The 60,948-nt window shown below is 32.1% G+C and overlaps 8 protein-coding genes and 1 non-coding gene across 12 annotated transcripts; 4 read left to right on the top strand and 5 right to left on the bottom strand.

The window, feature by feature from the left end:
- The first annotated feature begins 1,154 nt into the window (after positions 1 to 1,154).
- On the top strand, positions 1,155 to 4,937 carry LOC112766749 (phytochromobilin:ferredoxin oxidoreductase, chloroplastic). 4 transcript variants are annotated; one of them, XR_011874811.1, is made up of 9 exons: positions 1,155 to 1,547; positions 1,911 to 2,027; positions 2,313 to 2,407; positions 2,671 to 2,764; positions 2,859 to 2,990; positions 3,088 to 3,192; positions 3,528 to 3,594; positions 3,699 to 3,824; positions 4,300 to 4,937. XR_011874811.1 is itself a non-coding variant. In XM_025812640.3 (9 exons), exons 1-9 carry the CDS (start codon positions 1,293 to 1,295, stop codon positions 4,323 to 4,325), a joined length of 1,044 nt encoding a protein of 347 aa, XP_025668425.1. In that variant the 5' UTR covers positions 1,155 to 1,292; the 3' UTR covers positions 4,326 to 4,937. The 4 variants fall into 4 exon arrangements, 2 of the variants coding, with proteins under 2 accessions (XP_025668425.1, XP_025668426.1); XR_003184536.3 differs by lacking the exon at positions 4,300 to 4,937 and adding an exon at positions 3,929 to 4,288; XM_025812640.3 differs by having other exon boundaries at positions 3,528 to 3,578; positions 3,656 to 3,824.
- An 8,235-nt stretch (positions 4,938 to 13,172) lies between these two features.
- Positions 13,173 to 17,381, bottom strand: LOC112762477 (transcriptional regulator STERILE APETALA-like). Its single transcript, XM_025808319.3, has 2 exons — positions 16,955 to 17,381; positions 13,173 to 14,446 (listed from the first exon to the last, which is right to left on the bottom strand). Exons 1-2 carry the CDS (start codon positions 17,258 to 17,260, stop codon positions 13,298 to 13,300), a joined length of 1,455 nt encoding a protein of 484 aa, XP_025664104.1. The 5' UTR covers positions 17,261 to 17,381; the 3' UTR covers positions 13,173 to 13,297.
- Positions 17,382 to 25,391: 8,010 nt separating this feature from the next.
- LOC112764235 (glucose-1-phosphate adenylyltransferase small subunit 2, chloroplastic) lies at positions 25,392 to 28,814 on the bottom strand. The gene is made up of 9 exons (XM_025809786.3): positions 28,393 to 28,814; positions 27,743 to 28,039; positions 27,306 to 27,575; positions 27,027 to 27,206; positions 26,653 to 26,756; positions 26,448 to 26,559; positions 26,229 to 26,327; positions 26,003 to 26,122; positions 25,392 to 25,735 (listed from the first exon to the last, which is right to left on the bottom strand). Exons 1-9 carry the CDS (start codon positions 28,774 to 28,776, stop codon positions 25,619 to 25,621), a joined length of 1,683 nt encoding a protein of 560 aa, XP_025665571.2. The 5' UTR covers positions 28,777 to 28,814; the 3' UTR covers positions 25,392 to 25,618.
- A 2,623-nt stretch (positions 28,815 to 31,437) lies between these two features.
- Positions 31,438 to 31,509, top strand: TRNAG-UCC (transfer RNA glycine (anticodon UCC)). The gene has a single exon. It is a non-coding gene; the product is annotated as a tRNA-Gly (tRNA).
- Positions 31,510 to 32,977: 1,468 nt separating this feature from the next.
- Positions 32,978 to 37,110, bottom strand: LOC112764997 (cytosolic enolase 3). Its single transcript, XM_025810851.3, has 12 exons — positions 36,819 to 37,110; positions 36,395 to 36,724; positions 36,214 to 36,285; positions 35,989 to 36,105; positions 35,736 to 35,816; positions 35,492 to 35,568; positions 35,164 to 35,267; positions 34,789 to 34,887; positions 34,604 to 34,689; positions 34,228 to 34,314; positions 33,686 to 33,883; positions 32,978 to 33,373 (listed from the first exon to the last, which is right to left on the bottom strand). Exons 1-12 carry the CDS (start codon positions 36,921 to 36,923, stop codon positions 33,308 to 33,310), a joined length of 1,422 nt encoding a protein of 473 aa, XP_025666636.1. The 5' UTR covers positions 36,924 to 37,110; the 3' UTR covers positions 32,978 to 33,307.
- An 864-nt stretch (positions 37,111 to 37,974) lies between these two features.
- Positions 37,975 to 42,727, bottom strand: LOC112764251 (neutral ceramidase 1). The gene is made up of 10 exons (XM_025809802.3): positions 42,305 to 42,727; positions 41,632 to 42,047; positions 41,266 to 41,474; positions 40,536 to 40,880; positions 40,130 to 40,394; positions 39,776 to 40,034; positions 39,542 to 39,667; positions 39,266 to 39,329; positions 38,849 to 39,012; positions 37,975 to 38,747 (listed from the first exon to the last, which is right to left on the bottom strand). The coding sequence occupies exons 2-10, from the start codon at positions 41,967 to 41,969 to the stop codon at positions 38,199 to 38,201; spliced, it is 2,319 nt and encodes a 772-aa protein (XP_025665587.1). The 5' UTR covers positions 41,970 to 42,047; positions 42,305 to 42,727; the 3' UTR covers positions 37,975 to 38,198.
- A 6,620-nt stretch (positions 42,728 to 49,347) lies between these two features.
- On the top strand, positions 49,348 to 52,157 carry LOC112765200 (uncharacterized). Its single transcript, XM_025811086.3, has 3 exons — positions 49,348 to 50,151; positions 50,330 to 50,424; positions 51,263 to 52,157. Exons 1-3 carry the CDS (start codon positions 49,498 to 49,500, stop codon positions 51,909 to 51,911), a joined length of 1,398 nt encoding a protein of 465 aa, XP_025666871.1. The 5' UTR covers positions 49,348 to 49,497; the 3' UTR covers positions 51,912 to 52,157.
- An 825-nt stretch (positions 52,158 to 52,982) lies between these two features.
- LOC112765199 (uncharacterized) lies at positions 52,983 to 57,357 on the top strand. Its single transcript, XM_072223069.1, has 9 exons — positions 52,983 to 53,654; positions 54,037 to 54,756; positions 55,000 to 55,095; positions 55,180 to 55,263; positions 55,428 to 55,662; positions 55,747 to 55,907; positions 56,013 to 56,291; positions 56,386 to 56,545; positions 56,989 to 57,357. Exons 1-8 carry the CDS (start codon positions 53,334 to 53,336, stop codon positions 56,434 to 56,436), a joined length of 1,947 nt encoding a protein of 648 aa, XP_072079170.1. The 5' UTR covers positions 52,983 to 53,333; the 3' UTR covers positions 56,437 to 56,545; positions 56,989 to 57,357.
- Positions 57,358 to 57,425: 68 nt separating this feature from the next.
- LOC112765201 (chaperonin-like RbcX protein 2, chloroplastic) lies at positions 57,426 to 60,373 on the bottom strand. The gene is made up of 5 exons (XM_025811087.3): positions 59,694 to 60,373; positions 58,896 to 58,987; positions 58,056 to 58,113; positions 57,864 to 57,929; positions 57,426 to 57,757 (listed from the first exon to the last, which is right to left on the bottom strand). The coding sequence occupies exons 1-5, from the start codon at positions 59,982 to 59,984 to the stop codon at positions 57,635 to 57,637; spliced, it is 630 nt and encodes a 209-aa protein (XP_025666872.1). The 5' UTR covers positions 59,985 to 60,373; the 3' UTR covers positions 57,426 to 57,634.
- Between the last annotated feature and the right edge of the window lie 575 nt (positions 60,374 to 60,948).

The following is a 60,948-nucleotide window of genomic DNA, read 5'->3' on the forward strand; positions in this document are numbered from 1 at the left end:
GTTTTTATATAATTTTATTAATAATAAAATTTAATTATTATTGATATGTCCTTTTTTATGTTTTCACAAGTTTATTTGTTATTAACAAATAAATTGTTTTTTTTTTAATAAACAAAAAAAATGAGTGCTACCACTGACTTCAATTATGATTAACTTTAAAAAAACTAATGTACAATTTATTATTATTTTGAAAAACAAAAAAAAAAACTAATAATGTATGAATAATATTATTTTTACTGTAAAATTTTTGTGTATCATCATCATCATATGGCCAATTTGGACAGATGCACGTGACTTGATAGACTACGTACTCTTCTTGATTCAGAGATTCCTCCTACCCAAGGAAGTGACAATTTCTCATCTATTTTGATTTTTAATTTTCTTTTCAGTTATTTTTTAAAATAAAAATTTTCCCCCCTCCATTTTGTGTGTGAAGGTATATTTCTAGTTTCTACTTGAGATCAATTCCATAATGTCCATATATAATTCAGTTTCGATATTTTGGGAGTAGTGACCTGTTCAAATTTTATCTTCCTCCACGTTATTGAATCAACTTTAGTTCATTTCATATCCCATAACATAATTTGAATGTTGATTGTCCTAACTTTTTAAGAAGTTTCAATTTGTATAATAAAAACAAAAAACCTTTTTCGTTTACTATGTCCATCTTAAGATAAAAGGTGTAATTATTTTATTACACATTTATTTGCTGGTATAAAATGACATAGTTACATAATTTTTAATAGAATATACTAACTATGATATTTTTTATTTTAATGTGAAATTAAAGTTTTAGATTTAACAAATAATAACCACAATATAATTTAATTTCATTTTTACTGGATCTCTGAATTATAGATAAAGTAGCACTACAAAAGCACACATGTGTCCTTATCTGTTTGGGCCAGAGGAAAGAGGCCCACATTTTTTTATTGGGAAAAAAAGCCATGGGAATTTTGGGCCATGAAAAATGATGGGTTGACCTTTGGGCCCATTAGTATATTGGATTCAATAAACTATAGTGAGTTTGGACCCCACAATCACACTTTAACAATTTTTTTCAAAAAAGTATCTTACCAAAAAAAATAAAAAAAAATAAAAAATAAAAAATAACAGAATTTGTTACTTATTAGTATTAGAGTTTGCAGTCACATGTCTCTGATTTTTTCTAATTATAGTATCGTGGCTATTTCCATTTTCCACAAACGGTTAATTCGGAAAACAAAACCCAGCTGAAACCGAAAACTGAAACTGAACCTGGGGGGTTTTTACGTCTTTTCACCTTCATTTCAATGGAGCTTGGTGGTTGTTCTTCTTCTTCGTCTTCTTCAAGCTTGTGCCTGCAACAATTAACAGCACTATTACGCACCGAAAAAAGTTCTTGTTGTGTTTCCACTCGTGACTGGAGGAGCATCAGCAGCAAGAAGAGAGCAACAACACTTTCTTCCATTTCCACGCGAACATTTTCAGTGTCGTATCGCAAATTTGTCGATTTCGCTTTGGATGAAACCACAAGCCACACTCACTTGTTCTCTTCCCCTCTACAGGTTCCACTTCTTAATTTTTTTGGATTAGGTTAATTATATAATATAATTTAATTTAACTGTAAACTATTATATCATTTAATTATGTGTTTCAGTCACATCCTGTGCCGTTATGCTACCTATATACAGCGACAACTTTTTACTTTGATTATTAGTTAGTGCCTTAATTAATTTGTTTTACTATAGGTAGTTATTTAACTACTAAACCACTAATTATTATTATAAGCTTGTGTGCTATTGAGCTTTTCATTCATAAATTGTTGCTACTATTGTTTAAAATTTAGTTTAATTATGGCTACTAATTGAGCTGAAATTGTGTTATTGTGTTTTATACCTTCGATGATACTTTCCTGTGTTGTTAACTAGGAAAAGTATAATTCTCTGGAGCCGAAGGATGGTAAAGGAGAGATTAGTATCCAATCATTCGAAGCTGCCGAGATTCGGCTTCTACGGAGTTTGATCATTGAGACAGAAACAATGCAGGTATCTTTTCAAAATTTCTTCTAAGCATCATATCTAATTTGATATATGATTGGTTTTACACTTTCAATATTTCAAATGCTATATCTCTGCATATTTCTTTTTTTCCTCCTTAGTCATATTACAGCTATTTTGATGTACCAACTACACTACAGGGGGAAATAAGTAGCAGAAGATTACTTATAATTATATAATAAAATAAAATTGAGAAGTCATTACTGAAGTATTCTGAAATCTTGGAGATAGGTAAAAGTTTTACTATATGCTTAGTGCTTCATTTTTATGCAGGTTCTGGATTTCACTGTCTTTCCAAGAGCAGAATATGATGTCCCCATATTTTGTGCTAACTTTTTCACCACCGCTAGAACAAATATTGTCGTCTTGTAAGTTGGCATCTTCTTCCATATCTATTGCAATATGCTTCTGGGAAATGTATCAATTATGTTCTCTATCTTGACAATCTGATAAAATTTTCTCAACTCTCAACTATTCCCTTTATATTTTCAAACACCGAGGAGTGAGGACAACATACTATGTATAAATTTGTAATGTGGATCACTAATTGTTGTCCAAAGCAAAAAAAAAAAAAAAAAAAAAGTATTGGAACACAAGTTCTAAGAATGCAGCTTTGCTTTTATGGTTACAGGGACCTTAACCCTTTGCATGATGTCATCAATCAACGTCACTACAAGGAGAAGTACTTTAAAAGCTTAATTCCTCTTGGCCTTAAATATGCAGAGGTAACTGGAAATAATTTAGTGGAACATTCATGAAACGATTCTTGCTAAAAGTATCTTCAATATAGGAACATTTAACCATTCAACTGTTTAACAGCTTTTTCCATGGGGAGGGAAGCTCACAAGTGAATCTATAAAGTTCTTTTCACCAATTGTCATTTGGACAAAGTTCAATTCAAGCCCAGAAAATTATGAAATTCTATATTCTGCATTCAAGGATTATTACAAGGTAATCCCAGCAGCATGGTACATTAATAAATCATGTTTTGCGAAGGGTAATCTCAGTAGGCTTTCTAATTCTTGACCTTTGAATATTATTCTTGCAGGTATGGTTGGAGTTGGTAAGCAAAGCCGTTAAAGCGACTGATGAATCCCAGATTTCCCGGAATCTCGAAGCTCAACATAGATATCTGGTGTGGAGAGCAGAAAAGGTAGTTTGCCTATTTTGTTTCTGACTTTTTAAATGACTGGTGATTTTCCATAAGAATGTAAATGGATGTCATAGTTATGATGGTTTATGATTTCAATAATTCAGAGAGAAGTCACTTTCCAGTTTCCCACCTATGAAATAGAATTACACAATTTTGACAAACATTATGGTCTTGCTTGTATATGATGGGAACATCCACTGTCTTTCAAACAATAAAATGGATGCTTTTGAGATCAAGTTTTGAACTGTCACACACTGAGCAACCAACCTAACAAGAACTTGCGTTTTAGTATCGTCCATGTCTAATTCTTATTACCTAAAAAACTTGGTGAGTAGGATCCTGGACAGGGTGTTTTGAAGAAACTGATTGGGGAAACACTTGCAAAGGTAGACCAAATTTGAGGTTAGTCTTATTCTGTTACATCCTAGTGCTACGGATCCTTAATTCCTGTTTTATCCCATAGGATTTGCTAAGAGGCTTTCTCTTTAATGGAGTTGACGTACTAGGCAGCAAAACATTCAATGATTATTTTCCGCACTACTGCTCGAAGGATGGTGATCTGAATAATAAAGGCAGCATTATTGGGAAGTCTTTTGAAAATCGCCCATGGGACGAGAGAGGAGAATTCCTTGGTAATATCTTTTGAACCAAGTTTCGTCCTATTGCTGCTTTCTTTCAGTCTCTTATTAGAGTCTTTTGTTATTTTCGCTCCATTGGCATCATTGGAGTATTTTAGGTGAAGGAATTATACCATAGGGAAGCCTTTCGTAATCGTCCCTAGGAAAAAAAATACAAGGACATTGAGATAGTAGAGACAGTGATCGGGTGACGCAAGCCAAAAAACTCGGGTTGCGACCTGCAATTTTTGTCAACAGTTAACACTTAACACCCTAAATCAGTTGCTGTCTTGCTGATTGGTTAAATCAGCTATCACTCGCTTGTAATTTCTTTTCCTCTTGCTATGTTTTTATGTGTATATTATGGGCTAAAATCAAAATTAAGCACCCTTGAGGTCTAGGAAATTGTAATGTAGACACCGAAATTTTGATTTATCTGCTGCTCTACATATATATAAATTCTTAATCCTGGAACACAATCTAATTTCAGCTGAACACACACACTGGTACAAATAATTTGAATGTGTTCTTGCGTGAGTAACCTGGACACAACGTCGGCTATGAGAGACGGCGCCGAGCTTTTATCTTCAATGTCGAGCTATAAGTTAGGAAAATCTGAGCTCTTTGTCCAGAGAAGTGTCATGGAGAGAATGAACAAAGGGGATGTACCTGCAAAAGGCACTCCGATATTTAAGTTAGTACTGTGAATTCAGTATATCCTTTGAAGACAAAATATCATACTTTTATAGGTGAGATAGAATAGGTCGGTTACGTTTTTATTGATCATCTGAATTGAAGAACAGTTAATAGGTTTTAATAAGTAATAATGTCTAATCGGACGTTTTTATTCCAGAATGTAATTCGTTAAGTCTGATTGTAACGTATAACGCCGAATTATAACGTAAAATGCCAAGTTATAGTGCATAATGTCGAGTTATGACATCGAATTTGTATCGGCCGTGTCAGAACGCTCCCTACAAAATTTGTTCCCGTCATAATTTAGAAACGTGCTTGGTATGTTCATCCTTTTGTACGTGGAACAATATGGGCTCTACTATTTTATTTTGGGCTGTTCTGTGCCATTGGATATATACACGTGAAATATAATAGAGGGCTTGATTATAAATATCCTCGGGCCTATGAAAAAGAGTGTTCTCTTAGTATTATAAACAGAAAACAACATCATTTCTTTTTAAGTTTTCAATATTCTGAAAGAATTAAAATTTTCTATTTCAAGTCTTTTAACTAGCGTCCATAAATGAATCCAAAATAAAATGAACCTCATTCGCTGTATTGAGTAAATAAATTTAACCTTTAAATCTTTTAACAAACTTTTTTCTTCAAAAAGAGTCTAAAGGATGGATGGTATAATAAGATGATCGATTATAAGGCAGTAAAAAGAGTCTAAAAGACTATAAAAGGATGAAGAACGGGTTCTACACTTCTACTTGTTGACTTGTGTAAAAATCAATATCTTTTTTTATAAAAATAAAAGGCAATATATATAACAGCAAGTACATGCCAGGCTTAGGTAATCAAATTAAAACCTTTTTCCTTTGACCCATTTTTCTTTTCTATGACTTTGCTATCGTCTTTCTCTCTCACTCTCTCTCTCTCTTCATATGCTTGGCAGTGTGCTGTACAGCAATACGAAATGAAATCTGTGAGTCTGTTCTGATTGTGAATGTTGATATAAGATTGTACCTGCTGTACCTCACTCTTCATCATAGAATGAATAATATAAACAATTTAGGTGGCTGCCTGTGGTATATTTTTCTCTACAACTTGTCCAATACCTTCTATTGAAAATAATTAAAAAAATTTATTTTTTTCACGTTAATATTTCAAACTATTTATATAGATTATTGACTAAAGTTATTCACCAAAAAAAAATTTAGTAGCTGGGAAAAATAATATTTCTGTTTTATCTACGAACAATCATGAAGTTTGATTCTCTATGTAGCTATGCATCTCACTTAGAATTAGGTATGAAATATGTCTATATTTTACAGGTCCAAATAAGAATGTTGAAAGTATCGTAATCTAAATATGAGTTCATATTCTTCCTCGAACAAAAATTTCTTCAGAAGATATTTGAATTTTGTATCATTTTTTTTTATTTGTCCAATGCTATTTTTTTTTTTGAAAATAACAAGAATAAAAAATGTTTCAATCATATAAGTTTGATATTATATCATGAAATTATTTTTTTTAAATTTAAATTAATAAAAAAATATATAAATAATTATATCTATAACACATATTTTATTTAGTTTTTTAATTCAATAAAATAAAATTAGTTAAAAAATATCAATTTAAGAAACTAAAAAAATTATTAATTAGAATCACATAATGAAAATATTAATTTATAAAATTTAACATAGAAGTTAATATGTTTATAAACGAAGATAGTAAATTGGCAAATATAATTTTCAGGAAAAATGTATTTTATATTCTAAACTGACAAATCATTACTGGTGCCTTAGCAGTTATACTTTAAACAATTGATACTTAAATATATTTTGAGGAAGCGGGTTGCTGGTTAGAGGTGTTAAATAAGCGGGGAAGAGTTAGAAGTTAGAAGTGACTCCTCATGAGATCAGAGGTCAATTAAAAGTAGAGAAACGAGTTGGTTAATATTTTAAACAAATCAAATAAATGAATTAATCCAATTCCATTCGTCGGAGTCAACGAATTACACCAATTAACTTGTTTGATTTTTTTTAATTATTTCATAATTTTAACATTTTTTTAATTTAGTATCCTTTATATTACATTTTATATATATATTTATCATACATCAATATATTTTTATTGTAAATTATTTAAAGTCTAAATAACTAATTAGTAAAAATAAAATTTTGTATATATAAAAAGAGATTGTATACACTTAAGAAAAACAACCAAATCAAACGAACCAACAAATATATGTTCAATCTAAATTCGTTTAACTCGTAAATTATACAAGCCAAATTGAATTGATCTTTTCTTAAATGAGTTTTGACGGCTCTATTGCTGGTCATGGAATTGGGATCATAATAAGCTGGGGTATCGCAATGAGTTGGATGAAAGTGATAGGATGATAGGTTTCTTTTATTTTTCTTGTGGGGATGATAGACATAATAATTGAAAATTTTTGTCATTAAATTATTGAGTTAATATTTAATTTTATCTTTAAATTTGTATATAAATTTTAATTTAGTTTTTAATTTAATTATTTTTATTTAATCTCTAAATTTTATAAATGTAACTAATATTAATTTTTGAGATAATTTTTTATACATAAATATTAATAAAACATTAATATATGCACAGTTAAGTGCTATACTAAAATTTATAAAATAATCCTGTTTTAGTTGTGATATTTAAATAGTCTAAAAATAATATTGTATCATTTGCTTTAGAAAAAAATTCTATAAACATTAAATACAATGTTATTTTTGGGAAATAGATCCTCTCAAGTTTTTTAACACTTGAGAAAATGAAGTGCGATCTCTTACTTTTAATTCTATAAGTGGGACTAAAAATAAATATGAAAGAGAGAACAATAAAGAGTTAGATTTAACACTGGACACCATCCAATTTTTTTTTCATTGAAAAGAATCTACTTCCTTATTTTTGAGGTATTTAAATTTTTGCTAATATCTGTACGTTAAAAATTATTTTAAAGATTAATATAAATTACATTTTCAAAGTTTAAGAACTAAACAAACAAATAATTAAAATTTTAGAGATTAAATTAAAATTTGTGTGTAAATTAATAGATAAAATTGAATATTATCTGTTGATTTATTACTCCTCTTAAATTTGAGCTTGTCAATTTAACTATGAAAAAGAAAACATAGAATAGATAATGAAAAATCAAAATATTCATAAAATATATAAACAAAACCACTACAAATAATGATAACAAGAGACACTAAATTATACATAAGTAACAAAAATATAAGAAAAAATATAAGAGTAAGCACAATAACGAATACCCGATTATCTATTCAAATCTAAATCAAATCAATTAAATTAGTTTTGGTTTACCTTAAATCTAAACCAAACTTACCCGTGCTAACCCGTAATCGATTACGAAACTACTATCCCTGTAGAAAGACTAGACAACCTTCTCAATTCTCAAATGAGTGAAATGACACCCATAGAGAGAATGATCCTAGAAAAAGAGGAGAGTAAAAATTTGCTATATTAAGACCAGTTTAAGGCAAATTAGACGAGTGGGCCATCATAAAAAAATGCACGTAATACATATATGAACTTCAAATAAAGTTTTAAATTTATTATCATTCGTGTAGTTATTTATATTTATAATTTAGCAGTTACTTTTTAATGATGTTTATTTTGGATTTAGAATTATAATCTTCTATATATCAACTAAGAATAAATATTGATTTTATTATTTTAGGTAAAAAAATTATTACTATATTTTTCTTTTATGAGAGATGTCGTCATATTTTATATGTATGGAAAGTTATAGTACACCATATTCTAGCGCTAGCTATGTTACCATCACTATATGACAAAAAGTACGTAAGTATGTGTCAAAATGTCTGAGTACACATGATAGAGGGATTTTCTTTTTCAATTACAATGATAAGTAATAAATAAAATCAATAAATAATTGAAGGTTTGAACTTTGAAACATTTCTGTTTTAGCGAAAGTTGAACTATTAGATGATTTGACTAAATTTTTATCTAATAACTTTTAGATATCAACTTCACGTAAAATCCACATCACTTGAATTTTTACCTTATTATATATGCATTCAAAAGAAATCTACATCAACATTCTTGCTCAGTTAAGTTTGTTTACATAAATTTAGTTTAACAAATTTTAATTATCTGCATAATTATTCTTTAATCTAATTGATCATGTAAAAGTTAATTTGAATATTCTAGGTAAAAAATTTTAAGATAATTTATTATATTTAAATTGTATGAAAAACTTATTTTAAATAATATAATTATAAAAATAAATTATTATATTTAATAAAAATAAATTATATTTAATACTTGATGTTAAATCAATATAATATTATAATTCAAAAAATAATAAATTTTTTGTTATAATTCTACGCCTTAAAATATTATTTCACTTATAAATGGTTTTTATTAAAATTATAGGTTAAGATTATTAATGAGTTTTTTTTACTAAAAGCATATAAAATTTATATTTTTAATACATTTATTAAAATAAAAATTCAAACATTTTTAAAATAACATAACATGACATAAGTCATATATTTTTTTAGATATTGATAAAATTTTAGTATAACACTCGGTTATTATCATTAATATACAAAAAACGTATTATCTGATCTGCTCTTAGAATTTTATAAAATATCATAAAATTAATAAGTGAATGTTACACCAAAATTTTGTTCATATTAAAAAAATTTGGCAACATATGGACATTAATAATTTAAAATTTACAAAATTAAACCCTAATATAAACTTTAGGTTATTAATGGAAAATTTAAAATTAAATAATAATAATAATAATAATAATAATAATAATAATAATAATAATAAATTGAATAGTGCAAAAGTCAAAGAGAGAATGAATGAGTGGCAGATCTACAACTGCTCTCTCTAGTGCCTAGTCTCTCCCGCTTAATTAGCTGCTTCTTCTCTCTTCTGATCTCTTCTGAATCTGCATCTCTTTCTCTCTCTTTCAATATATATCATGCCATCCTATTCCTACATGGCTATATTATATAGCCCTGCTCTTTCCCTATCCCTCCATCTATCTCTATCTATTATCCGTTATACAATACATTATTCTAGTCTAAACTCAACCTAAGAAATGAATTACAAACTAAATAGATTATTATGATCATCAACAATAAATAAAAATAAAAAAAGGAGAAATTTCCAAACAATGAAGAGAAATACATCTTCTAAAAGACAGAAATTATATTTTTTTATATTAATTAACTTTTTAAAAAATTATATTTTATTTTAAATTCTAAATTTTCTAAAAAATTGGAGTTAAATAATAATTAAAAATTATTAAATAATAATTTAATCAATTTTATTAAATTATTTAACACTCTCATATAGGGGTGACAATAGTAGGGTAGATAGGGTTTGGATCCAACCTTAATCCTACCTGCGGGTTGAGAATATCCCAATCCTAATCCTACCCGCTCTTAATCTGCGGGTACCTGATGACTTTTCTTGCGGGTTACAAAAAATATACATTATTATATAACTTGAACGATAATTTAAAATAGAACTGATTTTTATATAAAAAAAATATTAAATTATCAATTAATAATTTTCTTTTAGTGGTTAAGAATCTTTTGCATTTAGTGAGAGGTCTTTGATTTAATATCCACTTAAAACATATTTTTATATAAGTATATAACATAAACATATATAGAGTGCGAGTTGATCAGGTTGGGTTGAGGCTCAACCCGCATCCTACTCGATCCGTACGAGAACCCTACCCACATTCTACCCTATCCACTGCGGATCGGATTGGCAACCCTACCCGATCGGATGGAATCGAATTGGATAACCGCGGATAGGATACATATTGCCACCCCTACTCTCATATGTTAACTTAAAAAATAATTAGACTTGAGTTTTTAATTTTTTATTTTGTTTTGTTTAAAACGCAACAGCATTATTGAGTGGGTTGGTTCCAAAGGGAAGGGATGATATTAATAAGAATTGAATGCATGTTTGGTATTTCTCTCTGATGTCCGTTACAAGAGAGATAGGTAGGTAGGGTTAGGTGTGAGGGGGGATAGATTAGGGGTAGTAGACATCTATATATATAAGGGAATGGGTTTTGTGTCAGAATTAGAAAGACAGAAAGACAGACAAATCAGAAATAAGACATAGAAGCAGGAGAGACTACCATAGCCACTAAACAATACAGATATATAGATCAGATCATAGCTACTCTACTATCATACTTTCTCATCTCAATCTCAATATGTCCCTCTCATTTTGTCCTTCCCCCAACCCCCTCTTTCAATTCCCTCTTTTCAATACCACTCATTATTTTTTTTGTTTTATCATAGTATTATTAATTCCGATATTAGGAGTGAACATAAATCCGATTGAATATGACTAAAATTTTTATTTGAGCTGCACAAAAATTATAAGATTTAATATTCACAATTTTTAAATTTAAATTCAATTTGATTTGATCCGCATAATTGCGAATCAGATCGGATATCTGATATATTTGTAAAACACAAAAATATTTTTAAAAATTTATTTTTTATTAAAAAATATCAATAAAATTTATTTTTTTATATTTTTAAATATATTTACTTTAAAAATAATATTAACATATTTTTCTTAAATAATAAATTAAAATAATACAACATATATAATAATTATTAGTTGAAATAAAACATAAAAAAAATATTTACTTATTTATTTCTTTATTTTTGCGGATACGCAGATGTGCAAATTGGATATGCGAATATCTACCCAAAATCCACAATCCAAGTGATTGAAACTGATCGATGAATACCTCTATCCGGTATCACGAATTAAAACTCTATTTAAAAATTTGCTAAGTTACTGCATATATTAGTCAGAATTTAAATACCTAACACTTATTTAAATAAATTAGTAAACTGACAACTAAACTAATTTAACTTAGTTTTAATTTAATACTACTCATTATTACCCATTATATTACACACCAAAACTGTGCATCATACATATGTTACATATTAAACAAGTGATATATTTTATCCTTGGTCTTGTGTATTGATAAAAAATAGGTTGTCTATTTTTATATTTATCTCTTAAAATAGTTATTAAAAAAGTTTAAAAATATTAAATATTATATTATAATTCACATCTTATTTATTATTAAGCTGGCATTTAAATCCTAATATGACTGTTCATCGAGGTACCTTGCTCTGCCCCTTTTCAATTATAATGTTTGTATTATATAATAGCAATAAAACAATTATTAACTAAAAAATAACATAAAATAATGTTTTTTTTTCTGCATTCTTAGCTTACACATGCAGTGTCCTTTTCATTTAGACTTAACATCATGGTGAACAGTTTTGTCATCAAGTAGCAGAAACATGGTTATGACCAACAAGTCAAGTATGGAACCAGAATACTAGTGTACTTTGTATATTTGATCGATATATGGTAAATAATAGATTAAGATTTCATACTCAGATGCACGTGTCCCAAAAAATGTTGCTCAAAATAATAGGGATTCAACAAGTTATAAATGTTACATACATACACCATGCTCATATTAAAAACCAAAACCAAAATCATACTTATTAATTATTATCAAAATAAAAACCAAAACAAACAAACAAATGGAGAGTGGTAATACATACAAACAACACCCCTGCTTTATTGTCTATTTTATACCAATCAGAATCATATTTTCTATTTAAGATTTCTGGTTCAAGGCATTGTCAATTCAAAAAGTTTCTTTTGTTTGTTTTCGTAATGTCTATCTTCTATCATTCTCATTCCAAAGATCTCAGTTCTACAGGAATTCAGAAATAGTCAAACAAATAAGTCTCCGTTCACTTCACAACACCAAATTATCTTTTCAGAACCCCCAAACAAATAAACTAACGGAAATATTTCAAATGTATCGAGGAGTACTAGTGTACCAGTTATTTTAACCGTTGATTTCAATTAATATATGTTATATATATTTTTTATAATTCAGATCAACGATTAAAACAATTGGAGCACTAATACTCCCGGTGCACTTGAAATGTTTCCTAAATTATATGATTTATTTGGATCTCACTCTTTATTCTACACAAATTGAAATTCATAATTGGACATTAACTATATCACGATATAGCAATATTTTATATCATAAAAATTAATTATTTGCACCGATGAGATAGTATATGAAAATTAATTTTTTTTCCCTAAGTCAGAACATGCATGCACCGGTATCTTGCTGGTTGATTCGAAACATGAGAGGTTGTTAATAACTTAATAATATGGATTCTGATGAACATTGGGGATCTGACCTAGTAGAAGCACGAGAAAGGATATAGTAGTATATAAATTATTTAATGTGCCCGTGTTGTTAATTTAATTATTAATTAGATGTGGTCCATATAGTCATAAAAATATAGGGTCTTAATTTCTTATTTTGCGCATGTAGGCGTGCTTCCCTACATGAATTTTCTATTTCACTTCCAAGAAAAGCGTGGCAATGAAATCCGTCTTATTAATATAGCTTGTTTTATTATTTGATCACCTTTATAAGCATCCAATCAGCACTACAGTTAGGGTTAATAATCCCATGCATGCCCAATTTCCCATGATATTAATTATATCTTTGACAATATAAGGGTTAAATAAATAAATAATGACAACAATGGATGGATGTGAATGTGATTCTTGTGAGGGTAGATACAAAATGGAATCTAAAATTTGGAATAATGTGAGGCCAGCCGAACAAGATGAACAATGAAATCTCTACTCTCAAGCTAATTAAGCTAAGAACAATACTATACACCAAAATCCAATAACTGTATGAAGGTGTCATTCCAAGAAATCGCCACGTGTCTTTCATTTGCCACCATGGCATTACCCTCAGGTGCATTATCCCTAACTTCCAACGCGCAACAGAAAACCCCAGCAAGTTGCTCAATGTTCCAAACCCTTAGCATCCGAGTGACCCCGGAGTAGGTTAACACATAACTCAAGTTGATGCACGCTAACAAACCCCTAACCCACTGAGGCCTCAATCGGAACCTACTCAACCGCTCGAACGTGCTGGCGCGTCGCACCGTACCGTAACCGTTCCTCTCGACAACCACAAACGCATCGTGACGCGCGTCCAAACTGCTTACAACGAACCCCGTAACAGAACCCACGTCACGTATAACTTCCTCCGGGTTCCACAAACTAAAACAAACTAATCTCGAGCTCGTGCACGCCACGACGTAATCTGGTTCCGTTACTCTCACGCGCCCAACTGGCTCAACTAATTCTGTTAGCATGTGCCATCCCATAACCGTTTCCGGATCTGTTAACGTCCCGCCCACTGATACCAGTTGCTGGTTGGGCGCGTCCCATATTTGGAAAGCCCGGCCCGGAAGGCCTGCGTATAAGCCCACCCACCACCGACTGTTTCCCGCGAACTCAACTAAAACGCCGTTGTTCACCACGTCACCCGCAACCACCTGTTGCGGTGGTTCGTTGGCCACGTTAACCGACGCCACGAAAATATCCCCGTCGAGTCTAGCAAAGGTGAGCGTGCTGTTAGAGAGGATTATTCCGGACACGGACCGGGAGAACGGGCCGAACCGCGGCCCGTGGTTAGTCCGGAATGTGCTGACGTGGGCGAGAGTCTCGACGTCGAAGAGGCGGACGGTGCCATCCGCAAAGCCGCAGGCGAGGTGTCGGTCAGAGAGAGCAAGGCAGCGGCATAGGAGGGTTTGACGGTCGCCGGCGCCATTGGGAGGCATAGAAGGATCGAAGTGTGGGACATGGAAAGAGGGTGCTCCCAATGCAAAGTTCCTAGCCGTCCGATGCCAGTAGATGTACTCCTCTCGCCACGTGTCGCGTATTAAGTAGGCCCGGCGCCAGATCAATCTGGTAAGTCTCTGCCACAGTGGATCCAAGTGTGAGACCCCTCGCCATGTAGAACAAACCTGCATGCACATAAAATAATAATAATAATAATAATAATAAAAAGTGGACCAACCAAAATACAGAGCAAGTCCAATTAACTTTCCAAGCATACAGGGTGTTTTGTTATATTAAGCAAAGTCACTAAAATGATCTAGCCATATATAGAAAGTTTAATACCGTTTGGAATCTTATGTGTATCTAATATTCTTCGTTTATCTACTTTATTTTACTTTCTGTCTGCTTAACCATAAGTAGCATATTATATTATTATATTAATCCAGCAAGAGAGAGAAGCAGTGTTATATCATATATAGGCATGAAGGTAGGTGCAGTGGGTAGCATCATCAGCGGCACAGAGAAGCAGGAGATAGATACAATAGAGACACATGAATGGAAAATTAACTTGCCTAATTAATTAATACAGACAATATCTATCTATACATAATACATGCGCAGTGTACTTGAGTTTAGGGCTTGCTCCATCATGATGCTCATACAAACAGTACCCTTACCCTACCTATAACATAACATATACTAATCCAATAATCTCACATAAAATAATAACAACGAAGAAGAGAATATGAAGGAAGGAATGGAGAAGAAGTGAAGTGACTGGATGAGAGAGAGAGATTGATGTGGTCCATACCCACAGATATGGGTAAGATAATAACGAAACTAGCTTAGTCAAAAATATTAGTTGCTGTTTGTTTTTGTTGTATGTAGTGTAGGCATGTGTTGTGTATCAAATCAAAGTATAAACATGGTATCAAAAGCGTGCTTCCCCACAAACATTTCACTTTCATTTCCGAGAAAGGTATGCCCAAGTGCCTGTCTTGTTCAAACCAGCGAATCTCTACTTCTATTCACGCACACAAATTAAAGACCGGTCCAACAAACACCAAAGACAAAAACATCAACTGCTCATCAATCCACCAATGAATTATTCCTACTTCAAGCTATATAGGATTTGGAACAGACACTACAAAACTCTACACTCAAATGCAAAAACAAATTCACTTGCATTTTTCTTTTTTCTTATTTATATATCAAATTTATAGAAAAAAAGATAAGGTATATACCTATACCTATACCTATAGATGCTCATCCATGATATATAAAATAATAAATATATTTATATTCTGCATAGTTGCTGGTTCAGATATATAAAGGTTGATAGTTTCTAGTCAAAGCTAAGAATAAGCATGCACCATGTCCCAAGTCACAAGTATGATGTGTGTAAGAAAATTGTCATAATTATTTACTTATATGAATATGTTATATGAGACAATATTTAACTTATTAGGAAAGAAAGCCAAAATAATGATAGGTGTGAACTCCGCAGATATATATACAAAAGGAATGGGAAGTTGTAATGACAACCTTGCCATGGCATGTGCCTTTTGGCATTATGCACAACCTTCTTTTTGACCCATATATATGTACTTTCCATTAAACATTATTCAACTAATTAACCAATCCCTAATCACTATTAAAACCCTAATACACAAGGTGCCAAATACTAATAATACACTATAGTTAATTGCCACTATATGAACTAAGGAATAAGGATTAACTAGCTAAGTAGGAAAAATGTGTATTAATTTTGAGAGGTCTAACTTAACTACTATATATGGAAATGATGCACTTGTAAGGCACATAAGTAAACTACAAATGCATATCAACTTATGTTTTTATCTAAAAACTAAAAAGCTAAGGAAAATTTTTGAATGTGCCGTCATACCGGTGTTTGAGTGATTTTTAAAGGTTGTTCTTAATTATAAAAAATATATATAATATATATAACTAAGATCAACGGTTGGTACGACGGTACACTTGAAAATCTTTCAAAAGCTAAACTCCATATATTTAAATCTTAAGATAGCTAGAAAGGCATGCAATGGATCTTGCTAGCCTAGGTAGCATGAATAAAATTTTAAAAAAAAAAGTGAGTCAAAAAGGATGAATTCCAAGAAAGGGGAATGGCAAATTGGAATGCAACACAAAGAAACCTTTTTAATTGGATAAATGAAAAAGGAGGTCCCCAAAACTAGACATGTTTTGGAGCAAGATATAAGCTAATAGCTAGGTACTACCAAGTAGGAACATTGCCAACAAGAAAATCCAAGCCCCCTTCCATCTTTGAAAGGGACACTTTTTTTTTTATTTATTTATTAAGAAAATGACCCACGTAAAAGTAGGTTCTTGATTGCTTTCTCATCATAATACAAACTGTTTTTCTCTTCTAGGATGCTTGATAAGTAGTATGTAGTAGTAGTAGTAGAGAATGTATATCTTAGCTTCCACAACTCAAACCTAAATATATGATTTATTTTGAAAAGAAATAATAAAATAGAAAATAGAAAATAGAAAAAAGAAAAAAAGAATCAGCACCTGCAGGTTGTTGCAATGGTTTTCATGTTTGACTTGACCAATATTTTGTCGAGTTTACAACCCGTGATGATGGAGAAGATTGATTATTATTAATATTATTATTGCATTGAAAAAGAAAAGATTGTTAAGGGAAGAACCTGAAACAAACGAGCAACGGCAGGAGCAGCAGCCAAGCGACCATGGCGGTTGGAAGCATCAATGGCAACTTGAGCAGCGAGTATTTCGAGAAGGACCTCGGGCAGAGCCTCGTTCATGGCACGTAGTCGTTGCTGGCGAGCAGTAGAAGACTCTCCGAATTCGCGGGTGGACCTCCGAAAAGAAGACTCGGGGGCAGCATTGGCGTCGGAAGCAGCAGCATTTGAAGGAGGAGGAGGAGGAGGAGAAGGAGAAGATGTTGATGATGATGATGATGTTGATGATGATGATGATGGTGATGATGACATGAGAATTAAAGAAGTGGATGATGGATGGTGGGGTTTAGGGGAGAGAAGAAGAAGAGAAAGAAAGAGAAGAAGAAAGAAAGAAAGAAAGAAAGGAAGGACAAAAAGGTTGGAGATAAGGACATAAACTGAGGGTCCCAAAACCGATCATTTCAATTTCTTATATCTCTTTCTAATTTCTATACTCTCTCTCTCTTCTCTCTATACTCTATTCTATACTATACTGTAGGAAAATTTTCAAGTGTACCATCGTATCAGTATTTCAGTTATTTTTAATCGTTAATCTTAATTATAAAAAATATATATATAATTAAGATCAACGATTAAAAATTACTGATACACTGATACAATGATACACTTAAAAATCTTTCTATACTATATTCCAATACCATCATACTCTTCTCCTCCAAATAAAATACTCATATTTCTATCAAATTCGTTTTAGAGAACTGTTAGAGACATTAAAATTTATTATTTTTATTATTATTTAATATTAAAAATATAATTATTAATATTATATCATTTAAATTTTTAAGATAAGTAATTTTATGATATAATATTAAAATTTTATATTTAAAATTTTAAAATTTAATTTTTAGTAAATTTTAAAAATAAAAAGTAATATAAAATAAATAAAAAAGATTTATATAAAAATAAAATAAATTTAAAAAAAACTCTTATTTAAAAAAATATTAAAAATATAATCATTAATATTATTTTTTTTAGCTTAAATTTTTAAAATAGTAGTTTCATAATATTTAGTCATTAACTCAATATTTTTAATTTAGTAATTTAATAATATATTTTATTTTATATTTTTAAATATTAATAATTAACTGATATTTAAATATAATAAATTTTTATAATTTTTTAATATTCTCCTTAATTTTAATGTACTACTGCTATTTATTTCAAAAATAATAAAAAATCAATTCAAGATAGATTAAAATTTAATTATTATTTATTTTATTTTATATTTTAAATTATTATTAATAAAATAATTGAATAATATTAAATATAATTAAAATATAATTATAAATGTTATGTATCAGTCAACGATATAATTTGAAAACACTAAGAAATTTAGATGATAATGATAACTAAGTAATATTACTAATTTAATAATTAAATTTTGAATAATAATAGCTGATAATTATGGAAAAAAATTGTTTTTTTTTTTTTTAGTTGTCAGTTGTTAATATATACCTTTTGGTTATGAATGTCTATGGTTCTTTACTTAAGTGCAAAGTATAAGGTAATTAATTATTCGAATGATTTTATATAAAGATAATAATTATTAAAATTTTAATATTTATTATATTAAATAATTTATAAAATTATTATTATTATTTTTATATAAAAATAAATTTATTATTTAAGTAGTCACTTATTAAGGATAAAGCCAACTAAAATCAAGGAAGTGTTAATTAATGAGGTCAAAAGTCTAAGTTAAAGAAAATATCCAATACAAATACACATTAATATATTTAATTAAATGATTTAATATAATATATCTTTCATGAAAACATATGAACAGCCACCGTCTAGCTATAGAAACTAAAAAACTAACACTGCTGCTCTCTCTCAAAAGTAGTTGCTATTAGTTAACCACTTTTTTATACTCTTTAAAAGCATGAAAAATTTGAGACTTATTAACTAATAAAAAAGCACAAACATGTTTAATAAATGAGAAATTAAAGATGATGGACCCCAACATCAGAGAACACAAACTATAAAAGAGCAATTAAATCTGGAAAAAGAAATTTATGTATCAAAAATTTTTTATAATAAAAAAAATTAGTCAAAATTAATCAGAATTTATATTTTTAATTAATTGTTATAACCATTAATAAATATTAAATAAAATAAATTTTAACTATTTTTTATTGTTTCTCTAACATTATCGTTTTAATTAAGTGAGTGAGTGAATATAAAATGAAAAGACACCACATCCAACTCAAAACCTTAAGGTGTCAAGTTAATGGATCTCTCATCTTATAAACTATTCACTCTTCTTTACTTTCTTTGATGTGGGACTAATTTCATGCACCTCACACTTGCAACACTAACACATAATCCATCTTTTTTATATCCCTGCAAAAGTATCTTGTTAGCAAATTCACATTTAATTACACAATGAAAAGTATAAAATTAAAAAAATTATATATCTTTTACAAACTTTGACACACTAATTAAATTATTTATAATTTCAGAAATATGTATTTATTTTTGAAAAAAAAATCACTTTTTAGATTCTAAAACATAAATTAAGAAGTTACCAATATGTAGAATAGGAATATTTTCACCATAATTTTCAATTTGGACTTGATCATCTGGTCCATGGTCCATTGTATTCAATTTCAGCTGAATTTGCTTGGAATGAAACTGGTTATGCTAGATGTATATTAAAATTAGTCATCAATATAAAATATATGTTATAATATAAATATATATTAAAAATAAATTAAATCATATATATATTTATATACAAATATATTGAAACTAATTTTAGTGACTGATTTTAGTATACGGCTATTCTTGTATTGCGGGACATGATCACATTCTCTACTTATGGCAGTGAATAAGTCTCTAATTTTGTATTGATTATAGTAAGCAATATTTGATAGTCTTCATCAAAGTCTTATAAAATAATTTTAATGTGTTCTTCAGTTGAAAGAGGATTTTCCAAAGTTGTAATAAAATCTGTAATATGCTTGATTTTAATGATTTAATTTGTTGGGGTTAATTTTTATTGATGTTTTTCTATTATAATCGTAAAATTTTCTTGTGTCTTCAAATGGGCTTGCCTAATAAACACAACTATATGCTATATGGATCGGAATAAATAAAATAAGTCATAAGGAAAATAAATACATGTATTTCAGATGTTTTTGTTTGGGTTTTAGGTGTGTGGCAGATTGAATTTCAATTTAATTAGTACGGTACGAACAACAGCTCTTCATTATTATAATTTAGGGCCAAATTAGTATGTACCTGCAAATCATCGTACGTATATATTTGGATATACATGGATATGGAAATGCTAATTGTTAATTGAATATTCTTTATTTAAGGGGTTGCGTGTGTATTTGATTTCATTTAGATTGAATATTTTATCCAATTTTTAATAATTATTTTAAAAGGATAACGAAATTTAAAAAAAAAATTAATCTTATCTCTTATCTTTTTTTTAGACTGATTAATTTCTATGTCAAAAAAAATAATATTGACTTTTCTTTAGTATAAGAATCTCGTTGTTCTTTTGAGATAATTCTTAGAGATCGGATTAAATTTTTTTCTTTTATCAAAGACCTCAATGTCTTTCAAAATAATTGTCAGAACTATTTTGGATTTTTCTCTTTCATTTAAATATGGTATGAAGTGCACATATGATATATGAATAAAATTAATTATATTATTTAAAACAAGGTGTAGTGCATGCCAAATTGCCATATACAAATAACATTATTATTACAAGAATTGGAAGTGATTATTAATCTATTATTTATTTATGACATTATTAATATTAATGTGTCAATAAATAGTATTTATTTCTTGTGTATTTTTATAATAATACATTATTACATAGGCGACTTTTTATTTTATTTTACATTTTTTTGGAAGTATATATAAACAAAAACGTAACTCATTGTATATAATAAGTATGGAAAAATTTTAAGTTTACCAGAAAATACCAGTGTTTCAATTATTTTAACTGTTGATTTCAATTAATATATATTATATATATTTTGTATAATTTAAATCAACGGTTAAAACAACTGAAACACCAATATTTCCAGTACACTTAAAACTCTTCCAATAAGTATTTGCTTTCTTAAAGACCTCCTTTTGAGTTTTGAATATGGTCATGGGTAGAAGCTGCATATATATTCGCATTCGAGGCCATATTCAAGAGAAGAAAGAGACAAGAGAGGAATATGATGATGTCTACATATCTGAACTTTCATAATTTTTTGTCATTTTAGTACTGATTTAATTAGAACACAAGCAAGTCAAAGATTTCGTTACAATATTTTTACATAATAATATTTTATTACATAACATTATATTAGTAAAAATAACTACTTTTTATATTAATTGCGTGAATAATTATCCAAAACAGAGAACGGTTGTGATTGTACGAGTGTGTAAAATATTTTATACTATTAATGTATCAAAATTAAATTTTTATAAATATATAAAATGAGAGATACATTGAAGAATTATAACAAAAAAATTATTTTAAGTTAGAAATAATGTAATTAAGCAGAATTTGTAAGTATATTGCCAAATTGAGTCTTGTCTATTGATTTGATGAAAAAGGTTTCTTCTTTAGCACCACTTGTAATAGACTACATTATTATTAGCCTTGCTTTCCACATTTAGTTGGTCTTCATTCTAAATTTCCAATTAACTTTTGCACTATAATCATTATTCAAGGAAAGCACAACAAACATGACTGAATGTTCCTGTTTATTAATTTTATTTTAATATTTTACTATGAGAAAATCTTGGAGAGTGAGAGCAATAAGCGCTAGAACTAAAGTATAACACTTTTTATTTTTTATATTGGGTTGAGAATAATATTATTTTGGATAGTAGATTATTGAGGTGTTATTTTTAAATATGACACTGATTAATTTGGAGTATAAAAATTAAACTCTTTGATTTGTGAGAGGTATAAAAATTGAATCTTTTGATTTATACTTAAATAAAATAAGATACAAAAATTAGATCTAATAATTTATGTACTTTTTAAATTTTTAAAAAACACTCAAAATTACGATGTTAAAAAATAGGTGAAAACTTAGGTACAGTCGACTTCATGTGAAGTTGATAACTGAGATTCGTTAAACGATTTAACTAATTTGACTAAATTTTTATCTAACGACTCTCAAATTATCAACTTTACGTGAAATTGACTGCAAGTGAGTTTTCACCAAAAAAATATCACTCATCTCACATTCACCCAAAAAAAATTACCCAAAGTATAAGCGTGAAATTTACTGTCCCCTCATTTTTGTGCCACTATTATGACCACAAAACATATGATTTATAATCATTATTAATCCATCCACAAACCACAATCGACCCTATATAGAATCTAGAGAAAAAGGTCATACTCTAGATCATGCCTTCAATTTGTTGCTAATGTCACTAATTATTTTTCTTGCTTCAACTTGGTGTCTACTCAAGCACATGCATAACGGCGCAAACATCAATAAATTGCAACTCTTTACTCTTGGACCTTTTTTCTCATAAGTTGAAAGCTTGAATAATTAGGAAATTAATCACTTGCATATTTGTTTACTTAATTACACGGGATAGTTAAACAAAGATTACTTGGTTTATTTGTATTTTCATATATATTTTGTAATATATTCATTCATTTAATTAGATTATTAGATCTGAATGAGAGATTATTTCAATCTAAAATATAATGCTCTATATAAACTTTAGGAAGAAAAAAGTGTAGGACCTTTTTACTTATCCAAGTCCGTCATTGGACCTGGTCTCTTCCCTTTTACATAATAAAATCTTCGTGAAGTCAAGATTCTAATCCTATCAACTTTACTTTTTTCTTCTTTGAAACTTCAAATAATATATATATGGAAGGAGTTTTAAGTGTATCGGAAATACCGGTGTTTTATATTTTTAAGAAATAAATTAATTTAAAATTAAAATATATATTAAAATTAATTAATAAAATAAAATAAGTATTATTCTAGAGATATAGTATTATTTTAATAAAAAATTAATAAAATTTTATCACTTATATAATTATATTAATAAAATAATTAAAAATAATATAAAATTATAACTAAACTAATTAAGGCTAAGTATTAGAAAGAAACAGATTTTACTTTTAATTTTAAATTTTTATTTTATGACATATGATCTCACAAATATTTATGTGTCGCCTTATAAGACAAAAAATAAAATCAAAATTAGATCTAACATTGAAAATGCTCTTAGTTCAAATACCGACATTAATTAGCTAGGTTTCATTTGTCATATTTTGCAAAACAAAAGTGTTTAATAACAAAAAAATTAATAAAAAGTAGTCAAAATATATTTTATTTAATATTATTAATTATAATAATAATTAATAAATATTAAATAAGACAAATTTTTTTTTTGTTTCTTTAATATTACCCTTTGCAAAAATTATTTGTCAAATTTGAGAAAAGAGCAACTAACTAGGAATGTTTCATGGGTGGTGAACAATATAATTACTACTACTCTTCTTTATCTATCAACTCTTTCTTTTTAGTAGTTCTTAACTTCTTATTTCCTTAGCTTCCCTTTAATGACTAGGATAAGGTAATTTTGAAGTTAAATAATTTATATTGATAAAAGTTTTCTACCCTTATGTTTTCATTGTGATTAAAGATGCACTTGTTGAGAAATATGACATTATCATAATTCTTCAAATTAAAATTTCAAATAAATATTAAAAATTATTTTCCGAAAAATAAAACATAATTCAAAATCTGCCATGAATTGAAGAACAATCACTACAATGGCAGTGGTTGTCCTCGTTTGACTAGTTTGTCATATATGGTTGAACAATGGAACATTATTTAAAATCTTCAAAGCTGAATTATGCATTGAAAAGATGATACTATAACAAACAAAATACATAATCGGATAAATAATTTCCTAATTTTAAAAACACTCAATTGGAGAAAATATTATATATGTATTATTAAATAATTGATAAGAAATAAGAAAAACTATGTTATTCACACACACATATACACACAAAAAAAATATTGTAAATATAATTTGTTAATTAAAAACAGTGAGAGAGACACATAAAGTACGCTTAGAAAGTTACCACTCAGACAGCTTTAGATCTTTTATAGATGATATGATGAACACTTTACTGACTTGGAGAGAAAATAAAAAAATCTTTATGTGTGTAGAAAAACACTATTTCTACACCCCATTTTTAATATTTTCCACTATTCATTCTTCTTTTGGTTCTTTAATATCTTCTCACATTTTAATTTCTTTGTCACTTTTTTTTCCTTATTACATTCTTCTTATTCTTTTTCCAACCTATTATTATATACTCTTTTGTCTCTTTTTTATGTAGTTATCAATTTTTTTTTCTTCTAAGTCATTATAACTTAATTTTTTTTTTTTGGAAGTTACATATGTTTCTTTTTGGACTTTAAAGTGGAGCTCTTGAACGGATCTGGTCCAGGCTACTTAATTTTAGTCAACCACTTCAGGCCAGGCCACTTTTGGGCCATTCCTGATTAACCTAATTTGGGTTTGGGTTAGTTAATTAGAATTTTGAGATTAGATTTCCATTGTTCATACTTTGTCTTTGTAATAAAAATTAGTTCGTTAGTTTTTGGTTTACTCTTTTGGGACCTTAATCTTTTTGGAAACAATTCTGAGTAACTAAGAAGCCCATAAACTATAAAAAAAAATAAGAAGCCCATAAACCCTATAAAAAAAACTAGGCACGTCATTCTAGAGATTTCCACTGCCTCAAAGGAAATGCCAATAATGCCCCTTTCGTTGTCTTCGTTACTTAATCTGCAAGTCTCTACGGCGTCGTTTTGGAGGTCGTAGATGGCAGGGATTACGAGCCCGAAGGCCTACTGAAGGGGAACCTCGTCGATTGGAACACTGCTGAGTAGAGGGGTTACTGAAGGTGGCAAAAATTTAATGGCTAGCGCCGCCGATCAGATTAGGGATTTGGGGAATCTGAATCTCAACCTGAGGTAGGTTTCGAACCCTATATCAAACACTTACGCTATGTTTGTTACGATGGAAAATAGGAGGGATTTGATATGGGGGGAAAGAAATAGAAAGGAAATAAATATTTTCACTTGTTTGGTTTTGAAAGAATATGGGAAGGGAAAATATAACAGTAGCAAAAAGTGATGTGGGGTCCAGTAAAAATTTTTCTTCCCAACTAAGGGGAGAAAACGGAAGGAAAACTCATTTGTTCATTCCATTTTATCATTCCAAACATACCTATGGAAATTAAATTCCACTTTTATTTCTTTCCTTTCTATTTCTTTTCACTCAATTTCTCTCCTTCCTATTTCTTTCCACTCCCAAACAAAGCATTAGAGATGATGTATTGATCGATTATGGCAAATTGTGGATCTTTGCATACTGATACTAGTTCTTTATTCATGTTGGAATAAAGAAACTTTTATTTGAGTGGAATAACGAACTTTACAGCGTTGATGACTACTCCAAAAGAGGGTCCTCTCTTTCCCGCCATTTCTTACTACTTACTACTTACAAAGGCCCCTTTGGCAAAAACAAAAACACAAGTAGATACCATGCAAAAACAAGAAACATTGCTAAGCTATGCCTTTCACATTCATCTTAGATGACAGTTCCACTTGGAATCAATGCATCCTTGATTATTGTCACAATCCCACTTTTTATGAAGTACCCATCTGTTTCCCTTGCAGCTTCTTGCACATTGTCACCGTTTATGATCTGAGTCACAACATTGCACCTAAAAGTTAGTTACATTATCTAAAACCAAATAAGGGTAGAAAACTCATGTGTACAATCTTCTACAAAGGCATTTGATTTGGAGACTGTCGCATGACACAAATACAGAACAAAGTTTTCTATCTCTGTATGTTGTATCCTGCGACGTTGCTAAACGAGGCCTTAGTGTACTAAGTTCATCAGATTATATACAAAACTATGAAAGCAACAACTTTTGAAGATTAATAGGACAAAATGGCATATGTTTACCTTGACATTTTCCCCAATTCGCGCATTCTTGTCAATGATTGCCCTTTTGATATGAGAATTCTTGCCAATGCCAATTGGAACACTGCCTTTAGCCGCCAGGAACCTCTTGTCAGCCTCAGTCTGGAAACACAAATCAGAAACAAATATTGAAGTTAGAACTCATAACTGCCAAGCAGAATTCAGTGTTGCAACTTTCATAATAGGCTTTACTTTTTAGCCATATTACCTCATAGTAATCAGCCCCCATTAACAATGTGTCTTCAATGATTGCACCTTCTGAAATGCAAGATCGTAGACCAACGACAGAGTGATGAATTTTGCAGTTCTACAAACAAAATATAGAGAAGGTTAGTTTCCAATAAATGAACTAATCTCACTGTATACATGAGCCTCGTGTTCATAAGAAAAAAAAATCGGTAGGTCACTATTGTTCTATTCAGCTTACCTTAATAACACATCCTTCACCAATGACACTATCTGTGACATCTGCATCAAGCATCTTAGATGGAGGCAAATATCGTGGTTGGGTGTAGATTGGGGATGAACGATCATAGAAACTGCAATCAATATGCCGAAAAAGAACATGAAAATGGCATAATTGAAATTCATTGAAAGTAGAATGATTATATCAAATGGCCATATATGTTCACCTGAAGTCTGGAACCGGCTTTTTAGTGATTCCCAAATTGGCATTATAGAAAGCTTCAATGGTACCAATGTCTTCCCAGTAGCCATCGTACAAGTAAGCTTGAACCTGCGAATATTTACAAACATAACATGAGACTCTTGGAAAACGAAGCTCTGAAAACGTTTAGAGATTTGCTAAGAAGGTTATACTACCAACAAACAATAGCAAGACATTTGCTATAACAGAAGTTTCAGCAACACATAGTCATGCTGAGTCCATGAAAAACAAATTCTTTGCATTTTATATTTATGCTATAAGCTTCTCAAGTTATACCCCGCCCATACATAGAAATAACAGGAAACCTCTTAATACTAAATACATGGAGGGAACACATACTCTCATTCCAATAGAAGTTGCACCAGGAATCACTTCGCTTCCAAAGTCATTTGCACCGGGAAACTTGTCGCGCAGCAGATTTAACATCACATCTTTGCTGACCACATATATACCCATGCTAGCAATATAAGGCATTTCCTTTGCTCTCGCATCATCAAGACCCAATATAGTGGTATCAACCTAGCAGGAAAAAAAGTTGATAGAAGCAATCACTTTAACCGACTGTGCAGATAACAATTGCAGAAAAAATTATATTCATTGCACATTGTATATGCTTACCTTCATAGCTCTCAACTGTTCTCCTTTTGGCTTTTCTGCAAATTCGATTATACGCCCCTCCTCATCAATCTTCATCAGACCAAATGCAGTGGCACGCTTTTCATCCATTGGCAATGCCGCCACAGTGATGTCGGCATCACTTTCCCTGTGGGCTTGGATGAATTTCTCATAATCCATCCGATACAAATGGTCACCAGCCAAAACTAAGAATTCCAAAACGTTGTGCTCCTCAAAAAGCCATAAGTATTGCCTCACAGCATCCGCAGTACCCTGCAATGATGAATGATGACCTTAGATTTGTTGAAATATCACATGAAGTGCCAAAGTTCTAAAATACAAGATGATTGTAACGAATTCATTTTCAAAAGCATAACAAAATCAAAGGAATTAGCACAATACAAAGGATTCCACATATGCAGTCAAGGTTGTGATTTTACCTGGAACCAATTTGGATTCTCAGGACTCTGCTGGGCTGCAAGAACCTCAACAAAACCCTCATTCTTGTAGCCACCCATGTTGCTTGCATACGCACGGGAAAGGTGCCGGTTAAGGGATGCAGAATTGAACTGTGTAAGAACATAGATCTTGGACACATTGCTGTTTAGGCAGTTGCTAACAGGAATATCAATGAGCCTATAGTTTGCTCCAAGAGGAACAGCTGGCTTCGCCCGCTTCTTGGTCAGCGGATACAGCCGAGTCCCAGCACCACCACCAAGTATAATGCCAAGAACACTCTGAAGAAACATAATCATCAAAATTCAAAGCATGTTACTTTGCAATCACCAGTGAAAAAACAGAGCCATGAATATCGATCAATCGAAGACGATAGTGTCTACCAAGTTAACATCATATATGAATGACAAAAACAACCTGATCCAATTTAGAAACCAAAAAATTCTCTACCTTTCATCCTATATATAGAGTGATCGTAACATTATTAAGCAAATGAAATGAAAATTAAGCTCCAATTACAAATACACCACATTCTAGGTCAATGATATAACAAACATGAGATCGTAAAAGATCTCATCTTTACACAAATTGTGAAAAGAGTAAGAAAGAAAAAGAAGTGGCAGTGAAAGCTCACTCTGCTAGCATCGGGATCAAGACAAGTTTGAGAATTCTGGGAATCAGAAACGGCCTTGGGAGTGACAATCAGAGGATTGCGGGTGCAGGTTGACGTGCGTGAAGACGCGGCGGGAAGAGAAGAAATCTTGTCGCCGGAAAGTTGTGAGGAGGAGAATGAGAGGGAGCGTGGGATGCACTTTCGGAGTGCGGCGTTGTTGGAGGCAGAAGGAGAAGAAGAAGAAGAAGAAGGAAGCTTGAGAACGCCGATGGCAGACATGGAAGCCATTGGTGTGGTTGTGTTGTTCTTACAGCTCTCACAGAAAATTGCGAGAGTTGTGTGAGTGAGTGTGTGGCTATCAATGTGTTTTTTTCTTCTCTCTCTTTCTCTCCATTTCTGATCCATATATTTATAATTTTTTTTATATTTAAAATAAATTATCATAATATAATTATTGCAATCACGTTATATATATATATATACTAAAATCAATTTCTAATATAAAATATATATTAAAATATAAATTATATATTAAAAATAAATAAATAACACATATATTTATACATAATATATGAGGATTGAATTTTATAGTTAATTTTAGTGTATAAAAAATATTTTTATTTTTATAATTATATAATTGAAGGCTAATCATACTAAATTATTCACACATGCATAAAATCTAACCATCAAAGAGAGGAGACTAAATTAGTTTCATAAAATTATATATTTTAGAATTGGTAAAAAATCACGTGTTTATTTTTATATGAAATCGATTGTAAAAATTAGTAGATGATTTGATAAATTTAATTAAATTGTTATTTAATAATTTTTTTAATTAATAATTTTATATAAAAAAAAATGTACGTGTGTCTCCACTTTTAAAATTACATAATTTATTGATAATTTTATCTAACGATTTTGGTTGTTTTATAGAATTAATTAAAATTTTTATGAATATTGAGTTAGTTAATATCTTTTATAATTAGAATTATTATTTTTATTATTTTTATAATAAAATGTCGTAGTGGGTAAAATATATTTTTTATATTTGTAGTTTATTTTTTTATATACTAATTTTTATATTTATTAATTTGTAAAAAATTACTTTATATTATCAAGACAGATAAATTGAAACCTTTTCTAATAATAAAAACCTAATTAACTGAAAAAAGACCTAGTATTATTAATTAATAATGTATGCAAACTATGTCCTTAATTTTAGTTTAAAATTCTCTATTTAAAGATTTATTTCAATTTTTTTTCCCTTTTCGTGTCTTATATTATAATTTGATTCGAATCACATTGGTTCAATGGCAAAACTTTCAATGCATGAATATTAAGTTTATTTTATTTGAATGAGATGAACTACTTAAATTTTAGCGATACGTTATATGCTTATTATGGTATATATTAAGAGTGATATTCATAATTCATACTATGTATATAAAAGTGGTACATAACTACATATATTTATTTTTTTAATATTTATAGATTGAGATACTTATTATATTTATTTGTAGGAGTGACTCATTTGATTGAAAACTTGTGTCGACACATTGTGGTAAAACGACAATGAACATTTGGCATGATAGATTGGCAAGTGGAGTGAAAATAATAATAATAAAAGGTTGGAGGAATGAAAGATGATTTGTGTATTTCCAAAATTGATTTTGCAATTTACACCGTCCTTTTAATTTCAATTAGGACAAAGATAATAATACAAGAAGAGAGGGACAGGCATGCAATGACCACCGTTGAGAGTGTTACTTGCCACATATAGGGGTGAGCACGGGTCAGTTTGGTTCGAGTTTATGGTCAAATTAAAACCGAACCGATTAAAGTATAATTAGATTAGTTTGATTCGGATTTACATTTTTTTTATATATGTACTCAAATCAAACCAAACCGATTAAAAATGGATTGGTTCGGTCCGAGTAATTGGGTATTCGATAACTTTAAAATTCATAAAAAAATCTAAATTTTTATCTTTAAAATTCAACAAATACAATAAACATATAATATCAATAAAAATAACACAAACATGTTAAATACTAAATACATTAAAAACTAAACTCATTAAAATCCAAACATATTAATAATGAATAATCATTGTCTAATGAAAAAGCCATATATATTTTTTATTTTTTTATTTAATTAATATATGATCGAGTTCGAAAGTTGGTTCGGGTTCCGCACCCCTAAAACTAATATCCGAACCAATCACTTACAAAAGTCATCGGTTTGATTCGGATTGAACCCGATTACCCATTGGTTTCAGAACCAATTTAATTGGTTCGGTTCGAGTTCGGACGGATAATCGGGTACCCGCTACCCGTACTCACCCCTAACGCCCACACATTAGTCAGAAACCAATGTATTTTAATTGAAAAATAATCAATTATATTAAATATATATAAAAAATTAGCTACCAAATTAACAACTCATATAAATACATTTGAAGCACAAAATAAAAATTGAAAATATATAATAACTATTTGACTGATTTGGTAGCGTATTTTTATGTCTATATATCATTTTTGAAAAAATATACCAAACTAATTGATGAGTTTGGATGGAGTCTAAAGTCTAAACTTTGATTTAACCAAACCTTATAGAATGCATTAAATAAATATATATGGATGGGTAGCTACAGCTTTCTATGTAAATCCCTTTAAAATTATAGGGTACATAGCTTGCACTTGAAAAAGATTAGGTATGACTTGGGATCTCTAAATTTTAATAATATTTTTTTAATTCCCTATATAGGTTTAAAAAATATGGAAAGTTCTAAAGGGTTGCCAGCTCAAGAATCTACCAAGTTTGCTCAGTGCTTATTGCCTTATTATATGAACGTATTTTCATTGAATATGTGATAAATATGGTCATAATGAGCACTCAATAACAAAGTAATCAGATTGCGACAAGCATAGTATCATCATTAAATTATTGTAAGATATTTAGGGATGGAGGTATGAGAGGCTTATAAGGAACAGAGGATTCAACGGTTCATAAGAGAGACCTTACTTGAAAATTAGAGAATATAAATTAGAAGCTGAGGCATCCACTGCGTTTGTAGTCCAACGGTTAGGATAATTGCCTTCCAAGCAATAGACCCGGGTTCGACTCCCGGCAAACGCATGTATTTGTTTTTTAAAACGATTTTCAATTATTATATTCGCACGAAATCTTACTACAGCCTTAAATTGGATTAATGCAATGTACAGATATAGATTTATATTTATATGCTTATAATTATTAGGGTTGTACTGTGTCCCTAAAGTTGAATAATTGATTGTTAATCCATACTGCATGCTTTGGACTTTGAGAGTTTGGTACCTGCATAATTTATTGATCTGATACGGGTATATATTGATTGCTTATAATATTAACTTTGTAACAATTCACTCTTGGTCATCTTTTTATATGAAAGATCAATGACTTGATCTCAAAGCTCATTGCACCTCTTAACTGATGTTAGGTGAGTTTGGTAAGGGATATTGGTAGTATAGATCACATGGATAGCATCATAGTCCTCTACTTTTTCTTTTTCCTGCTTATGTAAGAGTAAACCATGCACTGACACTGATAACTTCTCATTTGCATTGGAGTATGCTTTCATTGCATGCCACTCATGTCACGGCTTAAAGAGGAATGGGCCTCTCTGACACTCACAAGGACAATGTTGTTCTTTGTAGTAATATGTTGTCCATTTCCATGCAATGAATTGTGACTTGTGAGTACCGGGAAAGGGACATGTATGCAGTATGCTTCATAATTTTGCATTTATTTATAATTCTTTTAATTTCTTTTTTAAATTGATGTATGGAATGTAAATTATGTATGAAATAAATCTCATTGGACAATTGCTTTTTTTTTTTTTTTTTTTTTCAAGATTTCGGTGGGTTTGATCTAGTTCATGAATGGCATTAATGCATAGAATGCTCTGTTTCATGACAAAAATGCAAGCTCTTTCAATAGAAGAATCCTATGTTCCGAAGTTGCAATCACCATGGGTCCATTTTCCTTAATTAAAGTGTGTATGGCAGGTTGAATTGAAATTGCTCTACATGGACGGCAGCCTCTCCACCCTTCTCAACCCTGATCAGTTTCGCCGCAATTGCTTCACACAATACCGAGACATGAAGTCCATGGATCCTGCTGAGCTCCTTGGAATTTTACCGACATGCCATTTTGGCAGATTCTGCTCAAACAAGTACCTTAGCATTGTCCATCCAAAGATGGAGGAGTCTTGTTTGGCAATTTGGAGCAGCAGAGTCAAGTCTGTTGAGGAAACCATCCAAGGACAAAGTTTTAAGGCTGTGTTGTTGCTTCATTTGGTTGCAGTCTCACTTAAACTTGCACCAAGTCACTTTGAGGCAAGTCCTGGAGCTGAGTTCCATAAAGAGTATATGCAGTGTGGTGAGATTTTCAGGTTGGAGAGTACCACCTGGATATGTTGTAGGCTTTCCTGTTAGTGTTAGCCCTGGGTTTAAGCTTGGAAATGGGTCTATCATAAAGGCTAGAGTTTACTTGATGAGTCTAACACTCCAACAATAGGCGTAGAGCCAAGAATAGCCGTAATAGAAGTCACTTGATCAGAGAAAAATTTTTATTTTGATGCGAAAACCCATAAAATTTCACGTTTGTATTAGTGTTAGTATATTTCCAATATATCAATGTATAAATAAACAAGCCACACTATCTCATAAACATTCTTGAATACTCATTGATAAGACTAGCTAAACTAATGGCATAACGACCAAAAGAACCCCAAGAGTAACAGCCAAAAAAAAAAATGATAACGGGAATGATCAAGACAATAGTACATTGGATGCTGTTGAATATGGTACAAGAATGAACTTCGACCTCGCGTATCAAACTTCAACAAAGTAAAAAAGGCGTATCTGAAAAAAAACCCCTATTAAATTGTTCATCATCATTGCTTCCAATCTACACCACAATAAACTGCTTGATCTCCAAGCTCCTCCTCAATTCGCAGTAGCTGCATCAAAATTCAAATCATAGTACTACAGGCTAAAATATTGAATGACTAACACCCTAAAATGACAGTAAGCAAACCAAAAAGTCTACATCCATCAAGATAGTAGATAGTTCACAAAACTCTGCTTAGACTTGTGCATGAAGTTTAGCAGTATGGATAGAGAAGGGTGTCTAACTGGTTTGTCATGCTAAATAAATAATTTCCATCTTTTTGCAACGATAGTCGGATGAAGAATAATGGTTAGCAGGTCAATATTTGAAGTAAGCCACAAAAGTGCACTAATTCCATCAGCATAAGAAATAAGAAAGAGACCTGGATGTACTTCTCTAGTCGCTCGCCTCTGCAAGGAGCTCCTGCTTTGATCTGACCAACGGAAAGGCCAACAGATAAATCAGCTATGAAAGAGTCTATAGTTTCCCCACATCTATGAGAAGTTACCACTCCCCAATGTGCTTCCTTTGCCTGCTTCACCACCTCAATGACCTCTGTAACAGTTCCAACTTGGTTGATCTACATTACAATGGGAAATCATCACATTTGTTGTTTCATTTTCAGGAAAGATACACGGAAGGGCACAAAGAGAAGGATTTATATATCCTCTTAAATGACCAAAAAACTAAAGCTAAAACGCACTGGAAAAACTAAGGTGCAGTCAAGCTAATATATTTATATAAAGTGGCTTTGTAAACTCTATCTTCTAATGTATTTTGCACAAAAAGCAACCTTTTTGCAAACTCTGGATATCCAACACCCCTATTAATGAAACAGGATTAATTCTATGAAGAAAAAGTGGGAACAATTTTGAACTAAACAAAGGAACCCCTTCAAAGTTCATTTAAATTATAATCAGTTACCTTAAGAAGAAGAGCATTACATGCATACTCTAGTATTGCTCTCTCAATGCGTTTTACATTAGACATCAAAAGATCATCCCCAACTACCTGCATAACATTGGAATGAGGGGAAACCATTCAAAGAAGTATCCAGTAGATCAAGTAAACATCTCATTGGTAACATGTCAGTATATTTCTAAACTTAAAACCACAATCAGGCAACAGAGATTCTGTATTGTGAAAATGTGGCATTAATACAAAGTTATTTTTCATTTAAAATGTTCTGTAATAACCAAAAGGATAGGGCGTACACCATAGCATCTAGCACAACTTAACAAGGACAGAGATTGAATGTGCATTAACTCATATAAAATATCAATTGCATAAGAAATTACACCTGACAAATTCCAGTACTAGAGAAACGCTTGATATGTTCCCAATCTTCCTTGTCAAATGGATCTTCTATTGATACAATTGGGAAATCTGCATATTCAGAAAGAAAGATACAAAACAAGCATGAAGTATAGCCTAGACGACGTATGATATCATTAGGAAAAAAAATATAGTTAGAAAATTACTGACCATTACATAACTCCCTGTACAACTCCACCATATCCTCCGCTGACAAAAAATTCTGTCCTGACTTTTGAGGAGATTTGAAGTCCAGATCATATCTTGTACCTATATCAGGGGAAACACATATACTGCTTCAAGGTAGTCAAAGGTAAAAGATTTCTCGGAAGTGTAATAGAATTGTTAACATCTGTAGGAAGGATAGTAGCTTTGTTGTAACAGAAACTGCATCTATTTTTTTGAAAGTGACACTGAAATAGTAAAGACAATTCATATAAAGCAATTCATTTTAATAGCATTATGCAATATTATAGTAAGCACGTATCAGCATATTCCATCTTCTGAACATCTAGAGGTACAAAAGAGACTGAAAATTGCAATTACCTATACAAAAGTTAGTAGCAGCAACATCAAGTGCTATCTGTATTTTGTCAGTATAACCAGCTCGGCGAATTGCCTCCTTTACAAGATCCAGGGCTTCTCTAAAGCTGATGATACTTAACTTAAGTCAGCTGAATGAAATAAATCAAAAGAACTCTGAAAGTAATAACTTTAGATTTAAGAAAAATGAAAAAAAAATTAATATTATTCTCACTTGTTAGGATCTTTTCCAAATGTATTATTATTAAGCACATGCATCTTTAACATAACTAATTATGCTTTCATACCCTTTTTAGTAAAAGACTACATAACAAACAATAAAATAGCTTGCCTGGAGACATTAGGAGCAAAGCCACCACTTTCACCAACATTACAGTCATGTGTACCATATTTTTCTGTTATAACAGCCTGCCCTTTTATCATCAACCAGAAAATTAATGTATCAGCTTAAACATACTATCTGCTAGTGGCTGCTAGGATTCTTTAATCCAATGAAAAATAAGGCTGAGAAACAACAAACTGGACTTTGAGGAGATCAAAGGGAAATCAGAACATAGATAAATAAGTAAAATCACCTTCAAGTGATGATAGGTCTCGGTGCCCATTTGCAGAGCTTCCACAAATCTATTTGCTCCGGTTGGGAGGATCATTATTTCCTAACGACACAAACTATATAAGAAAGCTTTACATGTGTGAAAGAATCGTCTACACAACAAAGCAGCAGACAGAACACAGAACTTAATCACTTATAAGCCTAACTACAGCAAGATTACTCACACACTTATAAGCATGGCTAAAAAATGAAGCAAAGTGAAACAGAAGCTATACCTGAATGGCCAGATTATTGCCCGCATGCTTTCCGCCGCTGATAACAGTAAAGGCCGGAACAGGAAGCATGGGACTGACTTTTCCATACAGGTCAGCAATGTGCCTGTAAAGTGGCACCTGAAATTACAGAAACAATCATACTGGCTTTCCACCTTAAAAACTGAACGATCATGAACTTCTTGTTATTTAACCCCCCAAAAGATAAAAGACTTGAGAAAAGCATGCCTCTTTTTCAGCAGCTCCAGCTTTACAGGCAGCAATGGACACGGCTAAAATAGCATTAGCTCCAAGTTCACCCTGAAAAAATAAAAAAAAAAAAACTAAAAATCAGCAGCAACAAAAACAATGAACAAAGAGAAATAGTGATTGGTTGTTCAAAGGGAAAGAATGTGAGAAATTAAGGGACCTTCTTCTCGGTTTTGTCGAGGTCAATCATGGCCTGATCAATCTGTGACTGAAGAGTGGGATCCATACCAACAAGCGCTTCAGAAATCTTGTCATTGATGTTCTTCACAGCCTTAGCAACCCCGTTTCCAAGGTAGACGCCTTTGTCGCCGTCCCTAAGCTCGACGGCCTCGTACATGCCGGAGGAGTCGCCGGAGGGGACGGAGGCGCGGAAAACACCTTTGTTGGTATGAAGGTCCACTTCCACCGTTGGAATTCCCCTGCTATCGAGGATCTGACGTGCCTTCACTTTTGTGATGACTGATTGCACTGATTTCTTCATGTGATTCGACTGAATAAACAAACAAACAAAAAAAGGAATCGATTGAGAGAAGAGGAAAACGGAGAAATGACGAGAGAAGAGAGAAGAGTGAAGAGTAGGTTACGATGAAGAGGACGGGATCGGGGGTTTTAGCCCTAACGGCGGCATTGACAGCATCCTCGAGTTTTCGAGAGAGCATGTGCTTGTCCAGGTACTCCTGCACTGACATTTTTGTTTTCCACTAATTCAATTCAATTCAAATGCTTCGTCTTCAACACACAGACACAGTAACCGTAATTGAGAACTGAGAATTGTTCTTCCGCTGCGACGGAAACACGCTTCTGCAGCTGAAGCTGCTAGCTACCTAGCTGGAGATTCTCGGAGACGACGTCGTATTCCTTACGTAACTTGCCTTTCCAATTTTACCCTTTTTAAATATAATTTACCCAAAAAAGAAAAAAGAGAACGTTTCTGTGACTCTTTGCAGGCACAAAATCGTATTTGACAAATGAAATATGGAGAGAGATATTGTGTCCAAAAATATTGAATTGATATATTTTGTGTTCATTTTGTCACAGATATAACTTATATTTTATTTTTTTTATTATTCTTGTTAATTTTTTATAATTATATTTTTTATTATTATATTTTTTTCTCAATTTTTTTAAATAAAATAAATAAAAATAAATTAGATTTTCATTATCATCAAACAGAATACAAAAATACTAAATTCTTTATATCTATTATTTATGTCTTATTCTTAGTATTTATCTTATCCTATTCTCAAAAACAAACTCTTTATATCTATTATTTATGTCTTATTCTTAGTATTTATCTTATCCTATTCTCAAAAACAAACGCAGCTTTTAAATTTCAATTTCTAAGGTTCAATTGTAATTTACCTACAAGATAATATTTTTTATACTATTAAATATTATTTATATACCTTTTGTATCCCAATTAATCCTTTCTTATTATTATATATGACCCATCATTAATAATTAATAATTAAGAGCCCAAGTTTTTGTAGCACATAAATAATTGTAAAGAACCAAGTATTATGCTCAAACTAGTTTCATGAATGGAAAAAGGGAAAATTTTATGTTCCTTAATTGAACTAAAAATACAACTGAGAATCTTATTTATTCATTTTAGCGATTCAAATTTCAATATTAACAAAATGAACATAGTCATGATCCTCAGCAGTTTTAGACTTGTACTAAGAATATTTAGAAATGTTTAGAGTCAGAAATTTAACAATTTGAAAATTAAGACACAAATAACAACTCAACATTTCTTTGCATGTATTCTTCTTGTATAAATAATTAACCATGTCTGAAGAGCAATAGTTAACAAATACAACAACTTAATCAACTATTTCAACCTCTGATTCATGGTGTTCTGCTAGAGAACTCAGTATCAGAACAAATCAACAACAATGTAGTAATGAATAGCTTTAGGCATGTATAATGAGTATTCACCATTCACCATCCCTCCCCTTTATTTATGCTACTACAAATGCACTTGATGAACCTGTAAAGTGGCGAATGGATCCTAACAAACTCTTTGCAGCACCAAAATGTTTTATTCTGTATACACCAGGAGCTACATCCTGTGGAATTCTCCATTCTATGGTTGCTTTACTTCGCGAGCTGAGTTTAGAAGGCCGCGACCACTTGAACCTCAAGCAGAAGTCATCATCATCATAGGTAGGAACCCAAGTTTCCTTTCCTTGGAGGAATTCCACAAGTGAGAATGTACCTTCTGTCATTAGGTCATTTCTGGGGCATGCAGACCAGAAAGTAACCGACACCATGTCGCCTCTCTTAAAGGTAGCGTTCTTGGGCACATCAGAGATGACATCCCCGAAGTTTGAGCCCAGAGGTGTTGTGTCCACCACTACCGGTGTCAGCAAACTTATCTGCTTGTCGAGGAGATCCGGGGGTTGTGGCCCTGGTTCTACCGGCTGGCCACTGATGAGAGCGTTTGCAAGCTTCGTGAACTCTTGAATGTATGCACTGAGTGTGTGTGGACCGAAAAGCGTGGAAGCACCCTGACAATGCAGAAAAATAGAAAGCAGATACATTACTGCTATAATCTAAAAACAATTTGATGACATGATTTGTGTCTCTCTGCAAAAGAATTTTGCCTGACCTCATATCTTTGCACTTCGTACTCTTCAAATGTTGTCACATACTGTGAGTAAGTATTAGTCAACCCAGCTATAACAACATGAATGTTGTTACCGAAATCTTTGTGACCACTTAGCACTGTCTTCACTGCATCACGAAGACGCCTTCCAGCCATTGTTGTAAATTCTGTCAGAATTGAAACCGTTACAACCCAAATCATCAAGATATCATGGTATCAGTAACATTTCAGCATATTCTTACAACTTATAAGCTCAAAAATGTTAAAAAATTTGATCCAAGGAGTGTATTTCTCATTAATATTGATTTATATACGGTGCTTCTAATTGCAATGAGGTCATTGATAGTTGAAACTAGTTGTCTCAAAATGTGAAGGATCGAAATGTTAATCATCATAGGAATTAAGAATAAGAGTCCATACCTCCTGGTACACTAAGAATAACAAACTGTCCAACTCGGAGGATCTGGATGGGAAGTATTGAAGGCTGCGATGAACATTAGAGAAGAAAGGTTAATGCAAGTAACAATTATACTTTTAATAGTACGAGCGAGGAGCAACATAGTTTTCTATAAGGAACATCTTTCAACCAAGCAAAATAAGTGTATTGGGAAAACCACAAGTAGTCATAATAGTGACATAAAATTATCTTTGAGAGTGTTTGAATTCATTGAAGTTCAGGATGAATAAGTAACTTACTGCCCAATCATATGGTACTTTCATTTCACCAGTATCAAGCAAAATGGGCTTTGGCTTCTGGCAATCAATTTGTTCCTGGCCTGGTGTTCTAATCAAGTTGCGGACCAGCTTCCAAAAAGGATTTCCCTGGCATACAATTAGAACAAAGAATAAGCAGAGACAATGAAAGCAATTTAAGAGCACGAATTGAAGATAATGGAACCAGTCAACATAAAGTATGAAATCAGTGGTTACCTGATCATCACCTTGCGTGAAATCAAAAGCTCCAGGTCCATCTGTTGTTCCAGCAGCAAATGCGAATCCCATTGCAGCGGGGCATGTCTTTACTACCTTGGAATTCGGAAGATTTACCTGAAGCTGGGAGAAGTCTATGTAGGCATGTCGAGAATCAACCTTCCCTTTAATCTGTTCAGATGCTCCACTGAATAGTTCCACTGCTTTTTTAAATTGTCTCTCTCCTATCATACGTGTACTTTCGAATTCATCTGGATAGCTGCACATTGGTGATAGGATGTGATATAGTAATAAAAAGGTTAGGTAAATTTTTAATGCACTTGATAGAAAAGTTTAAATGTAATAAATAATTACCCTGGTCCTCGGCCATAGCATAATTCATTCTTCCCTCCACAAGTACTATGATTGAAGTCACAAGGTCGTCCAGTATCTATACAAAAAGCTCCAAGGACATTTGGACTAACGTCACCACAATTCGATTGGCAAAATGCAGATACAAATTTAGGCTTGTCAGCCTGCCTAAGTGCACCTCTTACGCGTCTTGCAATGCTCGAAGATTTTGTTACTGGTCTTCCAGGAGGAGATTGGAAGGAGGCTGCGATTTCCAGTAGTTCATGGTCTGTACCCACAAATTTTGAATCGAATTAGAGGCACTTTATCAGAAGTTCAGAACTTAGAAATTATGGACTAAGATAATGCAATCAATTATATCATCATTGCACACATTAAGTCAAAATATAAACAACAATAACTAACTCACGATTATCATTAAGGCTGGGAATTATGTTTGAGATTCTTCGGGGGATGCCACCATCTTCAAATCCAACATTATCCATTTTTACAGCATTTTTTCGCTCAAACCAGTCTTCCATAAAACGTGCAGCAGCACCTTTATTATCCCCACTAACTAATGCGTTTGTACGACTCATTGAGGTTCCGTGAGTAGCAAACCAATTGAAGCTTCCAACAGGACCCCATTCAGCATCAACAAACTTTAAGAGAGTCATTTCTTTATCCACATTATACTTATATTTGCTTCTCTCTTCAGCAGGATTATTGAGATAACCACTAGGACTGCGATTTACACCGGCATCTAAGAGCTCTCCTATAAGTTGAAGATAACTGTGTTATAACCTTATGATATCACCATAGAGAGGAAGAAAGTTGACATAATAGTCAACATACTTGGATACTATTCTTTGAGAGAAAAAATAGAAAAATTTGTGTCTCATCTAGCACATGTGTAATTTCCTGATTCTTTCATTTCTAAATTGCTGTAGACATAACACAAAACCGAAAAGTCAAAACAAAATGAAACACAAACTGATCAATTTGCCTCCTATAGTTTTTCATCTTAACCCAGCACGCTTAAACAGAAAAATACTTAAAACCACTATAAATTTTAAATAATATGGAAGCCATGGTTATGCATGTGAGTGGACAAGTGCCTTACTGGGAAAGAGAAAAACAATACAACTTCTTTTCCTTACCTTTGTTGACAAATATTGATCCTGGGTGGAGATTTTCATGAGCCTCAACAATGCTTTTCTCAATTCCATCAACAATGACATCAAATGACTGGCGAACGAATCCAAGGGATGTTACAATATACACAACATACTGGAGATAACCACCAGGACCAGCATGAGTGTGAATTCCACTAATAGCTACATTCTTTTCAGTGTAAAGATCACCATATCTGCCAAACCAAGCGAAGTACAACCTCAGGCATGCAATTAAGGATGGTAAATAATTAAGAAATGGAAAAAAAATGCATAACTACACAGCGAAATCTAAGAAATCTATCATAGTTTCTGCAAAGTAATCATAATACCAAATCATTGTTTTACTTTTACCTTGCTTTCAGCCTCTCAAGAACTTTGATAGTCACAAGCTGTGAAGCCATGCAAGCATCAAGGTTCACAAACACCACCCGGTTACCATTTGGCTCGGCGACAATGAAAGCACGAGCCCTGAGCCTGAAGTGAACACCAGATGCAATTTGTTCTGCGTTGGCATACCCCATCATATTGACATCAGCTGCAGGACCAGTGATGTCATAGCTTCCAAGACCAATCAAGTAATCCGAATTTGAATGCACAACAGAACTCCATAGCAGCAGTACTAGCGGCAACAAAAGGGTCCAACCTCCCATGGTTTTACATGCCCTCATAGAGAGGGAAGGGAACTCCATTTCACAACCCAAGTTCAAATCAATCAAAAGACCAATTCTTTTTCCTATTTTCAAGCTTAGTCAGTTGTTCTCATTTCCCTTCACAAATCACAACCACAAAGCTTTCAGTTATTGAAACTTCAAATTCAAAACCACACAACAAAAAATTGAACCTAAAATTGAAAATTTCAGAACTTCCTAGTTCCTAATGCATGTCTAACAAATAACTATCAATTCCAAGTTCCTAATAAATCATATATTCACACCCAATATACTTGATTAAAAAAAAATATAATAATAATTCAAATATACTAGACATTATTATGAAGCAATAAAAGGAGAGTTGAGTTCCTCACCACCCAGATGCAAAGTTGCGAGCTTTACACGAACATGAACATGACGAAGTAATCTAAGCTAAGTTGGAAATAAGAGAAAATGAACCAGGAGATTATTAAAGGGAGGAAGTAGTGAAGAATGGGGGGGAGAGAGAGAGAGAGAGTTATTTTTAATTATTATCGTTATGTAACAGCCACTCTTCAATCAATGTTGCAAGAGTGGACTGCTATGGAAGCAACGAAACCAGTGAGGAAAGAGAACAAGTGTGAAGTTGTTGGTTCCATGCCGTGCTATTTGAAGCTTCCGAATTTGTTTCTCACTGCATTGGATCAACCTAACTAATTCATTCATTCATTGAAAAATATAATTTATTTATTAGCCAATTAAAAAACAAACTTAATGTTTTGTTCCTCAATAAATAAGAATATAGTTTCATAAGTTTTGCACAAGTTATGCTTGTTTAATTGTTTAAATACTAAATGTTTAAATTGGTAAAAAATAATTACTCATAAATTAATCACTATATCATTATATTATTCTCCAACAAATTATATTTTGAAGTTAATTATACTGATGTGACGTATTCTGATACTGATTTACATATGTTTTTCTTTCGCTTTTTAATTTTGTTATGGAGCTTCAGTTAGTATAGGACTCCGATATGGAATAAGGGAGCTTTACCTGCTTGTGATGTCAGCGAGAGAGTAATCAGACCGTGCGAGTTGCAGCTGACAAATCGGATGGTCCAAGTTTTTCGTGCAAAACGGACCGTCCGAGTTCTTGATATCCAGCCACGTGTTGCATGCGTGTTGCTCCCACAAACGGTGCCCCTTTAACCCAACAAAACTCCTTCATTGCATGCATACCCACCCTCCGAGTCACTTTCCCCTTCATCCCCACCCAGCATCAATTCCTTCTTCTTTTTCCTCCTTGAACGCTGTCTGCTTCATCTACTTCACTAAAAAAAAATTAAAATGTCAAAGAAACCAAAATCTAGAAATGTTGATCGTCCTAAACTTCACATTATAAAATATCTCAACCATTCTGATTATGTAAGTTTATTATTAAATTTTTTTTATATTTTAGAATTATAATTATTATTTTTATAAATTTAATTATATTTATTATTGTTAGAAGTTGAACTGAAGAAGATATATGTGACTTAATATATATTTTTATTGATAGAAATTTAGAAATAAATATTTAAATAAGGTGTAAATGTAGTTGATTCTTGTTTAGAATTTTTTGTAATATAATAGATTAATAATAAAAAAAATTTAGAATTTTTTGTAATAATATTAGAAGTTATAATTAAGTAGTTAGTGGTTATAATTAAGTTTAGAGATTTAGGAATATATGTTAATAGTTAAAAATATATATGTTTAAATGTAGTTAATTCTTGTTTAGACTTTTTTGTAATATAATAGATTAGAAATAAAAAAATACTTGTTTAGAATTTTTTGTAATAATATTAAAAATTATAGTTAAGTGGTTAACTGTTACTGTTATAATTAATTTTAAAAATTTAGGAATATATGCTTAAAAAAAATTAATTCATATACAACACAAACTCTCCGATTAGCTTCATCAAAAATTCAAATATTCCCTCCATGAAAAACGGACCCTCTGATTTGCTTTTAAAATTTTTCTCCCAAAGAAATCGCATGATCCGACTTCTTCACACCAAATCTGAGCAAAAGCGGGGCGGTCTCACAAATTGGTCTAGCACCTCTAACATCTATAACCATGCACAATACTTTATTTTTTTTTTTTTTTTCAAAGACAGGAGACTCGAACCCGCAACCTCTTAATTGAGTATGGGGAGATTATGCCATTTGAGCTATTACTCATTGGCCCATGCACAATACTTTCACAGCTTTTATAACCAAAAAAATAAGCCTTCTTCTTTTTCACTATTTTTTTAAAATATTATGTAATCAATTGTATATAAATTAATAGTTAATTATTATTTATATTGAAATTTATCAATAATTATAATATTTTATTTCATATATTTTTAGTAATTATTATTATAATTTTTTTTTATATTTCAATGACTCAATCGTCAATAATTAATAATTCTAATTCTATATCTGATTACATTTTGACACCTAGGATGACATAATAAATTTTAGTATATTTTGCATGTCAACAATTATAAAAACTTTATAACATTACTACCTTAATTCAGATAGATTTAAAAAAATGAAATTATTAAATAAAAATATTTAATATACATTAAAATTAATTATCAAATTAACTTATATATATATATATATATATTAACTAAATAATCATGCCATTAGAATAATTACATAATCTACAATAAACAAATAATCATACTTGTTTATAATGATATAATAATTTTTTTATTAAAATATCAAATATGAATAAATTATCATTTGTACCCATAAAAGATATAGACGCTGACAAATATACCCATATAAGAATAAAACGACAATTGTAACCACAAAAGATGGCTTCTGTGTGTCAAGAGTACCCTAACAATTATCATTTTATTCTTATATGAATACATTTGTAAGTATCTGTATCTTTTATGGGTACAAATAGTAATTTATTCTATAATATATATTTCTATATGCAATGTTTGATTTTTCATATCTACTAACTTGATTATTGTTAAATATATATAAGAGGTCAAATGACTTATGCTAATCTTTCAATATTATTTTGAGTATTAACCAATTGTTTAACATTCAAACAGAGGAGCACAAAATCGACCTCAAATTCGTCAATTTTGGGATAGGCTATGATATAGGAGTAAGATCCAAAAGTCCAGTCATATTATACTTCATAAATCTTGAATATGTTCAATCAATAAATAAACAAATATATAGTGTTTGTGACACAGGATAATAATCCATTAGTGCAGCGTGCACCAGCATTTAATATTGCTTGAAGGTAGGTGCAGCAAGAATTAGTGCCTTAATGGGAACTATGATCAGTTATCATCAATTATTTTCTTGACTAGACTCTAATCTGCATCCACTTGTCAAGTTTCTATTTTCTTCTTGCAAGATACTTAACTAGTTAACTGTTTCTGTAAATGGTTCAGGACAGGGACGAAGCTTAGTTAAGATAAGGGAGCATAGCTCCCAAATTTTTGGTAAAAAAATTAGTAATATTTTTTCAAAAAATAAAAAATTAGTTCAATTGGCTCAAATATTTGCTATGACTTAAAATACCAAAATTTAATCTTTATTTTTTATTTTTATTACACAATAATTTTTAGTTTTAAATATTCAAAACATGTTGAATTTGGACTTAACTGAGTTTATTTGCATTTCGCAGCTCTCTATTCAATAAGCAACACTTTCTCTACCTTTGAGTTCAAATATAAAAAAATAGATATTTTTTATTTATGTAATTTAGTATTATTTTATATTTTACATTTTACTGTTTATTTAATTTAATTTTTTATATGATAAAAAATATTAGAATATTCAATAAATATGATATTATTATATTTGTATAAATTGATAAAAAAAATTCAATAAATATTATAAATTTTAATATTTGCCATTCTAACTTCCTTTTTACATATTTTATAGGATATATATTCAAATTTTTATATGAAATAATCACAAAAAAATCAAAGAATTGATACATTTTTAAAGAGGAAGGAGAACATATAACTTTTACAATATCAACAGCTGTAGATAGTTCTTCTATTTTAATGAATCACAAAAAAAAGTGAGATACAATCTCCAAAAGTTCAAAAAGTTGCATCTGATGAGTTTGACCTTAATTCTTTGGAACGAGACCCTGGAAAACGGCTTTAAATTTGGCAATATCACCCAAATCAAAGAGATGAGGTTAGACGAGTTTATCTTAAATGAGTCCATATCAAAAGCATCTGACAATTATCTTCTATCTGGCCCCTCTAAAATTTTGATTCAAGCTCCGCCACTGGATCAGGAACTTACCATAAATAAGAATTAAGAAAAATAAGAAAAAATCATATAAAATAAATAAGTCCTTCTTTTTAAAATATTTGCTATCAAGGCTACAAAACTACGCAAATTAACAAAATCACTCTTATGCAAAAGGTAAATTGGTAACAATGTGTTGGAAACTTGGAATTCGAATTTTTGTTATAGCTATATAAACTTATAAAAGGAATTCACAATAAGGTCTTTAAAAACTTAGTCTAATACAACCTCAGAATGAAAATATTTTTCTTTTTGATAATTAAAAAATATCTGAGTGAAGATATTTCAAATATAAACCATCATGGAGCATTTGAAGTTAGTAGTGCATGTGTGATAGTAACAACTGAAAAATGAAATAGACTAATGATCTTAACAATGTTTTGAGTGTGTTAGAGATATAATTATTTATATTATATTTTTTATTAATTTAAATTTTAAATTTTTGAAATGAATAATTTTATAATATAATATTAAAATTTTATATTTAAAAATTTTAATATTTGATCCTTAATAAATTAGGTATATACAAAAATAAAATAAAATCTAAAAAAAACTTTTATTAAAAATATAATCATTTATATTGTATTATAAATTTAAATTTTTGATATAAATAATTTCATGACAAATTATTGATTACAGATTATTAATCGGATCTAGTGTCAAACAAATCTATCCATGTGTTCACCAATTCACTAAAGGCAGGGAGTTTTAGGATGTTTTTTTTTTTGGTGACTAGGATATTTACTTAATTTAGGATTATGTTAGGTAACTAATGTTTTTTTTTAATAATATAAATAATAAATAATAGGTCTTAAAATTAGTCCAATTTAAATAGAAATCTGCTATATATACAAGTTTTTTTGGTTTATAAATCTTATAAGTTGGCACAAGCCCAACAAAATACACGCATTACATTTTCACATTCAAGAGTAAATAAACGTACGTTATTCAACCACTCCCACTTCCTGTTTCCAAAGCGCCCTACTCACCATGCATTATGAACGATTCTTCTTCTTCTTTCTCCATGAAAACGAGTTTCTTGCCAAATTTGAAGATAATGAAACTTCAGAAATATACTAAAACGATTACAGAAATACACCTAAAGGATTACAGAAATATACCCAAACGGTTACAGAAATTCACCCAAAGAATTATAAAAATACACCCAAAGAATTACAAAAATACACCTAAAGGATTTAAAAAATACACCCAAAATTCGTTGAAGTACACCTTATGCATATTTCAGAACTCTTTCTCTTTCTCCTCCTCATCTTTGCTGCTTCTTCTTCAAAAATGATTTCAGAGCTTGATGTCAAAAAACAATGAAAATCGAGAATAACGAATAAAGAAAACAGAGAAAAAAGCACGTAAACGAAGAAGGAGAAAGAGAAGGCAAGAAACGAAACAAAAGAAGAAGAAGAAGATGAAGAGAAAGAATAAAGTGCAGCAAAAAAAAGAAGAACGTGCAGTAAAAACGTACAGTAATGATTCGAAGCACATTAATATAAAAGATTTGTATAAAAAAATGCTTGTATGTAAAAAATTATTTATTCAAATAAAACACACTGTATTCTAAATTATTTATCTAAATCTTAATATTAAAATAACCATTCACATACATAATAAATTAAACATCAAATATATCTATTATTTATATTATTTAATAATTTTATTATTTGCCTATACTTTTCCTTAATCTATTTAGTGTTCACACATCACAATTATATATTCACACATTTCGGTGCTTTAACAAGTACTAAACCTTATGGCGGCAACGTCAAGTTAGGGAAAGAATGACACGTGTAGGTCCCCATCAAGATCCAAACATAAAGTCAACACGAAATATCATCGAAGCTCTTGTGGGCCCATTCCCTCTTATCCTACATTAATCCCCTATGGTTTCCTCATTCATATATAATTCTGATACCGGCTTTTGTTTGAAGCTAAGAAATATATTTCCACTTTCATAGTCTCCTATGATAATAAGGTGGAACCCCCAAAAGCAAGTTTAATATGTCATAATACGTCAACTTCAAAGTCACGATTACATGTACAAAAATGAAAACATCTTAATAGTTTTAGATAAATATTTTTCAAATACAAAACGTTGCAGCTAGAGAAAGACGTTATAATTAGAAGCTAGAAACACAGAGAACCGTGGCAACTTATAGGAAGATGAAAGCTGAAAGTAAAACAACAAATGTGACAAGAGAAAGTCATCATAATTGGTGAGTTGGAAAAACTCATCTAAGACAAGTGTATAGTATGCTCTTACACTGATAATTAATCTTTCAGAGCAAGCCCTTTAATTTAACTTGTCAATTATTGCAATGTATACTAACTTATTAATATATTTGTGTATATTGTAGCCCAAATTCAATTTATCAATCGCATCGTGCTGTCGTGGGTAAGATCTCCATTGACATCAACCTGAGATGTGGTACTTATGTGTAAAGTAATTATGTTATATTTTGTTGGACAAAACATCTCATTTACTTTTTATCACGATAATTTTTAAATTCAGTAGGTTAAGAATTCACAATAAAATTTTATTTAAGAATATGTAATTATTATTAGTTAATAGACTATTGTATATATAAAATGTGATTCAAATCATTCGCATTTATTTAAATGAACGAGTGAATTAACTATTTAGTCAAACTAAATTAATTTATTTTAGTATAAAATTTTGTAATGGATAATGTTAAGGTGAAGAGTAAAAATTATTTTTTTTTAAATTAAAATAATTCACCAATAAGAATTTATCATATATAATGTACATATTCATTCAAAATTTTATAAAAATCTTTATTGTTCACTTAATTTTATTCTTTTGCCGAAGAATTCTCTTTTGCAATACATGCTAACTAATTTTTTTGTTCACAGTATTTCCCAACTCAACAGGTTAAGGATTAATCTGTCACAAATCTGAGTTCTATTGAAGGTCTGTGACTAGCCAATAAATTATTGCATGCACAATGCAAGATTCGAACCCAACTCTTGTTTAAATTCTTTATAAAATTAAAGGGTACCATTTCGACTAGCCCAGCCCAGCCCACTTAAACAAAAAGCCCATAACATTAAAAACGGCGCAACGCAAAGACAAAGACGCGCCGAACCTGAAGCGTGGAGCTTGTACCTTGTAGTGTGAACTGTGAATTATCCACTAAGCTCAGCTAAGCTCAGCTCAGCACTTCACAGAAACCCTAAACCCGCATTTCAAATTCCTAAAACCCTAACGCCACCACCACCCTGCGTCCATGGCGGAGCTGAAGTTGTCGGAGTCTCGGGACTTGACCCGCATAGAGCGCATAGGCGCTCACTCTCACATTCGAGGCCTTGGTCTCGACTCTTCTCTCGAGCCTCGCGCCGTCTCCGAGGGCATGGTCGGCCAGACCTCGGCCCGCAAGGCCGCCGGCGTCATCCTCCAGATGATCCGCGACGGCAAGATCGCCGGCCGCGCTGTCCTTCTCGCAGGCCAACCTGGAACCGGGAAGACCGCCATAGCCATGGGGATGGCCAAGTCCCTCGGCCTCGAGACACCGTTCGCCATGATTGCCGGCAGCGAGCTCTTCTCCCTCGAGATGTCGAAGACCGAAGCGCTGACACAGGCGTTCCGTAAGGCCATTGGTGTTCGCATTAAGGAGGAGACTGAGGTCATCGAAGGTGAGGTCGTTGAGGTCCAGATTGACCGTCCTGCCGTCGCCGGCGCCGCCTCTAAGTCCGGCAAACTCACTCTCAAGACGACGGAGATGGAGACTGTTTACGACTTGGGAGCGAAGATGATAGAGGCCCTTGGGAAGGAGAAGGTGACCAGCGGTGACGTCATTGCCATTGACAAGGCTTCTGGAAAGATCACGAAGCTTGGGAGGTCGTTTTCGAGGTCTAGGGATTTCGACGCCATGGGGCCTCAGGTAACTAACTCGTAACAGATAAACTGCCTGTAACTAATATAGAGTTAGTTATTCAGTTTGTTGCGTTTTTTGTAGTATGCAGTAGAGAGCATTAGTAGTTGTGTGTACTTGGTTATTTGTTGTTATGGAAGTTAGTTTCTTAGATGATTAGTGATGGAATGAGTGTTTCTGTTTTCAGGTGAAGTTCGTGCAGTGTCCTGATGGGGAGTTGCAGAAGCGCAAGGAGGTCGTGCATTGTGTTACTCTTCATGAGATTGATGTTATTAATAGCAGGTACTTTACTTACACACCTGAAGTGATTTACTTTTTGTTCAAGCTCGTTGTTATGTGGCAATGCTTGTGCTTAATTTAGAGTTAGGTTTAGATTGAAGGATTGCCGTGTAATACAAGCCCTAGTTTAAGCAAAAACAAAAATCAATATCATCGTGATGCGTTGTCTTAATCCAGCTGATGATTGCCTCATAGGAATTTTTGTAGGCAACACTAGTAAGAATCTTGTTCAGTATGATGCATATTATGTAGAATGTTTAGAGTCAGCCTATGTTATTCTTGAGGATATCCTCTATTTTTTCTCTTTAATGAGTAGTTTACTACTTTCATTGTTTGAACAATACTCTGTCAGAGGCTTTTAGTTAGGGTGAATGTAGGTGCAACTGCTGAGGTTTAAAATGGTGTATGGAGGGGGAATTTGAACTTAACAAGGAGAGATGCATTACATGGCATATGGTTAATGTTTATGGGCTAGCATCACGATCATTGGCCATCCTTCTTCCAACCTAGGAGATGCAAGTATATTAAAGACTATTATCTTAATTGGGAATGGGATTCCTTTTTCTCTTCCAAATAAAATTTTAAATTGGGATTCCTTTTTCTCTTTTAGGTAAGTGTTTTATTTTATTGTTTTCCATTTTTCTATATGTTCTGTCAATCTACTTTTAACTGGTATGAAGTTCTGCTAAAAGGCATTGAGTATTGAGATTTTATGTATCCTATGTTTGGATCCTGCAACTCCTTGGATTTTGAAGGAGGCTCTCTTTCAACTTGTGACAAAGCTTGTTACTCCTGTTTTCTTAGTTATTCCTAACATTTGGTTGTGTTATCTTATTTTCAGAACACAGGGATTTCTGGCTCTTTTCACTGGTGATACAGGTGAAATTCGTGCTGAAGTAAGAGAACAAATTGACACCAAAGTAGCAGAGTGGAGAGAGGAAGGAAAGGCAGAGATCGTGCCTGGTGTCCTTTTCATTGATGAGGTGCACATGCTTGATATTGAATGCTTTTCCTTCCTAAATCGAGCTCTGGAGAATGAGATGGCTCCTATATTAGTTGTTGCTACTAACAGAGGCATAACAAATATTAGAGGCACCAATTACAAATCCCCTCATGGGATTCCCATTGATCTGCTTGATCGTCTGCTTATCATCTCTACTCAACCTTACACGGAGGAAGAGATTCGCAAAATTCTGGATATCAGATGCCAAGAGGAAGATGTAGAAATGGCTGAAGGTGCGAAGCAGTTGTTAACCAAAATTGGGGTTGAAACATCCTTGAGATATGCCATTCATCTCATCATAGCAGCTGCATTGGCATGCCAAAAGAGGAAGGGGAAAGTAGTGGAGCTGGAGGATATAAACCGTGTTTACCATCTATTTTTGGATGTCAAAAGATCAACGCAGTACTTGATGGAGTATCAGAATCAGTACATGTTCAGCGAAACAGGGGAAGGTGAAGAAGACGATGTCCATGCCACGGTCTCTTAAAAAACATGAACTCTAGTTTGGATGGATTTGTAAGTATGTGAGCAAGTCTCTAATTATTAGGTTGCAGTAGCAATATTTTTTCTTTCTTGTTTTAAAGGACATTGTGTTTGTTTGATATTGGGATTTACTAGCAGTTTTTCTTGGTTGAACTGAAATATCTTCATCCTCCATATGATGCTGCTGTATCTGTATGTAATTTTATTACTTGGTGAAATGCTTAATCATTTGATCTGACCATGTTAGAAAGTTTAGCTTTTACCACTTTCAACAGTCAACACGGCATCAATGAACGAAGAAAATTATCCTCACAATCTTTTAAAATTACGTGGCATTGGCAAATTGGGGCTATTGAGTCGCGTAACAAGAAGACAAATTTGGTTGCGTGCTCATTCTTTCCCCCAATTATATGCTTCCAAGCTACATTCTCTAGACCCAACTATTTGTCTTCGGCCTTACTCTGTAACAACGTTGCAAACATGTTTTCTATTTTTTATTTTTTACTTTTTTTATTAATTTAATCTTTTCGAAATGGTACTTGTTTACTTAAGCTTTAAACACAACTCTAGGTTGGCACTTCCATACGAACTAAACTATCTAATTTAAACTTAACTTGTTATGAATCATTTTTTTTTCTACCACCTTGGCATGAAATGTTTTTTTTTTTTTTTGGTATTGCCTTGGCATGAAATGTTATTGTGCTATTTAGTTTGTGCGAACTCCTTTGTATTTGAAGGCCCAATTAGTCTTTTAATATTTAAAACCAAAATTAATTAAAAATTGCAAAAAATGAATATCTGCTCTAAAAATATTATTTATACATTAAAATCAATCATTATGTTATGTATACAAATATATGTATAATCTAATTGTATTTTATATTTTATTATATATATCTTTTGTGATTAATTTTGATAGTTAATTTTATTATATAACTAGCATGGTTGTATCTGCTCACAAATCAAGCAATGCAGCACAAGTTAGTCACCAAAAAAAAAAAGCAGCTGAAGACAGAAAAATAATGATAAAAAAGTAAGAAAATAGAAAAAAAAAGAGCGGAAAATTGAAAGAAAAGGGCGCCACCTTCTAAATTGAGATAAGTGAAGAAAATAGAAACACTCCCTTTCTCCAATTTCCAATCCTTTTATTGCCATCAAAAGTTCAAAACATAGCTCTCACCCTATTCTCACTACTATTATTATATTATCATTTATCATCCAAACAAAAAAAGCACCAAACCCTCAAAAATTAATTAGTAAAAAAAATAAAATAAAATAAATAAAATCTCTCTCTCTCTCTCTCTCTCTCTCTCTCATTGTGGTTGTGGAATGTGAAACTTCTTGCGCCTTCTCCTCCGCCGTGCATGAGCTTCCACCACCGCTGCCGGCGACTATAACAACCGCATCCACCACCACCGCCACCGCCATGCCGGCGTCCCGCCCCTCCTCCGATCTCATCCTTGACCGCCTCGCCTCCTCCGATGGTCAAATCAAGCTCAAAGCCATCCGGCAGCTGAAGAACCACATAATCGGAAACCGCACCAAGAAACTCTCATACATCAAGCTCGGAGCCGTCCCCGCCGTCGCCGCAACCCTCGCCGACTTCGATTCCGACCCCAACCTCATTGTACAGTCCGCCGCCGCGCTTGGCAGCTTCGCCTGTGGCCTTGACGCCGGTGTCCGTGCTGTCCTCGACGCCGGAGCTTTCCCTCACTTGATCAGGCTCCTCTCTGCCTCCGATGACAAGGTCAATTTCTCTCTCTCTTCTTTCCTTATCATTTGTTTTGCCAGATATTGTAGATTGCGATGAAATTGCAATGCTCTGAATTGTTAGGTTGATCGTTAGGTTGCGATTAGTGATGGTACTTGCTTGGTTACGCTGATTTGGACCGTTATTTTTTTTATCATGATAATGCATTGATAGTAGGAATGAAATAGCTTGTGTGAGAATAATGAATTGCATATTTTGAACTCAATTTAGTTTCTGGAGTGTTCTTATGGTATTTAGTGATCAGTTTCTCCTTTAATTGTTCTTGCTACTTCTATAGCTATTAGAAATATTTCGAGTGCGATTATTAATATTTTAATCTCCAATGCCATCTGATTGGCCTTTGTACACTTGATTTCAGGTTGTGGATGCAGCTGCACGTTCTCTACGAATGATTTATCAATCAAAATTGGCCCCAAAATATGATTTTTTCAAGGAAGAGAACTTGGAGTTCCTGCTTTTACTGTTGAAAAGCGAGAATGAAAGTCTTTCTGCACTGGGTGCGAGCATTATTATTCATTCGTGCGAGACAGGTGAAGAACAGAATATCTTATGCTATGCTGGTGTGTTGGACAAACTCATCAGCCTTCTGTATGGTTCTCTAAGCCAGCGAGATGCTAGTTTGGAGTCCATAGCTGCGATAGTTAAAAACAATTCTGAAGCTGTCTCTAAATTTGTCGACCTTAGAGGTGGAAGAGCTTTGAGCCCTGTAATTGAATTAAGTAAAGACAAATATTCTCGGACAAGATTACTAGCTTGCTTGTGCCTGATTTGTGTTAAGAATGCTTCTTCTTACCATCTTCAAGACACAGGAATCAAAACCAAACTGATAAATATTCTGCTTGAACTCCTTGATGATTCTGGTCAAGTTGGAGATGAAGCTCCATTTGCCTTTTTGAGTTTAATTGCTGAGAAGGAAGATTTGCAGAAGTTAGCATTTGAGGGAAATGCAATTGATAAGTTCTACAATCACTTGCAAGACTGTCCTTCACATCCCAAACGTCTTGAAGGGATATTTCTAGCCTTGGCTGATCTTTGCTCTAAATTGGAGTGCTGCAGGTCTAAGTTTCTTTCGTTACAGGTCTGTTATTTCATGGGCATTAATAGTAAACCTCATTTATTGCTAGTAACCTGTTTATTGAAATGCATTGTTATGTTGATGATATTTTTTAGCATGTCAATGTGAACATGTTTGAATTAATTATAAGCAATTTTGTGTTTCTTCCAATTTCATATTTTCATGGAGTTATGATATGAGTTGCACTGGTAAATTTCATATCTAGATACTAAACCCACCATTATTTTCTCTCTTGGCTGAACACAGATGTTAAATCTACTAGTTGATGCTTTAACCCATTATGATGCCAATGTACGCACTGCAGCCTGCATTTGCTTGAAAAGTGTCTCTCGTTCCATCAAGGTATGCAACTTACCATGATATGGTTCTCAATTTGTGTTATGCTATGTAGTTCCTATAACTGAATTCTCATAAAATGTCATTCAGAATTTGAGTGTAGGTTATTTTATGAACGAAAGAATTGTCATTCCGTTGGTTCGACTCCTCTCTGATCCTTCTACTTCTGTCCAGGTATGCGTTTATTTATTTAATTAGATCTAGCATGGGCATTTATCTCAAGCACATCGTTGCTTTTGTGGAAGTCATGCTTATTTACTAACAATATTTAGTGAGATTCTTCGATATAGTCCTTTTCTAACCTAGTAAGCCAAAGTTCTTTCTATGCTGTCTTCCAGGTTGCAGCCCTTGGTGCTATCAGCAACATTCTGGTTGACTTTACAGCACATAAGTCAGTGTTTGTACAATGTGGAGGCATTAAAGAGCTTGTTCAATTGACAAAGTCAATGGATCCATCTTTAAGGTTAAATGCTGTATGGGCCTTGAGAAACATGGTATTTCTGGCAGATAAGATGTGTAAGGAAGGAATTTTTATGGAACTGACGGTTTCTTCTGTAGCTAGCCTTATTTGCGGTAATGATCCTCATTGAAAGTTAATATTTTCTGAATTGGCACCTCCCAAAAAAATTGGTTCTTAATTCTCTGTATACTCTGCAGATCCTGAGCCTTCTATTCAAGAACAAGCGCTGGCTCTTGTGCGAAATGTTGTTGATGGGTGTATGGACTGTGTTGAATACGCTTTTGCTGAAGAAGGTATCATCCTGGATGCTGTTGGAAGGCAAATTCGGAAATCTTCAAAAACCGAAATTTTGATACAGGTTGGAGAAACTTCCGAAACTAAAGCCGTTGGTTGATATTTTAGCCAACCATTGGTATTTATATTAACTTTGTGATGCATCTAATTAGTTGTGTGGCCTACATAGGGGATGTACGTGCTCAGCAATGTTGCAAGCGGGAATGAGTTTCATAAAGAAGCTATCATGAAACTACTCTTCCCACCAGCAGAAAATGGGTCTCGCTCTTTCTTCTGCCAGTTTTTGCACAGCAGTGACAGTCGTTTACGCACATCTGCTGTTTGGGTCATAGTCAATTTGACTTTTCCTGCAAGTCCTGGTGCATTTGGTCGGATTGTAGAACTGCGTAAATTTGGTGTAGTTTCTCAAATCAAGAGGATGGCCAATGATTCTTGCATGGATGTGAAGGTCCTTAAATTTTTATTTCATCTTTTATTCCCTACTGCATTTGTTCTAAACTACTTTTAGTCATTTTGTAAATTTTATTATTCTGTTGGTGCAGCTTCGCGCAAGACATGCACTTGGGCAGATTATTACCTTTGGTGATAGTTAACTGTCTCCATGCAAAGCCCTTTGATGAAGCAAAGAAGAAAGTCTTGATAGAGTTATTTTCTCTAGTACATTATATGTAAGGGGGGTATCCAACCTCAGCTTCGGATATGGTATGTTTCAGCAGATGTTCTTCAATGACTTGCTTACTGTCTGTCGTAGAATCTTCTTTCTAGATATATGCCACTGAAAATTGGAATCATTGACTACTGTTTGGTTTTTGATATCGGAGTGTTTAGTTTATCCTTTTATGGTGTATAGTACTTAATAACATGAAAGATCTGTTGTAAAGTTTATGGAAGTTCAATGTTTGTACATTAAGCGAGCATGTTATAGAGATTTCAGATTAGCTGCTTATTCTGTTGTGTTTGTAGTAGTTTATTGTTATCTCTTGTATTTTTAGTGCCAAGAATACTTTTATCCGGGATCAAGATTTATCTGTTTCTCAATCTCTGTTTTCTTAATATTTTGTCACTTTGAAGTTTCTTCCCGATAATGGAATTTTGATGTTCTAATTCCAAATTCGTTGTTGCTTTTCCCATGTTTCCCTTTGCAGGTAAATCAAATTATTTCTTTAAATTTTTGAACAAGTCAGAGCAGTGTGAAAGGTTTCAATTTTGTTAGCACTCCTGACCAACCAGGATACGCCCCCCAAGTTTCATTTTCTTGTTAATTACTCCAAGTGTTTCTCTTTCTAAGTCAGATGCTCCAAGTAGATCGACAGGCTTTAGTATTGTACAATATGAGTAGTAAATGTCAAGTTTAGAACTTAGCTTCAAGTTTCAGCTTCATCCTTGGTTCTGCTTTATTTTGCCAAATAGTAGAATTGTATTTTTATGTGTAAGTAGTGATTGATGTTATGTGCTTGATCTCTAGTTATTGGTCGACAAAGTAGGTCCTAAATATAAGCAACAAATTTACTACACATTTATCTTGTTCTTAGTTAACCCCTTTACATACCTGAAAATGGGCACGTATAATAGACTTTGAAGATTTTCAACCAATTCATAAAAATCATTCATTCCAAACTCTCTTAGTAATAATAGAATAGATGATGTATTTAAAAAATGTGTAGACATATTCACAGCTTACAGAAAGTAGTAGTGATTGATACTGAAACCTATAAACTATACCCTAGAAGAGACTAGGAAGAAGCCAAAGGCAGGAAAAACATAATATGAAATTTTCTGACGCATGACTTATCAGCCGATTTTTTCTGTGTTAGTGTCATCCGAAGGCCATATTACAGTTTCTATGAGCCTTTCCCTCATTAACTCCAAGTTCTCATTCGATATGTCTTCATATATCTCAGCATGATTACATTTCTGCACCACAATAATGAAAAATAAAAAAAGATTATAAATCTTAAGCTTGGCCATTTTTAATCAAGAAGAAAGATATAACTACTTTTCTGAGTTCCATTATTAGTACCTTGACCCATTTACCATAAAGGTGAAGCCGTGTAACCATCACTCTCTCAGCTAGCTCTTGGTGCTCCTATCAAATTGGTCCAAAAAGGGAAAACAAAAAATTACATTACACATTGTGATTTGGTATTGCAATTTTCACAAGAATGGCATGTTAGATTGAAAATTCTATGGACACTCGAGTATCAAAGACTACCTTGGCGAGGGATCGTAGAAAACGTTTCCCATCTGATGGCTCGTTTGTTGCAACAAAACTGCCAACATTATAAGCATGAGTAAGACTTGGTCAACAAAATTATTATACTAATAACGAGAAAAACAAAACATTACTATGAGATTGTAAAAAGTGATATAGTTTCCAACAAGCTAAGAGTCTAGAATAACACAAGCTCATGTTGAACTAGTTTCTAAATTTGTCACAACACAATTCAACTATATTCTAGTGTCAATAAACTATAAGTAAATGGTTAAATTAGTCCCTAAAAGATTATTCATTTTTTAAATTGGTCCCCGAAAGATTTTTTTAATCAAATTCGTCCTTTAAAGATTTTAAATTAGTCATGTTAGTCTTTGCGTCACTTTGTTTGTTGATGGTGTCAAAATTTGCTAATGTAACGTGTTAAATGACACTCCAACATACACCTAGGAGTCTTAATTGACTATTAACATAATTAATTTATGAAATTAGATCAAATCAACTCCAAATTAAGGAATTCCAATGCCTCAAGTTTTCTCTTCAATTAGGTTTTGATTTAATCTAATTTCATAAACTAATCATGTTAATAGTCAATTAAGACTCCTAGATATATGTTGAGATGTCACTTAATGTGTTATATTAGCAAATTTTGACACTATCAGCAAACAAAGTGACAGAAAGACTAACATGGCTAATTTAAAAATTTTAAATGACGAATTTAATTAAAAAAATCTTTCAGGGACCAATTTGAAAAATGAGTAATCTTTTAAGGACTAGTTTGACTATTTACTCAATAAACTATTGTTGATACTTGATACAACATATGTGAATTTCACTTACTTATAAAAAAACCTATACTTAGGTGGGTTCATCTCATAGAGCTGCTGAAGCACCGTCCTCACTGCCTTGACTGTGAAGTAGTTGAGTAATTGCTGTATCCCAACACATGAATTCAGATAATATAAGATCACAAGCAACAACATCTAGTATAATATTAAAACACTTATTGACTATTATTGTATGAACCTCCGAAATTGCATTTACATATCAATGTTAATGAAATTGTCTTAGGAGAGTATAAAACTACATATGGTATGCAACATCTTTTGGGAGCGTTTGGTGGAGAGACATAGACTGAAAGACTGAGACTGAGAGACAAAGACTAAGAGACAGAGACATAAATAAATCACAGTATTCTGTTTGGCGCAAAATGGGAGGCAGAAATTAAAACAAGAATGAAACTCTAATTTAATTTGTACAAAAGATAAAATTAGAATTAATTAATTGAAATGAGAGTATTTTAGGTATAAAATGTTATTAAAGTTTCAGTCTCTGTTTCTAAAAATTTCATTCCCCTGTGTCCTCACATTTTGGAGGTACTGAAATACTGAAATTTTAGGTACAGAGATAGAAATTTTAATACCAGTCTTTGAGCCAACAAACATAATACTGAATCTCAATGTTAGTGTACCTCAAAACAAACGCTACCTATAATCATCAAATAGTGATCTGAAATAACATGACTAACTTCATCACTAACACCAAATAATAGATCTGAAATGAAAATATAAAAATGGCACCATGGATATAAACTGTTCATATATGATCCACACAATCATATTGAATTTATGTGTTTACCGTTTTAACATCATTAAAAGTCTCCTCATATTGACCACCAAGCTCGTTAACAATTGCAACTCTCCGATTATCCTTGCGCTGCTTCTTGAAGCTTCTATTAACAGAGAGCCTCCACTCTCTCACCCCATAAACAACAAAGGAACTACTCAGTTCCACGTTGTTCCCACGCCTCACCAAACACTGCTTATTACCATTCACACCGCCGGTAATGGTGGTGGTTGTGGGAAGAGCATCCACGCAAAGATATGAGTCCACCAACGATGTTCCCACAACACTTAGAGCACTCACCATATCCTCTTCTTCCACAACACAAACTTCAAAGTTTCTCCAAAACTCACCCACTTGAAAATTATGGCGGAAAATAGTCCAAGTTGGAAACTTGATGGTTACCCACTAATTTTGAACAAGGGAAGAATCGTGGGTATCCGAAAAAATTGGAAATTTGTAGCTATTGAAGTCAAAGAAGAAGAAGCATGCAGAGGAGAGAGAATGTGGAGAGCAAGGAACACGAGGGAGGAACAGGAAGAAGGTGGGATTTTTGAAGTGTGTGAACCTTAACCAAACGAAAACTTGAGGTCGAAAAATTTCGGAGAGGAAAAATAAAAAGCTGAGAACTGAAAATCAACGTTAGCCTCTGACTTTTTGTTTGTTTCTGTGTTCTTTCCAAATGGGTTGAGGAGAGAGAGCCAACTCAGTTCGACGGGTATTCAGTTTGGTTCTGAATGGACACGTGGCGGTTTTGAATCTTTGTCTTTGTCCATAGATTCTGATTCTGATGTTTTTTTTTTTTTTTTTTCTCGAGTCATTACTGGCTGATGATAAAATGGCTCAGAAAATCTTTTATCTTGTCCCTCTTTTTTTTAAGTTATTTATTTTTTGAATTGCAGTATTTTTATTGGACTTTTTTGAAATGGTCTAATATCTGATAACCTTTTTTGGTCAAGCACCTAAGGCCCATTAACAGGCCGGATATATAAGCCCAAGCGACACTGGATATATAAAATCCTGGATTAATGGGCCAATTCACAACTTTGGGTGAATAAGCTTAATCTTATAAGCCAATGAACTTGAGTTCACATGGCATATCTCTCCCTCCCTACTTTAAAGGTCTTGGGTTCAAATTTTAGAGATTACAATTAGAGAAAAAAATTTGGTAAATATGTGAGGAATATGTAGATGTATTGTGTACTTAGGATTGGAGATTGTCCAATCCATCTGGGTACTTAGGATTGGAAGTTGTCCAATCCACTTGACC

This window comes from Arachis hypogaea, chromosome 17 (assembly GCF_003086295.3).
Source record: "Arachis hypogaea cultivar Tifrunner chromosome 17, arahy.Tifrunner.gnm2.J5K5, whole genome shotgun sequence".
Taxonomy (NCBI): domain Eukaryota; kingdom Viridiplantae; phylum Streptophyta; class Magnoliopsida; order Fabales; family Fabaceae; genus Arachis; species Arachis hypogaea.

What these genes read in the sequence shown, in the direction of transcription:
- LOC112762477 (XM_025808319.3), bottom strand. Translation starts at nt 17,260, where the DNA reads ATGTCATCATCACCATCATCATCATCATCAACATCATCATCATCATCA. An exon ending in CCGTTGCTCGTTTGTTTCAG is followed by an intron (nt 14,447 to 16,954) that starts GTTCTTCCCTTA and finishes ATGTGCATGCAG; the next exon opens with GTTTGTTCTACATGGCGAGG.
- LOC112764997 (XM_025810851.3), bottom strand. Translation starts at nt 36,923, where the DNA reads ATGTCAGTGCAGGAGTACCTGGACAAGCACATGCTCTCTCGAAAACTC. An exon ending in GCAATAATCTGGCCATTCAG is followed by an intron (nt 35,817 to 35,988) that starts GTATAGCTTCTG and finishes TTGTGTCGTTAG; the next exon opens with GAAATAATGATCCTCCCAAC. An exon ending in TGCTACTAACTTTTGTATAG is followed by an intron (nt 34,888 to 35,163) that starts GTAATTGCAATT and finishes CCCCTGATATAG; the next exon opens with GTACAAGATATGATCTGGAC.
- LOC112764235 (XM_025809786.3), bottom strand. Translation starts at nt 28,776, where the DNA reads ATGGATCAGAAATGGAGAGAAAGAGAGAGAAGAAAAAAACACATTGAT. An exon ending in AACAGTTGAGAGCTATGAAG is followed by an intron (nt 27,207 to 27,305) that starts GTAAGCATATAC and finishes TTTTCCTGCTAG; the next exon opens with GTTGATACCACTATATTGGG. An exon ending in CAACTTCTATTGGAATGAGA is followed by an intron (nt 26,757 to 27,026) that starts GTATGTGTTCCC and finishes AAATATTCGCAG; the next exon opens with GTTCAAGCTTACTTGTACGA.
- LOC112766749 (XM_025812640.3), top strand. Translation starts at nt 1,293, where the DNA reads ATGGAGCTTGGTGGTTGTTCTTCTTCTTCGTCTTCTTCAAGCTTGTGC. An exon ending in CATTCAAGGATTATTACAAG is followed by an intron (nt 2,991 to 3,087) that starts GTAATCCCAGCA and finishes TTATTCTTGCAG; the next exon opens with GTATGGTTGGAGTTGGTAAG. An exon ending in TTGGGGAAACACTTGCAAAG is followed by an intron (nt 3,579 to 3,655) that starts GTAGACCAAATT and finishes TTTATCCCATAG; the next exon opens with GATTTGCTAAGAGGCTTTCT.
- LOC112765200 (XM_025811086.3), top strand. Translation starts at nt 49,498, where the DNA reads ATGGCGGAGCTGAAGTTGTCGGAGTCTCGGGACTTGACCCGCATAGAG. An exon ending in TCGACGCCATGGGGCCTCAG is followed by an intron (nt 50,152 to 50,329) that starts GTAACTAACTCG and finishes TTCTGTTTTCAG; the next exon opens with GTGAAGTTCGTGCAGTGTCC. An exon ending in ATTGATGTTATTAATAGCAG is followed by an intron (nt 50,425 to 51,262) that starts GTACTTTACTTA and finishes TCTTATTTTCAG; the next exon opens with AACACAGGGATTTCTGGCTC.
- LOC112765199 (XM_072223069.1), top strand. Translation starts at nt 53,334, where the DNA reads ATGCCGGCGTCCCGCCCCTCCTCCGATCTCATCCTTGACCGCCTCGCC. An exon ending in CTAAGTTTCTTTCGTTACAG is followed by an intron (nt 54,757 to 54,999) that starts GTCTGTTATTTC and finishes GGCTGAACACAG; the next exon opens with ATGTTAAATCTACTAGTTGA. An exon ending in AAACCGAAATTTTGATACAG is followed by an intron (nt 55,908 to 56,012) that starts GTTGGAGAAACT and finishes TGGCCTACATAG; the next exon opens with GGGATGTACGTGCTCAGCAA.
- LOC112765201 (XM_025811087.3), bottom strand. Translation starts at nt 59,984, where the DNA reads ATGGTGAGTGCTCTAAGTGTTGTGGGAACATCGTTGGTGGACTCATAT. An exon ending in CTTTTAATGATGTTAAAACG is followed by an intron (nt 58,988 to 59,693) that starts GTAAACACATAA and finishes GTTGGGATACAG; the next exon opens with CAATTACTCAACTACTTCAC. An exon ending in TTTATGGTAAATGGGTCAAG is followed by an intron (nt 57,758 to 57,863) that starts GTACTAATAATG and finishes ATTGTGGTGCAG; the next exon opens with AAATGTAATCATGCTGAGAT.
- LOC112764251 (XM_025809802.3), bottom strand. Translation starts at nt 41,969, where the DNA reads ATGGAGTTCCCTTCCCTCTCTATGAGGGCATGTAAAACCATGGGAGGT. An exon ending in ATCAATATTTGTCAACAAAG is followed by an intron (nt 40,881 to 41,265) that starts GTAAGGAAAAGA and finishes TTCAACTTATAG; the next exon opens with GAGAGCTCTTAGATGCCGGT. An exon ending in AAGTACCATATGATTGGGCA is followed by an intron (nt 39,330 to 39,541) that starts GTAAGTTACTTA and finishes TGTTCATCGCAG; the next exon opens with CCTTCAATACTTCCCATCCA.